The sequence below is a fragment of the Gobio gobio genome (genome assembly GCF_949357685.1).
Source record: "Gobio gobio genome assembly, chromosome: 24".
In the NCBI taxonomy this organism is placed as follows: Eukaryota; Metazoa; Chordata; class Actinopteri; order Cypriniformes; family Gobionidae; genus Gobio; species Gobio gobio.
Window position 1 is genome coordinate 15,436,695 of NC_137120.1, and position 72,089 is coordinate 15,508,783.

Consider the following 72,089-nt stretch of genomic DNA (forward strand, 5'->3'; position numbering starts at 1 on the left):
ATTCCTTCTCTGCTTAAGCACACATTCAAAGTTTTAAAGCAATTAAAGCATTAACCCCTAATTATTTTCAGTTGAAACCCGACCTTCTTGTTAATTGCTGAATCTTACCTTGAATGTTGACAGAAGTTCTATATCCATGAAGTACTTGGTCAATGTTATGACTATCAGGGACCCACAGATTTTCATTTCAAGATCATTTCTCAGTTTGACAGGAAATGTGTAAGAATGGTGATTATAACAGAATGGCGAAAAGCTAATTTGCTTAGGCAAATATGAATTAGTAATCTGGCTTATGCTGGCTTGCAACATGGAACACTTTTGCAAAACTCAACATTTTACTTCTAAGCCTTCTGGAAATATCAGACATTGGAGACATAAGCCCAACATGTAAAATATCAAGTGTGTGTCAAAATAAATGTGGTGGTAACTGGGATCTCTGTGGTGGGACATACTTTTGCATACTTAAAGCTGAGGTTAAGACACATGGCACTGACTAAAATTGTGGTGTAGGCTTTCCTGTAGCTCAAACAGTAGAGCATGGCGCTAGCAACGCCAAGGTCATGGGTTCGATTCCCAGGGAAAGCAAGAATTGACAAAAATGTAAAATGTGTACCTTGAATGTAATGTAAGTCATTCATAAAAGCATCTGCCAAAAGATAAAAGCATCTGCCAAATGCATAAAATGTAAATATAAATGGTGTAGATATGACTGTCAGGAGTTTCTGTGTAGATGAATCCAAGTAGATAGATGTTTGACTCAGAATGAATGATTATATAACTTAAACACTGGAACAAAAGAGCACTACACACATGAGCATAACATTAGCGCGAGACAATGAACTGAAGAAATTGATTAGCTGATTCAGGTGCGTTTAATCAGGGTTGGAGCTAAACTCTGCAGGACAGTGGCCCTCTAGGAACCGGTTTGGAACAGGTTATCCAATGTCTTGCTCTCAGAGCAGCACGCTCAGATTCAGCCTTTAGATACAGCAGATGCCTTCGATTGAGTCTCACTAGCTGCACGTCTTACTAGTCTCACACATTTCATTACGTTTCTAGTTAAGATTACCCCTGAATGAGGCAATTCATTTTAAATAGTAGTGTAGTAGTTTTTATTTCACCCTACCCCCAACCGGCAAGGTGGTGTCCCAGACCTTTATTTATCTTTCTTTTTTACATCACAAAACACACACACACACACACACACACACACACACACACACACACACACACACACACACACACACACACACACACACACACACACACACACACACACACACACACACACACACACACACACACACACACACACACACACACACACACACACACACACACACACACACACACACACACACACACACACACACACACACACACACACACACACACACACACACACACACACCTCTAATATTATATACTAATAATACTAATATTTTTATGTTTTATAAGCTATAACAATAATGAAAATATGACATATTTTTGAGAGTTGATAATGTAGTAATTGTCTCATTATGTAAAAATGGTTATTACATTATGAGCTCAAGATTTTATTACATTTTGAGAAAATTATTTCATTGAGTTGCTACATATGGTAAAACTATTAAATAGCAGACCCAAACAAATGTTAATACAATAAAATTAGTAAGTTGGTAAGAGCCACCAGTCATCAAAAATATAGAATTGGTGGTATTTTAGGTTAAAGGAACACTCCACTTTTTTTGAAAATAGGCTCATTTTACAAGTCCCCTAGAGTTAAATAGTTGAGTTTTATCCTTTTTTTAATCCATTCAGCCGATCTTTGTATCTGGCGGTAGCACTTTTAGCATAGCTTAGCATACATCATTGATTCTAAACAGTCCATTAGCATCTCATTCAAAAAATTACCAAAGAAACTTTCAATATTTTTCCTATTTAAAACTTGACTCTTCTACAGTTACATCGTGTGCTAAGACAAACTGAAAATGAAAAGTTGCGATTTTCTACACCTATATGGCTAGGAACTACATTCTCATTCCTGCGTAATAGTTGTGGATCTTCGCGCCCGTACCATGGCTGCAGCGGCGCAATGATTCATTGGTATTCTGTGAAACATGGTAGTATACACCTTCGACTTACTATCACAGCCCTTTACAACACACAGAACCATGGCTAATCACTCAGGTAAATCCACAACACAATTTGTCGGCTGCAAGACTGAAACTTTCTCTGCAACTACACAAACTTAGTGCCGGTCACATTGAAAGTTACCTAGCTGGGAGCTACTTTCAGGCGCTGTAATATCATTGCGCTGCTGCAGCCATGGTACTGCCGCGAAGATCCGCGACTATTACGCAGGAATGAGAAAGTAGTTCCTAGCCATATAGGTGTAGAAAATCGCAACTTTTAATTTTCAGTTGGTCTTAGCACACGATGTAACTGTAGAAGAGTCAAGTTTTAAATAGGAATACTATTTAAAGTGTCTTTGGTCATTCTTTGAATGAGATGCTAATGGACTGATGGACTGACAGAATCAATGATGTATGCTAAGCTATGCTAAAAGTGCTACGCCAGATACAAAGATCGGCTGAATGGATTCAAAAACGGTAAAACTCAACTATTTAACTCTAGGGGACTTGTAAAATGAGCCTATTTTCAAAAAAAGTGGAGTGTTCCTTTAAGGCTACAGAAACTACAGTTGCCTTGGTAAATACATAATACTAACATAAACTGTTAATAAAACAAATGGACACTGGTCCCAATAAATATAATGAACATCCCAGCTAACAGGGAACGTTTCCATAACTTTCACTAACGTTATGTAAAAGTTATGTAAATGTTAGAAAAAAATATTCCTAAAATAAAGTTTCAGGAACATTCTTATAATGTTTTCATAATTCAAAAACATTCTCGTAACGTTGAGAGGAAACATTCTTAGAACAACATTGTTGGAACGTTTTTTTCATGTTTTTTGTGCTTGACTGATGTTCTCATAATGTTGAGCAAAAACGTTCTCATAACAACGTTCTTGCAACGTCTTTATCATGTTTTTTGTGCTTGACTGATGTTCTCATAATGTTGAGCAAAAACGTTCTCATAAAAACGTTCATGCAACGTCTTTATCATGTTTTTTGTGCTTGACTGATGTTCTCATAATGTTGAGTGAAAACGTTCTCACTACAACGTTCTTACAACGTCTTTATCATGTTTTTTGTGCTTGACTGATGTTCTCATAATGTTGAGTGAAAACATTCTCAAAACAACATTCTTGCAACGTCTTTATCATGTTTTTTTGTGCTTGACTGATGTTCTCATAATGTTCAGTGAAAACGTTCTCACTACAACGTTCTTACAACGTCTTTATCATGTTTTTTGTGCTTGACTGATTTTCTCATAATGTTGAGCGAAAACGTTCTCAAAACAACATTCTTGCAACGTCTTTATCATCTTTTTTGTGCTTGACTGATGTTCTCATAATGTTGAGTGAAAACGTTCTCATAAAAACGTTCTTGCAACGTCTTAATCATGTTATTTGTGCTTGACTGATATTCTCGTAATGTTGCGCGAAAACGTTCTCATAACAACATTCTTGCAACGTCTTTATCATGTTATTTGTGCTTGACTGATGTTCTCATAATGTTGAGTGAAAACGTTCTCAAAACAACATTCTTGCAACGTCTTTATCATGTTTTTTGTGCTTGACAGATGTTCTCGTAATGTTGAGTGAAAACGTTCTCATAACAACGTTCTTGCAACGTCTTTATCATGTTTGTGCTTAACTGTTCTCATAATGTTCAGCGAAAACATTCTCATAACAACGTTCTTGCAACGTCTTTATCATGTTTGTGCTTGACTGACTTTCTCATAATGTTGAGTGAAAACGTTCTCAAAACAATGTTCTTGCAACGTCTTTATCATGTTTTTGCTTTACTGACGTTCTCATAATATTCAGCGAAAACATTCTCATAACGTTCTTGGAATGCCATAATTTTAGAAGTAATGGGAACAGAAATTATTATATTATAAAATTAACAATTTTACTGATCTTTCTTTAAAGGGGGGGTGAAATGCTGTTTCATGCATACTGATCTTTTGGCACTGTTAAAGACTTGGATTCCCATGCTAAACATGGACACCGTTTCATAAGCTAAGGTGGACGTTTGATGGGAGTATTTCTTTGCCAAAATTAGTACTTCCTGTTAGTCATAAGTTTCGGAAAGTTTTTTTCGATCATGGGTCCGCTTGACGTCAACAGGGCGGAATTTCCTTGTATGAGCCGTACGGACAATTCTACCGGAAGAGCGCGCGCGAGAGAGAGAGAGAGCGTGAAAGCAATAGGCTACGCCCATCAAAGCGCTGGCTCGTACAGATGGAATTTGCTTTTCCGGATCAACAACTGAGTTGCGCAAATATTTATGTCTGTTCCCTGCATTTCGGTGCCGATTGTTTTATAAACAAGGCCCAGTTCGACGCCGGATTTTCAGATCGCCTAATACTGAAGGATGGAGCGGTCCCAACGATAAAGGTCCCAACGTTGGAACCGCAGGTTTTACTGCTTCAAATGTCTGTTTTTGCCTATGCTCATCAAGTAGCCCAAACATGATCACGTATTGATCAATGGAGCATGCGATGTATAGTGTGTGTACATTTGTTTAGCTGGCCACTATATGTGTATGTTTGTGTATTGTAAAAGCACTCCAAACAACAATACACAAAGAATGGGGAAATATGTTGAACTAAATAAGCGCGGTTCTTCATTCAAATGCGCTACTATTCCATATCTTTCTATGTAAACACTAGCCTGACGCGCAAAACCAGTCCGCTTACTACAAATCATGTCTTCACAAACCACGCGTAAACACACACACACACACACACACACACACACACACACACACACACACACACACACACACACACACACACACACACACATTGTAACACTCGCGCTTGACATGGTGTTCTAAATAACACAAGCCGCTAAACATATTATATAGTTAGTGTAACTTATACCACATAGAGATGTCCTGCTCTAGCCGTTTTTGCTGCTGCTCCTGTTCAACTTCAGCCTCTGGGTCTGATTCCGGATCATAGATGTATGGCTGTATCTGATTAAAAGCCATTTTTTATGTTGAATAAAGTTTTTCCCCGCTTTTAGGGATGACGCAGCTTTCAGACGCACTCAACACAGTAACAGCGGCGCCAATCGACATTCTTTAGCTCCGCCCACACGATACGCCCCCAGCCGCACGGCTTTTTCCGGAAAGACTCGGAACAGCGCATCTTTCTTTTATAATTATAATAAAAATAAAGACTTTTCGGAGATATGCAGGATGCAGTGCTACTCTATAGGTACTCAAGATTGACATGAGACTGACTGAAACTGAGTGTTTCCCCCCCCCTTTAATTAACATGGCTTCAGCTTTTATTTTTTCTTACCTCTTAAGTTTAACTTAAGAAATAAAATACACTCCTGAACAAGAACCAATAACTTTTATTCTATTTGTTTCCCTATATTGTCCTAATGACAAATTTATGATTGGTTTATAAACTACCCACACTCTGTAATAAATCATCATGTATTTTATGAACAAAATGTAATTTCTTAGCACAGAATAAGCCAGAACATATAGGCTATATCTTATTTTATATTTTCTGTATTTTAAAGGTTATGTCAATAACCACTGCATTACTGTAAAAAAGGTCGTTTTTCAAGTACCTTATTAAGACCTATATTTACACGCGCCCTCTAGCTGGCATTAAAATAATGACAGTCTGTTGTCATTAAAAATGTTACCAATCAAAATACGTGTTCATTTAAACGCAATGTGTGGACTTTACGTGAAAATGTAGAATTTTTATGTATTTATTTTATTAACGACTACACTTTCCCCATCCCTAAACCTACCCTTAATGATCTAGTGCATAGAATCTTTATGAGCACATGCGTTCCGTTCCCTGGGATCGAACCCACGATCACATGATCACATGATTGTATATTGATATTGCAATGCTCTGCCAACTGAGCTACAAGAAACTGTAAATAGGCTTAAATTTAGGTTCCTATAGGTCCTATTTCAGGGGCGTGACAAACGACTTATATAGGCATATTGGTTGGAGAAAATGTTGCATTGTGAATGGATCGTCAGATTTTGTTTCCCAAAGACTTTTTTTTATTCTTGAACATGGGTCGGTAGAATACACATGTCTGTTCGCTAGCCACTTGACTACCACAGCCAAGGTAGCGCAAGTGCATTGATCTCGCGGCAGTGTTAATTTTGACAGCATATTTTGATTTAGTTTTAGTCATAGTCTTTTGACTAAAATGCCATTTAGTTTTAGTCATATTTTAGTCATATTTTAGTCACCTGAATTATTTTTAGTTTTAGTCGACTAAATATCATAAGATTTTTGTCGACTAAAACTACAGTAGATTTAGTCTCCTAAAATCGAATGAGTTTAGTTAAATTGTAATACATTAAGCATTTAAGTATTACATAACCGACTGCACTGTTTTTGACATTAAAAATACACGAAAGAGAGCTCAATTCACTTTTTTGTTTGTTTTTAAAGGTCCCATGGCATGGCATTTTTCTATTATTTTATAATGTTTCCTGAGGTGTACTTATATTGTTAGTATGACTTTTACATCATAAAATGTCATAATTTAGAAATAAAAGGCATTTTTTCTATACTGTTTGCCCTGTGGCTGAATGCCCTGCTTCAAGAGGCGTGTCTGCTGTGAGACTTCAGTAAAAACGCCCACTGTTGTGATTGGCTGACATCTTTGCATTTTAAATGAGCGGAGGGGGCGTGGTTTAACGAGGTCTACGAGGCACGAGCAGGCACGAGCTGCTGCCAAAGAGACGGATGGACCTGAGTTCACTTCACATCAGTTCTCAGCATGTCTGAACTGTTGTAGTTACAGAATATACTTCAGGTTATTAGTTTATTTCTAGTCGGAGGGACTGTCACTCATGTCAGAAAGTTAGTAACTTTAGTAAATTATGGATCAGCGCTGACTGGAGACGCGAAACGTTTAGAACGATTCAATCCGTTTTGGTGAACTGATTCAGTTCACTAAAAAGAACTGGTTCAAAAGAAAGATCGTTCGAGAAACGGACATCACTAATGTACCTGAGACGGAGCGATTGCTAACAAAGTTATTTATAGTAACTACTGAGTTATGAGAGCGCTGTCAGTCAGCACGAGTTTATTGTGTTTGTATCTGAGAGTTCTGAATAAACACGAGTCCCAGTCACACCGAGTCCGTCTTCATCATTATTACCAACTTTGTAACACATGCAAAGTACCATTACAGCTGTCGAGATGAACGAGTTAAAAGTAAGTGTTGATAATAGCATTATTTTTAAAATAAAATAAAAGCGTCAGTGATGCGCGTTGAGTACACAGCGCAAACAAAGACACAACAGCAGTAATCGAATGTAATCCAGTTTATTGTGGGGCTAGGCTGGCTAGCCCGGATATGCTCACGCTTACCCCCCTTCTGCTTAATCTCAGGCCGCGTTTGGTGCCTCCGCTGTGGGCCAGATGCAGTACTGGGGGTCGGGGATGTTGAAGGCCACCGGCCAGTGCAGCCCGAGCTTCGGCGTGTGTGAAGTTTATCTCTAAAGATCTGACTCTGCCGATGTTGAGCAGAAACTCATGACTGTATGCACATTTTAGAACCGATAGACGCGACGAGGACGTACAAAAACACTGACTCACAAGATAGAAAACACGAAAACACCACTCTGTCTGGAGAGAGAGAAGCCGCAGTGTGTGCACGAATAATAAATAATTAGCTACACATCAGAAATCACTGATCACAGATCAGAAGGAACTGAAGAAAGACTTCTGTTTTCATTTGTACATCCAAACACTGAGAAACTGCCAGCGTTCACTCGTTCACAACCCATGATCTCTCGAGCGTTTGCATGGGCGTGCCAGATTCTCTGGGCGGAGGAAAGGGAGGTAACCGTTCCTGCTTGGACGTCAAACCAGGAGACTTCAGGATTGGCTCGTCTGGGCTGTCACTTTCTCAAAGGCAGAGAAAGACAGCCAGAACTCGGTTTTACACCGATCAACATTTCTATCCACTTGGGGACAATATTCAGGCTAGGGGAACTCATATTAATGTTGAAAAACCTCATAAAATGAAAATGTAATGCCATGGGACCTTTAAAAACATCTATATAGTTTTTATAACTTTGTATTTCTGTTTTAGTTAGTATATCATGTTAAGCTAAAGCTTCAAATAAGTTTGTTTGTTTATTTTTTTAATTTCAGTTAACATTTATTTAATTTCAAGTAACAAAGATTTTTTTATAACCCTGACACTTTATTTAATATGTGTCAAATACTGGTCTTTCCTCCTGACTATGAATTAACTGGGAATGAAATTAAATACAGTTTATTGTGTAAGCAAAAACGAATATATAATGCAGGACTTTTAATTATAAACCAGCTGGAAATACACCGGGACTCTTATTTTGAAATCTCGGCTTACTATTGCAGTTGCAGGAGTTCATTCAAGTTCAGATGAGGAGATCAAATATGCATTGTTACAACCGTCTAAAACATATTACTATATAAACAATAAACATCGTAAAGTAAAAATTGTCATTATTCATCAGCATTAGTTCATAAACAATTGCCTGGCATAAATGTGTGTTATTGATTGATTGAGCCGCTCTGGAGCGCTGGATTGGGGATGAGCCTGTAGGCCGTGTGTTTTCCAGCGGTTAGCTCAGTTCAGATCAAATGTGCTCATCTGTTACACAGGACATCAGTTCTGACCCCATCTCTTCCCTAATCGACCCTCACTAACATTTTCGTCTCGTTTATTTGTTGACGAAAATGGCGCCATTTTCAAATCAATGGTATCCTAAGTCTGCAGTTCACCTTTATATATGTCGACTTCTGAGGCCAGATCGCAGACCTTCTAAAAGGTGAGTCGATTAGACTTTAGTGTTTTTTGTTGTTGTTTTGTTATATATGCAAAATTTGTATGACTGGGTAGTACTCCTGCAGTCATTTCTGGGGGAGACAAATATAGGCTAACTACTATTGAACTACTATTTGAGTGCAGATGGGCTTTGCCGCTTTATATTTTACGAATTAGTGACTCTTACATGTTTCATAACATCAATTTTTAACTTAAAATACTTATTAATTAACATTAGCCGTTTTCCCCCTGTTGGACCAAAAGCAAGTGTGCCAGGGCGTGCTCTCTCTGTTGCTCTGGCAACATTACTATTATCATTATTACCATTAGAAATAATTGTATGTTTAGTAGGGGTGTAACGATTCGTTTTAACAACGATTCGATTCGTATCACGATTTGAGGTTGTCGATACGATTCAAGGACGATATTGGTTCATTTAGAACGATACGATCCGAAACGATTCAGTGACTTGAAATCGATTCAGTAACTTTTTAGCCAAAAATTGTGTGACTGAAATAAATATCTGGATACTGGTCAGTGCAGGTGAAGTTTCCTAGACTCCTGTTGTTTCTTGTAAGGGAATCAGGTATCAATTAATTATGGATATAAACAAACAAGTAAACAAAAATGAATGGCAAATGCATTCAAATTTTATTTGAATAAAATGCAACCAACAGTTTAGGTTGAATTAACAGGAAGTTAACCTTTTCTGCTCTCATTTTCAATATTCAATACATTTTCAATAAAAGCACAGTAAGTGCAACAACCAACATTTCAACAGTAGGTTAACCTGCTACTTCTGCTTTTGTTTTCCAACATACAAATATTACAATATTAATATAAAAAAATAAAGTGCAACTAACTTCTCTTCAGGTTTAATTAAAAGTAGGTTTACCTGCTACTTTTGCTGTTGTTTTTCAACATTAAAATAATACAAATACAATATTAATATCAAAAATAAAGTGCAACCAACATTTCTTCAGGTTGAATAAACTGGCTGAACCTGCTACTACAGGACTCGACATTAGGCCGGTTCACATGCTTGTCCTTCGGACAAGTAAATCTGTCATTCACTTGTCCGAGTAAAACATTTGCTTGTCCGGATTTTTTTTGTAAATATAATCTGTTCTGAAGCAATATTCTCACCAGTGTTTAATCAGCTTTGACATATTTAAATATGCATATTTGTCATATTTGTACCTTTTTATAAAGGGCATTTTTTCATATCTTATTAAATATAGGGTATGCTTCGGCTTTCCTTTTATATTCTTAAATTTGATCAATAAATTAAACTAGAATAAGACACTATAGGCTGTTACCAATCAAATTAAATCATTTACACTGAAAAATTACAACTGCATTAAATAATTTTATGAGATTATTTTAAATATTTTTGAATATACAAATAAGAAATGTTGGGAAGATGAAACTAAACCACCAGTAGGTGGCAGCATGTGACCGTCTTAATGAGCGATCATTGAGCCGATTCAGTGAAACGGCTGAATCATTCAAGAATTTGGAGGTCGTTTACGAATAGGCCATTGAATCTTTGATTCAACCGATTCATTAAAACGCTGAATCATTCACTAACACACAATGTTCCTGTGAGATGCGTTACGGTTCTGCTGTGATATTTGTTTGGAACTATTTTCGCTGCTGAAATAGAACAAAAACAGTCCATATTGCTTCTAAAATGTAAGTGACTTAATGTTAAATTGTTTATGGAACTGGCTTATGAAATCAGTGTCATTTTCAGTCGTGATGGTATTCAGGAAAACAACACTCTTGTTAGAGTAATGTTGCTTAACTGTATCATATGTTATAAATATAAAAACTGCACAATTTTAACTGTGTATGTTAACTGAGTTTCTTTGTATGAGCGGCGCTCATTTGTTTTCGTTCTCGAGATGCTGCGCGAGCCTCAACACTTCAGAACACTTCTCTGTGCGTTCACTATGTCACCAGCAGTATTAAAAACTCGCTCTGCTGGCACACTGCTGCCAGTAATGCACAGGTAACATTTAGCAAGGGTTGAAAGTACAGGTAGCTCTTTCTCCTGGTGGCTTGATTATTTCTCGCTCGTTGTATTCTCCTCTGTCATCCGCCATACTATGTTTTGTTTTCTTAGCGCTGCTGCTGGTGCGTGGCGATGATGTCACAGATAGGCAGACTGAATCAAGTAACGTTTAACGCCTTTATCATTAAAAGTGCTAAGAAAAAACATCCATATAAAGTCTGACGGGCTTAAATCCAATGCGTCATTTCCTATTATCGATACAATCGATTGATTACCTTTTAAAACGATGTTAGATCGATACATGTCGTCCGGAAGGCCAACTTGCCGAGCACAGATCGATGTAGTTAGATCATAGGAATATAAATCGATACATCGATGTAGTAGATGAATCGTTACACCCCTAATGTTTAGTCTTAACCTGTGAATTTAATGCCATCAAAGTTCCATTCAGTTTTTAAAAAATTGTCAACAATATTTTCCCCTTGTTTGTTCTTTTGAAATATAAAGGCCATTCATGTCTTTGTCTGTAAAAAAAACAAACATTTATTTGTCTGTAAATTTCATCACTCATTTGAATAAAATCAGGTTATTTATTTAATTATTTAATATTTTATAATAGTTATTATTATTAAATTATTATTAAAGTTAATTAAATTTTTAATTGCTATACATTTCTGTAACTGTTAGTTGCAAGTTTAATTAGAAAATGAATCATCTGTATGTCAGTACTTGCACACTCTCTCTCTCTTTCTCACACAGTGATTTTTCAACAGTTTCTCAAACCTATCCAAATGGAGTTTGGTTCAACAGGGTATGATCCTTTTTTGCCCCAAAGCTTATATTTTTGGACCCCAGTTTATTTTTTAATAAAGCAACTCAAATATATGTACAAATACAATTATGCAAAGAAAAAAATCAGGCCTATAACAAATGCTGGAAAAGAGCAAAAATATTCCAAAAAAGCACTGAGTCAACAGATACAGTATATTTCAGAGCAAGCTAGTCCAAAGACTGCATATGAGGTATTGAGAAAATGAGCAGTATATTGTACTGTATGCTTAGTCTTAATTTATTGTAAGTAACAGCAGAGCCGGCTCTCCCTATACATGGATTTCTCGGCGACGTCATCACTGCTTGCGCACGCACCCGAGAGGCAGAAAGAAGAAACCTCTCGTGTTGTAGGTTAGTAGCGGCGTGTCTGTAAGTCAAAATGCCAAGGAGTTGCTGCGTGTTTAATTGTACCAACAGAGCCAGTGCTGGGTGCCTGATGTTTAACATACCTAGGGGGAAGCATGCGTTTGCCAAAAAATTATTACCTAACATGATCATTCATACATGTATCACAGCAACACTGCAAAATTAAAGACAGACAAACAGATCCAACTAAAATCACGTTTTATTGAGTCAGCAGTTATATACAAACAATAAGGAAAGCTTCAATGTTGTTGCAGTAGCGGACCAGCGATCTGTCTTTCTGCCTCCAGGATGCGCACGCACCCTGTAATGTTTGTAAACAGGAAACCCGTGTATAAGCGAACTAAGCGGCTGCTTAGGGCCCCGCCGCCACTAGGGGGCCCCCTAACTACAGATTGCACTCGCCAGCGTCGCCGCAGTTTATCACGCAAGACGCTCAATTCGCGTCATTCGCACCGCGCGAAAAGCGCCTTCCGCGCCGCGGGACCTCTAGACGCGCGTCAACGCGCCTTTCCATTGACTTAACATTGAAATCAAATCACTCGCTCCAGACACTCTATTTGCGTTTGGTGTGAACGCAGCATAACGTTAGCTGTCCGTCGATTATGCTGAATCAACATTGCTTGCGCTATGGTCCAGCCGTCGGCCCCAGCTCTGGGCTACAGACCGCGTAGAGACAGACCCACCTCCTTTGAATGTATTTTCTTTTTAACAGTTAACGTTACATGACCTACACTAGTTCTGGGAAAGAAAAAAACGAAAAATCTTTGTCTCAATAGACGCTTATTACAATAAAAAAATAGTTTAAGAACATTCGAGAGAAAGAAAATTAAGTTTAAAATAAAGCGGTTAAACACAAGCTTTTTCTTATGGTCTTAATTGAATAGGCAATTAAAGATTATTAATAAATATTAATCTATATACTATTATGAAATATTTTATATATTGTTAAGCTAAATCGCCCAGACCATTTAAACCTAAAGAAAACACAGTGTCCTCTCTGAAACATTTTTGAATGATGATCGATACAAGACACCTAAAAGCAAAATGGATTTGTGGTAAATTTTAGTAAAGAACACTGTAAAAAAATCAGGTCCCCAATTGAAAATTTTCTAGTGAGCGATCACATCTAAATTTTTCAGTTGGCCAAATTGAATTAATGTGAATTGATGCATTTTAATTCAATTAAAATTCAAGAAATTAAATTTGGCCAACTGAAAATTTTAGATGTGATCGCTCACTAGAAAATTTTCAATTGGGCACCTGATTTTTTTTTTACAGTGAATGCAGTCCATGCTGTGAAGGTTTAAAATATGAACAGTATGTAAGAGTTAATCAACCAATAATTAAATAATATAATTTAACATTGGATTTCTTTTAATTTACCCTTAACATAATTGTAAAAAACTAAATGTCACTTTCTCAGGAGGAGCCATTCTTAAATATTTTGGTGGTCGTGGAGAAACATTTCATGAGGCTGACACCAGAGATGACACAAGTAAATATTTCCCACTGCCTTTCTTTTGAATAGTTTTGTGCGCAACTTCAACATAGCTAATTTTCCTCTTGCCAATAAAAAATTTAGTTTTATAATCATAATTCACTATGTTGTCTAATTGTACTTTAATATTAATTTAAAATTAATGTGTTTTATCTACTCTGCATACTGTATTTATTATTAATTATATTATAATCTCAACAGCTGGAGGAGGTGACTCTACTGCTGCTTCAGTAGAGCATAGCGAGCCGCATACCACTATGGCTAATGTTGTAAGTTAGCTATATATTGTTAATGCTAAATTATTAATATTTATTTGTTTACAACAAATTGACCTTAAATTTGCAAATCTATAATCTTTACTTTTACTGTTTCAGTGAGTGTACTTTAATAAGCAGTAAAATAATTGTAGGCAATCATGTTAAAAGATATACAGATGAAATATGTAAGTGTTAGATTGTATACAGTTGCTGGTTTGCAGTGCAATACTCCATTATTCACTGCAAGGCAGGGCCCCAAAATTATCCTGCTTAGGGCCCCCAGATTTACAGAGCCGGCCCTGGTAACAGTAACATGTTTGGGTTTTGGGTATCTTTACTGGATTTTAAGATGCCTGTCGTCGAACACACACCAAGGTGCTGGAAAAAGTAATTGAGGACTTCATATCAGAAACACTGAAGTTTGCTCCACACAGAGATAAGGTAAGGCTTTTGTAATTTTTGTAGTTTGTAAAAAATTAATAAAGAAAACAATGCAAATGATATACTAATACTATGTTTTGTTTCTACAGATGCCTCAATTTAAGGTGTCACTTCAGCCCGAAGCAGAGACTTCTGGAAAAGAGGACACACAACACACTTCATTAGTTGTTTTACACACAAAGTATCTCGTTATACGATTTGGAATGTTTCAGTTTGTGGAATGTTTGAGTATATAAAATGTGAAAGCAAAATAAGATATCAGTTATGATATTGTTTTCATTTAGATGTACTGTATGTTAAACTGTAGTGTCTTACAGTTTTTGGTGTTGACAAAAATAAGTAGTAATGTTTTATCAAATGTTATTGTTTGAATTGATATTTCTTTAAAAAAATGTTCCCAGGGCAGTGTTTGGAGGAAAGTTTATACGTTTTTCCTTACATTCTCAAGATGACAGAATTGAATGTTCCTTTAACGTTCACATTAACCTAGAAAAACACATTAATACATGGAAAAAACGCACATTTTAAACATTTAAAGAACATTAACTAATAACATTTTCATAACGTTTTCAAGATGAGAGAATGGAATGTTTCTGTAACTTTCACATAAACCAAGAAAAAACGTTCTTAATACATGAAGAAAACGCGCATTTTAAACATTTAAAGAACATTAACTAATAACATTTTCATAATGTTTTCAAGAGGAGAGAATGGAATGTTTCTGTAACGTTCATATAAACCAAGAAAAAACGTTCTTAATACATGAAGAAAACGTGCATTTTAAACATTTAAAGAACATTAACCAATAACATTTTCATAACGTTTTTCAAAATGATAGATTGGAATGTTTCTGTAACGTTCACATAAACCAAGAAAAAACGTTCTTAATACATGAAGAAAACGCACATTTTAAACATTTATAGAACATTAACCAATAACGTTCTCATAACGTTTTCAAGATGATAGAATGGAATGTTTCTGTAACGTTCACATAAACCAAGAAAAAACGTTCTTAATACATGAAGAAAACGCATATTTTAAACATTTAAAGAACATTAAACAATAACATTTGCATAACGTTTTCAAGATGATAGAATGGAATGTTTCTGTAACGTTCACATAAACCAAGAGAAAACGTTCTTAATACATTAAAAAAACCGGACATTTTAAACATTTAAAGAACATTCCGTAATAACGTTTTCAAGATGATAGAATGGAATGTTTCCGCAAGGTTCACATAAACCAAGAGAAAACGTTCTTAATACATTAAAAAAACCGGACATTTGAAACATTTAAAGAACATTCCGTAATAACGTTTTCGTAATGTTTTCAAAATAATTAAAAAATAACGTTCGCAGAGACCCCACAAAAAACGTTCTTAATACATTCAAAAAACTGGACGTTTTCAACGTGTACAAAACATTCCCAAAATAACGTTTTGATAACTTAAATGGAATGTTAAAGCTACACTGTGTGATATTTTCCCCCATCTAGCGGTTAAAAGGTATATGACCATCCAGTGAATTTTAGTTTCTGTTCTTCTCAATTCCGATTTCGTTTCAACTCCTACGGTGGCCGATTTAGTCCAAGATTAACATGGCTTCCAGTTCGACCTTGTCCACATTCGACACGGTGCCTGTGGGATATTCTGTGCGCAGTGGGATGGTTGGAACTCAACTGGCCTAATTATTCGGCTAGAAAGAACTGCAGCTAATCCAGAGTGAACTTTGATGATAGTAATGTTTATTCAGTCATCCAATTGCAAGGCATAAACAGGTTTGCGTGGATATGTACATAAATGTGGTTTCTGTGAGAGAACAAATAAGGATGGTAAATATACATACACAGTTAAGAACTGTATAACTATACTTATAAGTTACATTTGTATAATGTAACCGTAAACCAGAGCTTATTGTACCATATATAGGCGCTAAATGCAGCTGCATTAAAAGGAGCGGAGCTGCCGCTGCTAACAAGCGGTGTCCGGTTACAAAAGTGTGTGCGCAGCTTTAACGTTAGCACTGCAGTGCGCTCTGTATAACAATTGTTAAAATGCCGATCAGACCTGATACATATTTGATCATCAACATTTCATCAACATACATTACAAGCAAATATTTTCTAAAAACGAATAAACATTGTTGATAACAAAATAACTGAATGATTATTCAAATAGGTGAGCATTACGCTATTGTATGTTGACACAAAAATACTTCTGAGGTGACATCAACTGAATTACGCGATGACACACTCTGAAACACATCTAACGTTACAATGACAATAACTATTATTACTTACGGAGTTATTAACGCACAGAAATACCACACAAGGAAAAACAGACTTTTGAGGAATAAACAAGCCAGGAAAACTCCGTATAACTCTGTTACTGGACGCAGCTGAGATGAAAACTCTCTGCACATGCACCAGACAAGTCTGAACAAGTTGACGCGCACATGCGCGAGGCAGAGAATTTTGTACAGTGCCATCGAGTGAAACGCAAAAGGCGAAGCTTGAATTTACAGGTATGTCCCTCTTTGGCTAATGTACTTTCAAGATGGAGGGGCAACATGGCGACCACCGTTAGATCCCATTACCTTATGTATTTTCAATGGCATATTATAAACTTACGAGAATACTTTATTACTTGAAAGAAGTAAATATACATTAATGAGCACATATATTTTTCAAAGAACTAAGTGTTTTTAGCTAAGAATAGACTAAAAAAGTTACACAGTGTAGCTTTAACAAAACGTTCTGACAACAACTTTTTGTTAGCTGGGATCATACCTGCATACAAATCCTTCCCAGCTCACACACAACCAGTTCTACCAGAAAGACTCGGGAGAATTAAGGCTGTAACAATAACATTTATTTAGGAGCTCAGCAAGCAATCAAGTTCTTTGGCGTAGGCCCCATTCGTAATTCGCATTCCGAGGGTACGGAATCTGCGTATCCTGCCTGAAGACGAAGGCAGGGGCGCAGCCTACCCCCGTGAAGTAAGGAAGGGGGCCATCTGGTGGTGATGTGGTAGATGGAGGAAGAGAACATCCTGAAGTCTTTGGGGTAGAGGTGAGAGCCCATCTGGTGGTTGAGGATGATAGGAGGGCCCGATTGGTGGTGTAGGGTGGGATGGAGGAAAGGCCCCATCTTGGTGGTGGTGGGGAGGATGGTGGTCCTGAAGCGACTGTATCTGCGAACTCAGACACGAGTAATTACTACCTTTATATGCTACAGAAAAGTATATGATTGGATAGATGAGCAGGTAATTAGTGACGTAACGATTGAGTCTTCCTGGCAGAACTTGCACTGGCTTCATTTACTTTTCGGGAATTTCATGACTTACTAATTGATAATGTAAATACGACATTGCATGTTCCTAATTTAAACCAGCCCTATACAAGTTATGTTAATAATGTTCGAATAAAGATAAATAAACTTGTGGATACCGTACACTGAAAACATAAAGCATTTATAGTCAAGTCAAGTCAAATTTATTTAAATAGCGCTTTTAACAATGTAGATTGTTTCAAAGCAGCTTTACAGTGTTAAACAGGAAAATAATGTAGCATAATTTTATTCAGCTGTATAGCCATTCTGGAAAAAACGCTGATGTCATCAGTTCATTTCAATTATCATACAGTGACAGTGTGGGCTTTAGATCAATAATTAGATCAGTAATTTAGTTTAAATGGTTAATTTAGTTTATTAATTAGATTTATTTAGATGTTTAGTTGTAAAATTTGTCCCCAATTGAGCACGCCAAGCCAGAGGCAACAGTGGCAAGGAAACCAAAACCCCATTAGGTGACCTAATGGAGAAAATTAAACCTTGGGAGAAACCAGGCTCAGTCGGGGTGCCAGTTCTCCTCTGGCCAATTAACAAACAACGTATTATTATTATTATTATTATTATTATTATTATTCTGGCAGCTTTACAGCTCAGAGGTCATAATAGATCGGAATATTCGAGGGACCGGGGGCAACATGCTGGAGGCGGGTTTATTGAGGATGATGTTGATTAAATAATTATTAAAGTGCAATATTCGAATGATCGGAGGCAACACGCTGGAGACGGGTTTATTGAGGATGACACATCGATTTAAGTATTATTTAATTGTAATATTCGAACAATCGGAGTCAACACGTGGAACATAATTGTGAAGACACTGCCTTTTCAAGTATTTTTGACAGAAAGGGTAGATTTGAGATTGGTCTATAATTGACAATTATACAATTATACACAAGATAAAAAACTAGAAGACAGGTGTGATGATTGAATGGAGAGACGAATGGGACCTAGCGACTTCAATGGCACTGGAGACCTAGGCAGAGCCATGGCGATGAGCATCCGAGGTGAAAACCGTGCTTGAGGACTGAGGCGGAGCTGGTGCGACCGAGGACCAAGGCAGAGACCGCTGGAGCAGAAGGTCCGTAGCGCAGGCAGGATGGCGGCTGACCAAGGTGAAGCCAGAGGGACGAGTGAGCCTTGTTAAGCTGTAAGGCCGAAGGTCTCTGGTGGAGCAGATGGAGGGCAGAAATATACAAATATTCAGCCAACAGTCGCTGGTCCCATCAATCGACCTGGCTACCATAGGACCGAGGCTTATACAGACAGCATGGCAGTAGGGGAAGAAGACGAGGGGCTGAAAGGAACCCGCTGAGGCGAGGCTACAGGAAAACTTGCTGTGGAGGGGGGAAAGGAAAACTTGCAGTGGAGGTGGGAGAGGAAGGCTAGGTAGGGTTAAAACACTGGGTCAGACTCACTTTGCCCGCACCTAAATCCCTCCATAAGGCAGAAGTCATCACAGGTGGCTCATGGCTGATGTTGGCAAATTCCTCCATGTAGAGTAGACATCTGCCACCGAGGAAAATAAAAACAGTCCTTCCTTCCATCAATTCGCTGCCTCTCAAAGTTATTATTAAATAACTATGAATCAGGTAATCCAAACAACGAGCAGACTCCACAAAACAGTTTGCCTGCACGCAAACAATACCGGACACTGAGGATCTGAAAACAGAAGGCTAATAAACTAAAAGACTAACAGATGTGATGATTGAATCAGAGTACACAGAAACAGATTAGTGGCGGGAAATAAAGACAAAGGACACAGAAAACGGATGATAAATAAACTAAAAGTCCATGAAAGTGGAACTAACTAAACATAAACAGTTGAGGATTTAATGAAATAGGGCATGACCTTTTACACCAGAAAACAATGGCAAACAAATCTTAAAATTGAGTAACGAGAGGAATAACAACCTCACATATTCTCCTACTCAGGCCATGACCACAATGGTTTGATGGATTATACAAACCAAGCAAACCGAGGTTGAGAAATGGGTTAGAGCACTTACACTATGTAAATGATGGACATTTGTAAAACCTGAACATTTGATTAAAATTAAACAACCAGATCCAACATTGTCTTTGAACTCTTTGCTATCTTTTGAAAAGTTTTGTTCTATCAAAAGCTGTTGATTAATCTCAGCTGAGTTTTGCAGAAAATCTGTTTCAGAACATTTCAGAACAAAAAAAATCATATTGTATTTTTACTTCTACTCCTTACATTTTCACGCAATTATCTGTACTTTCTACTCCTTACATTTTAAAAATAGCCTCATAACTCCTATTTAATTTTGGCTTGCTTTCATTCCGGCTTGTCATCCTTCAAAAAAACATCCGGATAGAGTGAATTTGATTGTGGTTGGATGAGAAGTATAAACATTACCATCCTATTGGTTTCTATGCGATCCATCACACCTGCACATGACACTTCACAAACAGTGTTGCCAAATTAGGCAGGTTCCCGCCGACGAGCATGCACTTTCAGCCAATCAGTGATCAGCAGGCAGACGTGCTCATGCATGACTGACAGACAGGTTTTTAACGCGATAACTTGTAGCTGTATATTCAAGTGATTGCTATGCTAAAGTGGTATACATATACAGTAAGTTATATTTACAGTAAAGAGTGGGAGAGTGACCCAACTTTCAAACGTGGATTACACCTGTGACTTGAAGACTCTTTAACCATGACTCCTGTCCATCGTCATATACACACTCAGGACATCAGGTCCTGAGTAATGAATGTGAATACTTTTGACACCTCTGCTCATTGAAAGTCTCTAGTGTCTTCTGTCAAGTGCTTGTTTGGTTTCACTTTAGAAAACAATGGAAGTGTAGAGCGCAACTTACCACCCATTAACAATTCAGCAGGGGATAAGCCACAGTCCAATGGAGACGCTCGATAGTTCAACAAAGCGAGGTATGGGTCTGATCCATCTTCCACAGCTTTCTGAAGAAGTGGTCTGATACTCTGCACTCCTCTTTCTGCTTTACCATTTGCTTGTGCATGCAATGGGCTTGAGGTGAAATGCTGGAATTCATATAATTTCTTCTCTTTTTGGAATTTGATCATGATCACATTTTATGTTCTCATTCAAGTCCTTCAGATCCATGCATACTATGATCTCACATGCTTGATCAAGTACAGAATCATGGCCTTCTGCAATTAAAATATTAAGTTGTGAATTTAATTTCTTACTTCCACTTTACCCACCACTTCAGTGTCAATTTCCTGTGCTTTTAGCATGACACTATTATCTGGATGTTTTTTTTCTTCATTGACTTTATATCACTCATACAGATCAAATTAGCTTTTGCTCCAGTATCCAATTTCATAGGAATCACTGACCCATTAATTTGTAATTTCACAATCCATTTATCATTGGTAGCAGCATTCACAGATTTCTCGCTTGCAATTAAAAGTGTTCATGTTAGTATCCTCACCATTCTTTAAGGATTGTCCTTGTTTCCTTTTAACAGCAACAACAGGTACACTCTCATTTGCACATGAAACAAAATGTCTTTATATGCTGCTGTGCCAGCTCACTTGCATGACATATTTTCGCTGCATCTTTCAAAGACAATTCAATTCTGTCTCTCCAAGAAGTCTCTCTCTGACCTTTGTAACATGAATCCCAAAAACAATTTGATCACGTATCATAGACTCTTGCAGGTCAGCAAAATTACAAGTTTGGGATTTCAACTTTAGATTGGTCAGGAAAAAGTAAGGTAAGATGGATTTACCAGCATTACAGCTTCTCTGCCTTGAACAGGAGACGCTTTCCCTCGAGGCACACACCCTTGCATTCATCAACCTGGCGTGCACCCCAGCTAACAAAAAGTTGTTGTCAGAACGTTTTGTTAACATTCCCTTTAAGTTATCAAAACGTTATTTGGGAATGTTTTTTTCTAACATTTACATAACTTTTACATAACGTTAGTGAAAGTTATGGAAACGTTCCCTGTTAGCAATGGTTTGGCATAAGGTGACACTTAGATCCCCAAAAGAACTGCTTTTAAAGGTTCAAAAGGCATTTGTTGATTTATTTTGGAATGGCCATCATTGGCTTCCTCCTGGGGTGTTCATGAAAATCTATTGTGTTTATCAAGATTAGACAGATTTTATAGTTTCATCGCAGTGTTTTTAGGAGTTTTATAATAAACCCAGTTGGTTTTTCAGACCACAGTTTAATTATATGCAGTGTTTTTTTTTTTCTTCTTCCAAAAAGTTTTAAAAATGAAAAAGTTTATTTTTCTTCTCTGCAGAGTTGGAGGGAACAGTTTTAGAAACTACAATTTTTAACTTTCAAGATATGGCACAATTAAGTGGAAATCAAGCTTATATTGATTATCTTTTTAAAAATAAAACTGCTTTGTCTGACCTACAAGAGATGAAGGCAAGGCACATGGTGCACTGGTCATGATTTAAGACTGTAAAACAGATGTACCATCAAAAAAAAAAAAAAAAAAAGAATGGCCAGAAACGGTTTATCCATTCATTACTTTCTGAGTCTGGATCTTTCTCAGAGAAAGGGCAGTTTGTTTATGAAAAAACGTTATAAATCCGAATAAAAAGAAAAGACATACGATTTGCTAATAGTTCTTAATGACTGTCACGGTACTTCCCACAAAGGATAGAGACAAGGATGCGGAGGTTCAAATAAAGATATTTACTCAAGCAAAACAGGAACAAAAGCAACATTGTGCACAATACACAAACAATACCAGACAGCAAACTGACACAAACAGAAAGGGTGCATTTCAATCAGCTTTCTGGTTCAGTAGTCAGGGCACTGATCAGGGATAGGCTGTCAATAGGCTGACTCCCTGATCAGTGCCCTGACTACTGAACTAGGGAGCTGATTGAGACACACCCAAAGCTTAAGTGGAGTGGAGCTGATGAAGGAGAATGATGGCAGGTGTGCATGATTGAGTAGTGTGTGCAGGTGGGAGCCAGGAGTGATCATGGGAAATGTAGTGTGGAGGTGAAAACTAAAAAGTGATAAATGAAACGAAATAAAGCAGAAGAACAACCAAAACAGACTGAACTCTGAGATTACTCTCCCCTCCTGGAAGGCGCAACCTTGTGCCAAAAAGAGTCCAGGAGTCTTGGAGGTCACGGGCAGGGGAGCAGGGTGATGCTGGCTGGCTAGGAGGCCTCCAGGGGGGTGCCAGTGCTATGGGGGACCATTGAGGCGGTGCCAGGAGCTTGGGAAGCCACGGAGGCGCCGGGAGCTCAGGAGACCACGGAGGCTCAGGCAGTCCAGGACCGGCCTCCTCGGCCGTGTCAGGGATAGCCCCCATGGACTGATAGCCCCCCCTCCCCCAAAAAAAATCTTCTTGGGAGGAGCTATCGACTTTGGATAAAAATCATTGGACAGAGTCCTCTCTGGACAGGGGACAGGAGACGCAGTCCTCTCTGGACTGGGGACTGAAGACAGAGCCCTCTCTGGACTGGAGACAGGAGACGGAGCCCTCTCTGGACTGGAGACAGGAGACGGAGCCCTCTCTGGACTGTGGACTGGAGACGGAGCCCTCTCTGGACTGGAGACAGGAGACGGAGCCCTCTCTGGACTGGAGACAGGAGACGGAGTCCTCTCTGGACTGGGGACTGGAGACGGAGCCCTCTCTGGACTGGAGACAGGAGACGGAGCCCTCTCTGGACTGGAGACAGGAGACGGAGTCCTCTCTGGACTGGGGACTGGAGACGGAGTCCTCTCTGGACTGGAGACAGGAGACGGAGTCCTCTCTGGACTGGAGACAGGAGACGGAGCCCTCTCTGGACTGTGGACTGGAGACGGAGCCCTCTCTGGACTGGAGACAGGAGACGGAGCCCTCTCTGGACTGGAGACAGGAGACGGAGTCCTCTCTGGACTGGGGACTGGAGACGGAGCCCTCTCTGGACTGGAGACAGGAGACGGAGCCCTCTCTGGACTGGGGACTGGAGACGGAGCCCTCTCTGGACTGGAGACAGGAGACGGAGCCCTCTCTGGACTGGAGACAGGAGAAGGAGCCCTCTCTGGACTGGAGACAGGAGACGGAGTCCTCTCTGGACTGGGGACTGGAGACGGAGCCCTCTCTGGACTGGAGACAGGAGACGGAGCCCTCTCTGGACTGGAGACAGGAGACAGGAGACGGAGCCCTCTCTGGACTGGAGAAAAGAGACGGAGCCCTCTCTGGACTGGAGACAGGAGACAGGAGACGGAGCCCTCTCTGGACTGGAGAAAAGAGACGGAGCCCTCTCTGGACTGGAGACAGGAGACGGAGCCCTCTCTGGACTGGAGACAGGAGACAGGAGACGGAGCCCTCTCTGGACTGGAGAAAAGAGATGGAGCCCTCTCTGGACTGGAGACAGGAGACGGAGCCCTCTCTGGACTGGAGACAGGAGACGGAGTCCTCTCTGGACTGGGGACTGGAGACGGAGCCCTCTCTGGACTGGAGACAGGAGACGGAGCCCTCTCTGGACTGGAGAAAAGAGACGGAGCCCTCTCTGGACTGGAGACAGGAGACGGAGCCCTCTCTGGACTGGAGATATGAGACAGGAGACGGAGCCCTCTCTGGACTGGAGAAAAGAGACGGAGCCCTCTCTGGACTGGAGACAGGAGACGGAGCCCTCTCTGGACTGGAGACAGGAGACAGGAGATGGAGCCCTCTCTGGACTGGAGAAAAGAGACGGAGCCCTCTCTGGACTGGAGACAGGAGACGGAGTCCTCTCTGGACTGGGGACTGGAGACGGAGCCCTCTCTGGACTGGAGACAGGAGACGGAGCCCTCTCTGGACTGGAGACAGGAGACAGGAGACGGAGCCCTCTCTGGACTGGAGAAAAGAGACGGAGCCCTCTCTGGACTGGAGACAGGAGACAGAGCCCTCTCTGGACTGGAGACAGGAGACAGGAGACGGAGCCCTCTCTGGACTGGAGAAAAGAGACTGAGCCCTCTCTGGACTGGAGACAGGAGACGGAGCCCTCTCTGGACTGGAGACAGGAGACAGGAGATGGAGCCCTCTCTGGACTGGAGAAAAGAGACGGAGCCCTCTCTGGACTGGAGACAGGAGACGGAGCCCTCTCTGGACTGGAGACAGGAGACGGAGTCCTCTCTGGACTGGGGACTGGAGACGGAGCCCTCTCTGGACTGGAGACTGAAGACGGAGCCCTCTCTGAACTGGAGACAGGAGACGGAGCCCTCTCTGGACTGGAGACAGGAGACGGAGTCTTCTCTGGACTCGGGACAGGAGACGCAGTCCTCTCTGCACTGGGGACTGGAGACAGAGTCCTCTCTGGACTAGGGACAGGAGACGCAGTTCTCTCTGGACTGGAGACAGGAGACGGAGTCCTCTCTGGACTGGGGACTGAAGACGGAGCCCTCTCTGGACTGGAGACAGGAGACGGAGCCCTCTCTGGACTGGAGACAGGAGACGGAGTCTTCTCTGGACTCGGGGCAGGAGACGCAGTCCTCTCTGCACTGGGAACTGGAGACAGAGTCCTCTCTGGACTAGGGACAGGAGACACAGTTCTCTCTGGACTGGGGACTTAAGACGGAGTCCTCTTTGGACTGGAGACAGGAGGCGGAGTCCACAGGAGGACTCTCTGGGCTCCAAGACATCCCCTCAAATTCAATCAGTACCCCTAGGGATACCTGTCCAGCAGGACATGAGACGGGGACATGAGATTTCATCAGACTCTGGTTGGAGATTGGAGTAGACATGGTTGAGTGTGACTGAGTGGTGGTGGTGTCGTCATCAACCTCACCAACAGTGAGGGAAGAACCACTCGTCCACAGCACATAATCCAAGTATTGCGCTAGAGTACCTTGAGTAGCACATGCTGGCACTTGGTGGAATAATTAACTATTAGGCTATGTGTGTGGTTTCCAAAAAAGAAATGCAGAAAGTACAATAGGTTACACATTATCACTGAATTAAATAGGCAGCTACACATCTTTACATAGGCATCATATTTCTCATCAATAGGCTATAGGCCTACATTGAGTGACACAGTGAAGCAAAATAGCTATATTAAACCGATGATTAAAATGGCATCTTAAAGATGCACAATAAGGGGCAAACAGAATACAGTGACATCAAATTTAGTTTTAATAAGCAATACGTTTTATATATGAAACCAAACGCTATTACGGTAATGAAACTGTGATGAGTCATGCATCTAGCAGAACTTAACGATAACAGATAGGCTGGGAAATAATCATATTCAAGCGTTTAACATTATTTAAGTGAATTTCTTAATGCACACAATACTGCACAAATGATAGCGATCACTAAAGGTTTTCTCTCTCTCTGTCATGGCCAATATGAACTGTAAGTAAGGTGGTGTATATAGGATAAATATCGCCCCCATTAGTTATATTTGGTTTTATACTGCCACCTGTTGGCGCAGTTGTGTAATTTAAAGATTAAGTCGTGATTAGGGGTGATTACGAGAAAACAAGAGAGACAAGTAATAATAAGCCATGGCCTTTTAGGGCTTCCGTAGATTATAATGTTGTAATGATGTTTATAGCTATGATTAAATTGATTCTTATTTTTATAAAGCTACAAACTGTTTAGAAGTGTTTGAAAATACATGGTGTTATCGAGGGGCGTTGTGTTCTGTTATTGAAAATGAAATAACACTTTCTTTAAACATGATATGATTTATATTTGAATTTTAATGCATTTACATTTATCTGTAATAAAGCTTTGAGAAATCTCTCTCTCTCTCTCCCTCTCTATTTACATGTACATTATATATGATAGGCTCAAATTTGCTCAGTGTTGCATTGACACTTACTTGTACATTTTACTGATCATTTACATGCATTAAGTTCACCAAAAAATTTAAATTAGCCCATGATTTACTCACCCTAAAACACAGATGGAGTAGATCGAGTAAATCAACAACCTTAAAGATTAGTTCACTTTTAAATAAACTTTTGCTGATAATTTACTCACCCCCATGTCATCCAAGATGTCCATGTCTTTCTTTCTGCAGTCGAAAAGAAATTAAGGTTTTGGATGAAAACAAGTCCAGGGTTTTTCTCCATATAATGGACTTCAATGGGCTGCAAACGGTTCAAGGTCCAAATGACAGTTTCAGTGCAGCTTTAAAGGGCTTTAAACGATACCAGACGACACCAGACGATGAATAAGGGTCTTATCTAGCGAAAACGACCAGTTTCTGCGAGAAACCGAGCAGTATTTATGCTATTATTTTACCTCTTAACAGAGGAACGCGATCGTCTCTGAGCTCCACCATCACTTCCGGGGAGGGAGGTCAAATTCAAAATTTGGCTGGGGGATAGCGCCTATTTGAACCACACATGATATGATATGCTGCCTATCATTCAATGATAAACAGAGTACACGGACTGAATACAAGCATGATACATTCCAGATTCTCCAACCGTCTCTGCCACCTCCTTCCAGGCCTGTTCTCTCCAGTTTGTGTCCCGGTATGTAAATAATGATTGGTAGCAAAGACCGGGTGATTACCCACCGGAATTATTAGTTTTTCCTCCATTTTAGATCGTTCTTCACTCTTCATTCACCGGTGTTTTAAACGAACGCGATTGGCTAGCGTCTGCTCTAGGATATTTGCATAGGGTGATCTGATTGGATGACGCCTGCGTTGGCGCTTGAAAAGTTGAGAAATCTTCAACTTTTGCCACTTGCAACGTGTGGTGTACTTCAATAACGAGGCAAGGCACGCGTTTTTACTGCTTTATCAGTGAGGACTGGCCAACACGTGAAACATAACATGAGGGCATTACAGACTCAACTTCCTATGTATGACATGCGCAGAAGATACACAAACTAACTATGGCAAGTCTTCCGGGTCAACCTTAATGCACATATTAATAATATTAAATACACCACACAACGCGAGTGAAGCGCCGCGACGGAACCCACAATTCAATTCGGCAACGCATAACGTCACCCATTCAAAGTAAACGAGAAGCGTTGACGCCGACGCCCCGTGTGAATGCGGCGTCACTCGCTGATGAGTGGTCACTGGGCAGTTCGTGGATGGAGCGCGAGCTATGAACATCGCATCTATGCGTGTTTTTCTGTTGCTCTTTGCACTGTTTATTTTCTGTTCAGTAACGCTGTTGTTAGTGGAGTGTTTTGCAAACTGCCCCATGTGTGCGTGGGATCGACGATGCTGATAATAAACCCCTGTGAAATATCAGATACGTGAGTTTTGCTTACACTTGGCTACAACCATTCAGGCCAGCTATCCGGCCTCTCTGTGTACGAGCGTTACAAACACATTATCAAGGCACGAAATAGCTACATATGCTCCCAAAATGTATTCTCTGCAACCTCAAAATTCGCACAGCACAAATCGATCGATGTTATAGTTAGATTTGACAGCGCAACTGCAGCACGCATCGCCGCAGACGATCAGCTGAATATCTCTTCAGCAAACAGACGCAAATTAAAGTAAAAGTTGCAGACGCTCAATACACAATCATCATCATCATTAAAGGTAAATAAATTAATTGATCCGTTCTTATGCCACTCTCTCTCTCATTTCGTGGTCCTTGAATTAACTGTTAATCAATAAAATGTTGGTGATGTGAACTCATATACATGATGATGTGAACAGATATAGCGTGGGAATTGAAGATTGGATTCATATCCGTTTTGTGGAGACACATTTATGTGGCCAAGTGTAAATGGAATGGTTATAAATCAGATAAATATCTGATCTGTAAAAACACATGAAGTGGACCAGCCTAATAGGCCCAGCAAGATCACTCTTTGGGAAGCTTGAAATATAGGAAGAAAAATATAGACATTGAATTGGGGAAGGGGCAAGGGGGGTTACATAAATGTATCCCTGAACAAAACTGACTGTCTTCAGAATAGTTTCTATGGCATTTTACAGCGGTACACAAATAAACACTTGTTTTCCATAAGCACCTCCTACTGTCAGAGAGTGAATTAGCATTTTTATTCAGTCCATCTGTTTTTGTTTTGTGCAGGTGTGTCTTATGTTACAATTTCACAAAGCTAAAGTCAGAGCATTCTGTATTTACTCTTAAGTCTTGAAATTATGCAATAATTTAAATAAAAAACAACTGCTCATGCTATGTGTATCTTTGTTTGGATCGTAATTAAAATGCAGTGGTTGCCTCACATTTCAAATGGCAATTTTTTTTAAGGTCAGTTTGGCCTGTTATAGAGCAAATAAATAACAAATAAATTTGCAAGAAAAAAATGACAGATGGTCTCAGAAATTAAAAAAAAACCTCTGAATCGGTCATGAAAAATCTATAGGTAGATCTTGCCTTTCATCAAGGATGAGGTCAGGGATCTTTGGCTTGTAAAGGTTGGTGACCACTGCTTTAACGCTTGCACACTCCTGTAGCTCGTCCTGGGTCGACATTTCATTCAGCTATTTTAGTCTATAACGTTTTAAATATGGATATTTTTCTTACACAAATGTGCTACTTCGCTTCAGAAGGCCTTTATTAACCCCCCGGAGCCGTGTGGAGCAGTTATATGATGGATAGATGCACTTTTATTGACTTCAAAATCCACCCATCGGGTCAATGCCATTATAAAGCTTGGAAGAGCAAGGACTTAATATAACTCCAATTGTATTCGCCTGAAAGAAGAATGTCTTATACACCTAGGATGACTTGAAGGTGAGTAAATCATGGGCTATAATTTTCATTAATTTTACAGTAATACATTTGCAATGGAAGTTTAATGAGAGAATAACAGAAAAAGAGAAAGGGTGACCTCTAGTGACTATGTGGTGAGCTTGCTACTGAAGGAACCACCATGAAATGCATTATGTGTTTTCACAGCATTGCTTTATTACATGAAACTATTTTTGCCATACAAAACAAAATAAAACATTAAAAGAATTAAAGTAAGATGCACCAATTCTTATTTAATGACTATAGTGATTTATAAATTTTGAAGCAAATTAGAGGACAGAATGTTTATCATACGACCAGAAAAACTTCTGATCATTGAACAAGTTTTCTCTCAAGGCTTGTCTTTTTCTACCTTTATTTGTAGCATACTTCTATTGCCTTAAGCCAGAGATTTCAAATTAATTTTAGGTTAAAGGCTGGATTGGACAGAATGTCGCCTAATGTGGGCTACATTTCTTATTTGATAAACCTTGGTCCACCCATTACTAATTAAAAGCGTATAATGTTATAATTCACATGCATGAGCAACTACCAAATGCTGTGCATAATTAAACATAAAAGCTACTGTATAACAAAAGACACTGTATGAGGAGTCCATGTATGCAGTTGATCAGTTCGAGCAGTGAATTCGAGCATCTGAATTTACATGCACAGTCTTGGCCGGGACATTATGCTTTTTTGTCAAAACTATACCAGTACATCCAGAATAATAGTATGGTGAACAAGCTGACAGTGAGGAAAACAACATACAAAATGAACAGAAATCGATCAATGACCTCGCCCAAGTGTTTCCACTCCACTGAGTTCTGATCACTGGAGAAATGCTTATCAACTTGCTGGCGAATGGTGAGTAAATCTTCATGAAGCCTTCTTAGCTCCTTTAAGTCTTGCTCATCAAAAATTAGTGGTGTTTTAATGGCTTTTCTAATTTGGTGTATTTCTTTCTCAGATGAACAGGAAATTATGTCATTGGTGTTTTCTGTTGGCAGAAATAGTTTGATTTATTAATGTGATCTAAAGGTAGGTAAACACAAGATGCATCATTGATGTTGTAAATAGACATACTACATATTAAAAAAAAAAAAAAATTATGACTTTAATATATTTGATATAATCAGTATTTTACTTATTTATGTTACTGTATATGCATACATTATATACTGTCAGTTGTCCAACTGTGCTAATATTATTTGCTTTGTTTTTTTGCAGAAAATGTTTGCCTGTTTTTTCAGCCGGTATGAGACTTACTTTGAGGGGCATAATTCTGGTCAGAGGGTTTCTGGCCCAAACAAACCATTCGTGCCAGGTAATGCAGGAACAACACTTTAACCCAGTTTGGTAGAGGAGGATAGTCACTCGAGCCACAAAGAATATTAGTAACAACAATTGTCTCTAATAGACTGGCCACCATCAGCACTAAACACAGAGAGAAAAACACATCTGCAGGGAGAGAGAGGGAGACAATACCATAAGTTCCCAACCTTCAAATTAAAGTTATTGATGAATATATCAGTGGTTCTTAAACTGTCGTATAGAAGGTACACAACATGACACTAGAAATTTAAAACATTAAGCATCGCTCATGTTCAGTTTGATAAACTGAAGACCATTTTAATAGACTGTAAAATATCAGGTGGATACTTCATGACTTTTACTACTCTTGTGATACTTGATGAGCTTCAAATGACCACCATTAAAATGTTACTTCTGTTTGTTGTCTTAGAAAACCCTTTATATAAAAAGCTCCCTCTTTGTTTTATTGTATTTTTCAATGATTTTGCTCCAAATAAACTTACTAGAATAAATACCAGTCAGACTTCTGCAAAGTACATGATTACTGTATGATGAAATCAGCTAAAGCTTCAATAATATCCACCTACTGGATTTTGTTTAGAGCAGAGGAACATATTAATCAAATTTAAATAGGAAAATAAGGTTAATTTAAAAATTTATATTATATTGACACACAACTTACATTGTTGGTGTCTCTCATAAAAAGGAAAATATCGACAGAACACGAGGATTAAAAAGCAAATAAATAATAATAATGAAAAAAGTTAGATGGAACATGGTTGCCTATAGTTTGTACTTGAACGTTCTAATTTAATTATGGGTGCCTGAATAGTTTGAAAACCACTGATTATATATTTTTTATATATTTTATAGTAGGGTCCAAAAGTGAGATTCAAATTTTAATTTAAGTAAAGTTTTAAGATTTCAATAAAAAAAAAATTAAACGTCACATGAAGTGTAAAATGATCATAAAAATGTAATGTGTGTTAAGTTTGAGATATATATATATTGATATATTAGAATTCTATTAGACACACACATTATATTGCCAAAAGTTTTGGGACGTCTGCCTTTACATGCACATGAACTTTAAATTACATCCAATTCTTAATCCGTAGGGTTTAATATGAAGTTGGCCAACCCTTTACAGCTTCAACTCTTCTGGGAAGGCCATCCACAAGGTTTAGGAGTGTGTTTATGGGAATTTTTGACCATTCTTCTAGAAGCGCATTTGTGAGGTTAGGCACTGATGTTGGACGAGAAGGCCTGCCTTGCAGTCTCCGCTCTAATTCATCCCAAAGGTGTTCTATCGGGTTGAGGTCAGGACTCTGTGCAGGCCAGTCAAGTTCCTCCACACCAGACTCACTCATCCATGTCTTTATGGACCTTGCTTTGTGCACTGGTGCGCAGTCATGTTGGAGCAGGAAGGGGCCATCCCAAAACTGTTCCCACAAAGTTGGGAGCATGAAATTGTTCAAAATGTCTTGGTATGCTGAAGCACTAAGAGTTCCTTTCACTGGAAATTAAAGCTCTAGCGTAAAGTTCTGCCAGGAAGATTCAATGTTACGTCACTTATCACATCCAGACCTAACCAATCATGTCCTAATCCTCAGAGTATAAAAGAGGGTCACTAACACACACATGTCTGAGTTCACAGATGCTGACGCCAACATTTACCTCCATGCTCCCCACCACCACCAGGATGGCGCCCCTACCTTCATCTTCAGGCAGGAAATGCAGAGTCCGTTACCCTCGAGACGGGAGCTACGGAAGGGGCCTACGCCAAAGAAACACTAAATATAATAATTGCTGTTATTCTGTTAATAACTGTGTTACTTCATTGTACTCATCTGGCCTCCCGAGTCTTTCTGGTAGAAATAAGGGGCCAAGCCCAATCCCTGAAAAACAACCCCATACCATAATCCCCCCTCCAGCAAACATTAAACTTGGTACAATTCAGTCAGGCAAGGACCATTCTCCGGGGCAACCGCCAAACCCAGACTCGTCCATCAGATTGCCAGACAGAGAAGTGTGATTGGTCACTCCAGAGAACACGTCTCCACTGCTCTAGAGTCCAGTGGCGGAGTGCTTTACACCACTGCATCCAACGCTTTGCTTTGCACTTGGTGATGTAAGGCTTGGAGGCAGTTGCTCGTCCATGGAAATCCATTCCATGAAGCTCTCTATGCACTGTTCTTGAGCTAATCTGAAGGCCACATGAAGTTTGCAGGTCTGTAGCTATTGACTCTGCAGAAAGTTGGCGACTTCTGTGCACTGTGCGCCTCAGCATGCGCTGACCCCACTCTGTGATTTTACGTGGCCTACCACTTTGTGGCTGAGTTTCTGTTGTTCCCAATTGCTTCAATTTTGTTTTGATACCACTAACTAACAGTTGACCATGGAAAATTTGGTAGTGAGGAAATTTCATGAATGGACAGAGGTGGCAACCTATCACGGTACCATACTTGAATTCACTGAGCTCCTGAGAGCGACCCATTCTTTCACAAATGTTTGTAGAAGTGTCTGCATGCCTAGTGCTTGATTTTATACACCTGTGGCCATGGAAGTGATTGGAACACATGAATTCAATGATTTGGAGGGGTGTCCCAATACTTTTGGAAATATAGTGTATCACAAGTGGACTCAAGACTTTTGAACCCTGCTGTTTATATAAAGTGATATCAGACTTATTAGAGGGATGGTGTCTCCTGTAACCGGAAGCAGATCGTTCATAAGCAGAAGGAAGACGGTGTAGCCCAGGATGAGAGTCATTTTGAAGGTAGAACGGTCCACATTTTGAGGAGGCAGGAGGAAGCTGAACAGATCTATGGTAATTAGGCAGTAGCTGGGGATCAGGAGGTTCACCACATATAGAGTTGGTCTGCGCTTCAGGACAACCTAATATGTGTCAACCATTAGAACAATAAACAAAACAAAACTCAAGAAAATAGTTGAATTCTGAATTAAGAATTCTGAACTAACTATGAATTAACATCACTTAATCTTAGTAAAAAATGTCTTGCTATAACAGTATTTAGCAACTACAATATTTAGGAATTGAGGGTGATACAAACATGGTAAACAAGTTCATCCCAGCTGTCCAATCCATCCATATTAAAATATGTTGCGTTGGCATTTTTTCTGGCGATAATGTCAGTCAGTTGCCACTCCCCTTTAGTCTCCATGTACTGTAGAGATTGTTGAAAAGTGGCCTCCGCTGGTTCTGAAAATAATATCTGAATGTCTCTAACTGTAGAGGGAGAAATTAATTTGCATCAATCACAGTGGATGTAAAATTTCGAGAAATAATTTATTTTGTGAGCAAAACGCCAAGAGCACTTTTAATAGAGTTCTATATATACTATTCTGCTGAACGGCATTCACACAAATGACCTATATTTGCTTTTCTTTCCCTAGATCAGAACCAAATGTTAGCATGTTATTAATCATGATTATATATTTTAATTTACAGCCTAAAACAGTTATTACTTACTTGTGTGTTTGTATGAGCCAAATGTGTAGGTGCAGTTTTGAATATCAAATGGAAAGGTGTAGATGTCCATGTTGCAGGAGCTGATCACATGGACTGGCTGGCGATCTTCTACTTTGCCGTTGTTGTAAAGATAAACATAATAGGTCTTTGGGGCTTTGTTATCACTTATGCTGTAATCACAACAGTTGTACTTATTATTACAGTTATTGACAAGTTGTTACTAACATAGTTGATTATTAATATGGTAGAATAGTTGATTTCCTTAGTGTTTTAAGTTAATGAGTCGACTTGTCATTGTTAGATAATGCTGTTTTGCACATACTATTGTCACAATCACCCTGTTTGGCACCATTTCCCGCCACTAGTTGTCACCATAGTTACTGATTTGATTCGTCATCACTGTCAGCCGTGTTAAACACCACGTTTGTCTGTGTTTTTAAGTCCTGTGTTTTCAATTCACCGTTGTCCGGTCTCGTTCATGTATGGTTGTGTTTTGCTTGCTCTTCATTGTTTAGATTTATCTTGTGGATACTATTACGTACTGTGTGAACCTTTAATGTTCATCTTCATGCCTTCATATGCAGCATAACCGCGATGGAAGACCGGACCCAAAAAGGTGAGATAGTTATTGCGACGTGTTTTTGTTTTGCTTTGAATCAGTGTTTTTTGTATTTATTTTTTCCCTGTCACGATGGACTCTCCCTTGTTCCTTTTAATTTCCCTTGAGCAGGGAACCTGCTCACTCGAGGCACATGACAGAATTCCTTGACCTACCACATCAGTCGAATGTCCCGGACAACTGCCTTTGTTCATTCTACTTTTTAAGGATTCAACGAATTGACAAAGGCAGTTGTCCAGCGAGGGAACACGAGGGAGTTTCGCCGCATTTGTGGAGTGGGTGCTGGCATCATGTGGATTGCCTTCCAGAGTCTGACTTCTCGACGACGACACCAACCCCACTCCCAATCTAGTGCCCAGCCAGGAATCTCCAGACAGCGAGGGACGGCAGTGACCATGACGCAGAAGCCAGCGATTAAAAGAACGACTGAGCTAGACAACGCCACAGAGCTGGAGCCTTGCGTGTCTGACCAGGTGTGCGAGCCAGCTGCATCATCCGTCGCTGAGGGAGCTTGTGATGAGTGTAGGATGGAACCCCGCCCACACTCCCGACACTGAGAGTGAGTTTCTAGCTTGCATTATGAATTATTTCTGAATTATTATGAGTTATTTTGATTTTGGTGAGGAAGATCCCCTATTCTGTTTAATTCAACCTGATCCTATCTGTTCTATTTTGAACTCACTGGTCTGCCCAGCCTCCCTCTCCACCTTCTTTCCAGACTTTTGACCAGAATTTTTAGTTTTTTGCCAGTCCCTTTGTTCCTCCTCAGTCCTTTCTCCAGCCCTCGGCCACGAATACTACCCAGCCCTCGCTGTCTCCCATCTGCCCCTCAGTTTTCAGTTCTGTTGTCCGGTCTGTCAGTCACTCTTTTTAGTTCCTGTCTCTATAAAGCCCCTCCTTCCAAAAAGCACAATATGCTCTGATTGGTTGGCTGGATCAGTATGTTGTGATAGGTCAACCCCTTCCAGCGTGGGTCAGAAATGTCACACCCCTTACCATAACTGTGAGTTTCAGCACATTACTAAAGCAACTCAACCAGGCCTCGTCCCTTTATTTTGTGTATGGTAGGGGTGCAAAACCGGAGGGCCACAGCCCTGCAGAGTGTATTTCCAACACACAAATCTGTAGTTTTAAGCCTGAAGGACATGATTAGCTGGATCAGGTGCATTTAATTAGGGTTGAAGCTAAAGCTGGTTGAAGCTAGTTTTTCACCCCTGGCATATGTCTTGGGCGGGAAATATTTAAATGAATAATATTGTGATGTGTTTGTTCCTGGAAACCCTCGTTCCCTTTCACTCTGTCACTCTCAGCGTCATGTCAGGGAGTGACCGGCCGAATTGGGATCTTGCTTGAGAGACCAATCCACTTTGAGTGTAACTAAATGAGCCAATGCACATTGGCATGAAAACTCTTGCATCTGACGCCCCACCCGCCGTTCGGCCTCAGTGGTGGTACAGCAACAATGGCGACAGGACGTGACGTCTCCGTTCCCTCCTTGAGGGAACGAGGGTTACATAGTTAATTGAGATATTCCCTTTCAGTCTGTAACTCTCAACGTCATGTCGGGGAGTGACCTGTCGAATTGGGATCCCTACTAAAAAGCCATTGTTGCTGGCCTACCAGTGCCCTGCATAAGCCTCGCAATCCCCCACCTGTTTGGGGCAGAAGACTTATACAGATAGAGTCAATCACTGCTGTTCCTGAAGTTACACATATGGACTGGCTTATTAGGGCAGGACAACATATGGAATGTCTCTGGGGTGGCTCCTGGTCTAGTTTTAGGGAGGAGAACTACACAGACAGAGACGGCAGAGCAGGCTCAGCCAAGGGAAAGACACTGGCTAGCAGACAGGGTAGCCATACCGTGAAAAAATACACATATGGGATCGTCGCAGGGATCACAACATATGGGCACCCAGCCTAGCACAGGTTCCACCAATGCATACGAGTGTTAGGCCTGGCGTCAGACACTCAGCTATGTCTGACTGCAGAGGGTGATGGAGAAATTTTACAGAGTTCGGCAACCGGGGAACTTACTGGAGCAAATAAGTGCACATATCCAGTCTACAAGAGGGGATTGGTGCAGCAGCTGACACTGAATGGGTTCCTAGCACTACTGGCCACTTGGGGCGAGTACTCAGGAGGATACCAGTTCTACACAAAGGTTATAAAACCCAGCGAACATGTTGGGTGTCGCCCAGCCTGCAGCTCTACATATACAGTATCTGTCAGCGAGGCACCTTGAGCCATTGCTCAGGAGGAACCTTGAGCACATATCCGAGCCAGGGTCTCAGGATGATGTGAAAATCAGCCGGCCCAAATTCCAGGCACGATTCGTTGACCGAAAATGCTTGCAGGTCCCTTACCCTCTTGATGGAAGCCAATGCAGTTAGGCATACTGTTTTCATTGACAGGATTATTAACTCAGCTGACTGTAAAGGTTCAAGGGGTGGCCTCTGAAGTGCTCTAAGCACCAGAGACAAGTCCCAAGAGGGTATAGAGCTAGGTCAAGGAGGATTTAACCTCCTCGTACCCCTCAGGAACCTGACGATCAGGTCGTGCTTTCCTATGGACTTACCCTCAACTGCATTGTGATGCGCGGTAATCGTGGCAACAAACACTTTCAGGGTGGAGGGAGCATCCAACCCATGCTGCAGGAAGGAAAGTACCGTCCTGATGAGGCATCTCTTGGGGTCTTCCTGTTGGGAAGAACACCACTCAATGAATAGGTTCCACTTCAACGCATAGAGGAACCTTGTAGAGGGGGCTCTAGCTGAAGTGATGGTGTCTATCAGCTGGACCAAACGGGGATGGAGTCTCCATTCTCCTGGAAGTGCAGGCTGTCGTGAGAGCTGCACAATTGAGCACGCCTGGGATGTGAATGGCACGAAGCGACCTCAGATGCTTCTGACTCCAAAGGAGGAGATGGCAGGCAAGTTACAACAGGCAACGGGAGCATAGACCACCGTGGCAGTTGATATACGCAACTGTCGCAATACTGCCCATATGGACCAGTACGTGCTTGACATGTAGCAGCCTTTTGAGGCGGCCCTGCACAAGACGTACTGCTAGCAACTCGAGGCAATTGATATGCAAATACAGTTGGGGATCCGTCCAAATGCTAGAGACTGCATGCCTGTTGTACGTAGCTTGGCGTCAAGCAGGTGGAGGAGCTGCGGCTGGTTGCAAGGGGAAGGCAGCAACTGGCCACTGGGGCAGGATATGCTTGATCACTTCAGTCTGCTTCTGGGCAGCCAAGAATTGCTGGGCGAAATTCTTGACCATATCGCTGAAGAGGCCGGTCTGGGAGATAGGGGAGTTTAAAAAATTTTTTTTGCCTGTCTCCCGCATATCAGACAGGTTCAGCCAGAAATGCCGTTCCTGGACCACTTACGTGGACATCGCCTGACCCAGTGAAAGTGCAGTGACTTTTGTCGCTCTTAGAGCGAGGTCCGTCGCTGTGCGCAGTTCCTGCATAACACCTGAGTTGGAACTACCCTCGTGCAATTCCTTTGGTGCTTTTGTCGGGAAAGCCCTCACTGTAATCCTCAGATCACCCATGCAATTAGCCGAAGTAGACCGTTATGATAGCCATCAGAACCACAGCTAGATCGGGGAATAGGCAAAGGGACTCCACCCCAAGTGAGGTTCTCAAGTCTCGATCTTAACACAGCAATGGTCATGTTCCTGTAGTGGGGACATGACGTGTCCACGAATGCTGCCTCAGCGTGCTTAACTCTCAAGCGAGATCCCAATTTGTCAGGTCACTCCCTGATGTGATGTCGAGAGTGACCGACCAAAAGGGAACTGAAGACTTCAATGGAGGCGTTTCAGGGAGTTCAGAAACAGTGACACTTAGAATAACTCCTTTGGAGTGACTTTGTGCTTTGTCACTTTGCAGACCTTTTTTATGCTCAAACAGCAGCATTATACACTAAAGAAAGTTATGTTATGTAAAAAAGCCAAATAGCATAATATTTTGGAACTCACAATTCATTCATGACAATATCAGGCCTCCAGAGGGTTTTTCTTGGCAGTGTGATTCTGTCTGTTCCACATTCAACAGGATCCCATTTCAAACCTTCAATATTCCAGTCCTTCAAAACGCAAATATCATCATTATTTATTATGATTAATTTTACATTTATTTAATATAAACACTTTTTAAAAACAATTTTACGACTATCAAAATAACATATTTAAGATTTTAGGAATTGAAGGCAAAGAATAAATGGCAAGTTGACAGTTCATTATAGATACGTAAAGCTCTTACAAACCACAGCCAGATAAATGTTTCCAAGATTTGAGCTTTTTCATCCTAAAAGGGAAAACATCCACAATTTATATTTAGCCATTTTAAAATTTTAATGTAATGCCACTGCATACTGGCATTTGTATCTTTGGAAAGTTCCTCACCACATTTAAAATGGCATATAATATGAAACCCAAACTGATCTTTGTAGGCGTTTTTGGATTAATAACTGGCCGCACTTCAGTTTTGTTGAAAACACTCTCTCTGAGTGCTTGTAGGAGAGACTCTGCGTTGGGTTGAGAGCAGTTTATTGTGTCTGCAGATCTCATGAGTGCAGCTGCCATAAGGGTTCAGTCCCAAAAAGAGAAGACAGTATGAAGTTAGTCATGACAGAAACAAGCTACAGTATATGCATACTAAACCATAAAGAAGTATAACAATCCTAGAGGCCATGAACGACAGGCTATTTTTATGATATGCTCATGTTTTGGATTTGATTATTGTATTGATTATCTTACATTGCATAATGAAGCAGGTGAAGATGAAGTGAGTTGTAGAAGATTTGAAATTCATTGTCTATCCTGTAATGACAATTATAAACATTTGTTTCTTTATTCATGAAACAATCAAATCTGCAATAAATCAATAAGAAGGTGTCAATGATCTAACAACAGTTTCACCAGACCAGTCCTTGATAAATGTATATGTATATATTTGCAGCACAGAAAGGTCCAATTAGTACATTGGACTCACACCAGTTTGCCTACCGCAGCAATAGGAGCACAGAGGATGCCGTTTCCATGGCACTGCACTCTGTGCTCACTCACCTGGACAATAAAAACACTTACGCACGTATGCTGTTTGTTGACTTCAGCTCAGCATTCAACACTGTCATCCCAACAAAGTTAATAGCCAAACTTGGAGACCTGGGCATCAATACCTCAATGTGTAACTGGATTTTGGACTTCCTAACTGACAGACCCCAGAATGTTCGTTCAGGATTCACCTGCTCCACATCCATCACTCTTAACACTGGTGTACCACAGGGCTGTGTGCTAAGCCCGTTTCTCTACTCCCTCTTCACCGCCGATTGCAAGCCTGTGTATGGATCTAATTCTATCATCAAGTTTGCGGACGACACAACGGTGATTGGTCTCATCAGCAACAACGATGAGACTGCCTATAGGGAGGAGATCCAGCACCTGGCCACATGGTGCACCGAAAATAACCTGCTCCTCAACACCACCAAAACGAAGGAGCTCATCGTGGACTTCAGGAAGGAGTCAAGAGGCACACACAACACCATCCACATCAATGGAATGGCTGTTGAACGTGTCTCCAGTTTCAAGTTCCTGGGGATCCACATCTCGGCGGACATGTCGTGGACGACCAACACCTCCAGCCTGGTCAAGAAGGCTCACCAGCGCCTCTTCTTCCTGAGGACACTGAGGAAGAATCAGCTCTCTGCAGCTATCCTGGTGAACTTCTATCGCTGCGCAATAGAAAGCATCCTGACCAACTGTGTGGCAGTATGGTATGGGAGCTGCTCTGTTGCGGAGCGCAAGGCACTGCAGCGGGTGGTGAAAACTGCCCAGCGCATTACAGGGACTCCACCACCTGCCATCGAGCACATCCAGAGGAAACGCTGCCTGCATCGAGCTCGCAGCATCCTCAAGGACTCCTCTCACCCAGCCCACAGACTGTTTTCCCTCCTGCCCTCCGGCAGGCGTTTCAGGATCCACCGGACCAGGACCAGCAGACTAAAGAACAGTTTTTTCCCCAGAGCTGTCTCTTTACTGAACTCAAACCCCAGTTGATCCACTCCCCTCATATACTGATAACTCTCCTACCTCACATCCGCCTTCACTTTGTTATTTGCACTACCGACTGTTTATTACAGTAACAACTGTTTACTTGCGCATTTTGCACTACCACACCGTAACTAGATTATTCTCATTTGCACTGCCGACTGTTATTTACAATACCAACTGTTTACATTTGTATTTTGCACCGTACTTCTAACTGTAATATGCAATCACTTTCCGCTGCACTTTTACACTTTTTTTCGGATAGCTTCTGTCCATAATTTATTGCACTACCTTGATCCACTGCCATATTCCTCATTTTAGCCTAACATATCATTGTATACCTCTATCTGTAAAATTCTGTTTATAGTAATAGCCATCTGTATATTATATTATATTCATAGTACATATCCACCTGTATATTCTGTTTATAGTAATAACCATCTGTATATTATTCACTGTACATATTCACCTGTAAATTCTGTTTATAGTAATAACCATCTCTCTATTTATAGATATATTTATATATATTCAGTACATATCCATGTCCTGCACTTATGCAAACGTTGTATATCCTGCACTTGCTGCAATTGCACTTCTGGTTAGACCTAAACTGCATTTCGTTGCCTTGTACTTGTACTTGTGTAATGACAATAAAGTTGAATCTAATCTAATCTAGTAAAGTATTAAGGCTTAGACATACATGAAATGCTCTTTGTGAGTGAAACAAATGATTTTTGGTTCCGCTCTATAATGTGTCTTTACTACCATACATTGTCCGGTACAGTTTACTTATGGTGTTCATGTTGTATTGCCAAACACAGAATTTTCCGGGTTTCCGGGTTTTCACTGTTATACACTAGGGGGCGCTATTACACATCTTCCTAATGAGTACAGAATTTCCCAATCAAAACACGGGCAAAAAAGACGCAAAACAACAACAAGCGATTAGTAGTGGGAAGTTCGGATCATTTTACTGACTCGGATCTTTGAATCTCGTTCATCAAAATGAACAAATCTTTTTTCAAGTCATTTCGTTAATTCCAGCAGAATATAAATAAAATGTTACATGTTCAATTTTTCAACACATTTCATACTTTTGGAATAAAAAATAAACTATAAGCTAATGCAGCCATGACCAAACTTTGAGAAAGAAAGTATTAATTAATTGCTTAGCTGGGTCTTCAGGCTCTGTATAGTGTTGTTTTTGGCGGCCTGTTTTCATTTTAGTTTTAGTCTAGTCTTTGTGTCAAGCTGTCATTTTAGTTTTTATTAGTTTTAGTCATAGTCATACTCTTTTTAGTCTAGTCAAGTTTTAGTCGACTAAAAGTCTGAGCATTTTAGTCTTATTTTAGTCAGAATTATCTATGACTATTTTCGTCTAGTTTTAGTCGACGAAAACTGATGACATTTTAGTCAAGTTTTAGTCAATGCAAATTGTATTTTAGTCTCTTTTTAGTAATGCAATTCTATTTAACCCAGTCAATGTAGTATAAGTACGTATTATAGACAAAACCAAAATCTTCTTTTAGCCAAACCCATTTCAAACAAGGTTATCTTATTATATTATTGTTACCTTAGACTCAAGAATACATCCATTCCAGACACGGAAGACGCTCTGATTTGAAGTTACAACATATTTATTTTACCAACTAAACATGTTAAAAGGACACACACATACATTTAAATAAAATAAATAAAAACATTGAGATGTCTCTTAAGGTTTGTGGTGTTTTTTCCTGTGATTTTTGTGGCCACATTTCCACAACACCCGTTTTATTTTCCACTTCAATAAAAGTTTTTCCAAATGTCTTAATAAGAATAAATGCATATTTAATTTAATAATAGGAAAATAATATCCAAATTATTATTTAATTATTTAAATATGTATAAAATTAGACCCACATTATAGTTAAAATGTTTTTCTGTCTTGTATTTTATCTCAAAATAAAGGATGTAATTTTATTCCACATGGAAATGAGTGGAAATAAGTGAATATAGCCTCTTATTCGCTTATGAGGTATTCATAATGCTGCGGTTATTTTAACATATATAATTGCTGCCGTTATAACGGCACATTTCAAATGTTTACGTGCTTTTCTTTCTTTCTTTCTTTGAGCGGTGATGAAATATCTTGCTCTTGTAAATACTTACCAATATTTCAGTAATAAAAGTCTAGATCTTTAAAATGCATCCAGATAACAGCGAAGCACAACCGCACGGTGCTCTGCAGTGGCCAAAAAGGATATAAACCGTGAATTCTGAAGTGATTGAAAACTCAGAGATGTGGATTCAGACGGCACCCCACGACCTTGGTGTTTGTCAAACAGTAATTCAGTTAGGTAATTCGGCCGGAGATTTTTACACGGGTGGTGGGAGAAAAACACTGATATTCTGTATTAAGACGACAATAAAATCACTGACTAGCCCCTGTAAATGATGAAGACACCTTACGACCGCAGGACAAACAATTACCGTCCGAATAGGGCTTACGAACCCCGACTGGCCCGTTCACTCACCGGAGACGCCGCGCGAGTGGGGTTTGAAGAGAGTGATGTCACCTGCGTCTGCGCAGTGAGACCTGATGCAGCCCCTGAATCAGACGCACAGAAATACTGCAAAATAAAAACACGACTTTTCGTCTCGTCTCATTTTCGTCAACGAAAATGAAGAGACATTTTAGCATAGTTTTTATTTTGTGAACCACATTTAGTCTCGTTTTTATTCGTCATCGTCACATGACCAGCATTTACGTTGCGTCTCGTCTCGTTTTCGTCACGTTATAAAGGTTCGTTGACGAAGATATTTAGTCATACTTTTCGTTGACGAAAACAACACTAGCTCTGTATGCATTCTGTTAGTTCACCTCACCTCCCGATCCAAATAATTATTTCTTTTGTCACTACACATTTAATTACATCTGTTTCCAGGAAAGATAAGTTCATCTCTCGTGTCTTTGGTTTCGAGCCGTAAGTTCCGTGATCAGTGTCGGATCAGGGCTGTGACAGCCTCATATGCAATGCATGCAGTCTGGAAACAGAATTGATTAGTTCACCTCTTAAGTCTTCGAGTTCGAGTCATTCGTTTATCAAGTCCCAGCCCCAGAGGCAAGGCTATGCAGTCACCGGAAACAGAAATTATTAGAAATTAGTTAATCTCTCGAGTTTTCGGGTAAGAGTATCGTTCTTTTGTCACGTGACCGCTTCCCGGTTCAGTGTCTCACAACATATTACATTCATATTATTGACTGCATGTTGTAATATATTTATTATTATAAAATTATCAAAAGATATGTGCAATAAACATTTATGTTATGCCTATCCAGTCTGAACAACCAATGTATCCAGCCTTCATTGGAAAATCAGTTATTATACTAGCTAAACACTGAGCCAAAAAAAAAAAAAAAAACCCTACACACTTGTTTGTAAGGAAGGTTGGGAATTAACTAATTTCTGTATCCAACACGGCTGTCACGTCATGACAAAAGAACGAGACTCGTACCCGAAGACTCGAGAGATGAACTAATCATTTATGTTTCTGCATTCAGCCTATGGGGACTTGAACGAACGACTCGAACCCAAAGAATCAAGAGATGAACTAATCTTTTCTGTTTCTGGTGACTGCCTTGCCTATGCGGCTGGGACTCATAGCTGACACCAGGACTCAGTTGTTTAAAAAAATAAAATGACATGAAATTGCATGTATAGGCAAAAACAATGGCATTTATTTTTAATTCACCAATCAATTTTTAGGTTTCAAGATTTTTTTTTAAAACAAACTTATTTTAAAGATGATTCTGATCTATGTTATGAAAGATACTGTTTAACTAAATGCATTGATATACCATTTTACTTTATGCAATATGTGGGTAAAATGGCCATACTTGGATTTTCCCATTCAATACAATGTATCTATACACTGCATCTAATTTGCATATTCATGTGTTCTTGGTGCAACACGTAATGAAAAAAGAAGTTTAATAATGGGAGTAATAATTGGCAACATTTTAATAATAATAATAATATCTAATATTTCATAGGAATATTGATATGTCATTTCTTTCCCTATTCACTTTTTGTGTCTCCAAAATGCCTGATAAACATGATTTAAGTCCTGGCGTCCACTACAGTGGACATTTATTAAATCAATGCTCTGTTTTTTAACAGAAAGTCATATTTTGATTAGAAATCCCATAACATTTTCCTGAGATGTTGATTTATAACAAACAATTTGAAAATGAATCCGATTTAAATTATAATTACAAAATATTATCATATTTCCATAAGAGCTAAACATTAATGTCAGCCGTTTTTAAAGACCAAGAATAAGTTGTTGTCCTGGTGAAACCTCCAAACATTTGGTATCTCTGCAAAGCCCCGAATGTGCTCTTAATGTGAGCACCAGGTGAGCTCTTTACTTAAAACTGTGATGTTATGATGTCAGAGATATTCACTAAAATATAATGTCCACTGGACAAAAGTCTATTCCTGGGTCCCAGGAGGATATGCAAAATAACGGGATCATCAACATTAAACATAATTTAAACCAAAGCTGCTTAATGTTACTAAATTAAATGTTGACCCAACGAGCTATAGGACTGTGCAAGCATTAGGGGTGTTGATGAACTCGATCTGGCCCATCTGTGTTTGATCATCGTTCTGAATCTGATCTAGATGTAGTCTTTGACAAAAACTTGATTTTCTCAGCTTTTTGTTCAAAATGTTGCTTCTTATTCAAGTGTTGATAAAAAAAAATAATGCATCAAACTAGAATAAAATTATTATTATTTTTTTTAAAAGCAGTTCTCTTTCTTTTGATATATTGCATGACTATGGCGGTGGCTGGCAACTTTTTTTTTTAAACGAAAGAGTTAAAGAGACTCTATATAAAGTGGGATATAATTGTTGGCAAATAATACTAAGACTAACTTTATTGGAAGGCTACAAAGCAAAAAAAAAAAAGTGTTTTAAATTTTCAAATTAAATTGGATTTAAAAATGAAGTTTTTTAAGTGTTCTGAGACTTTTTGGTCTCCACTTTATATATACATATATCTTCTGTGTAAAGAAGGCTGTGAAGTGTATTAGCTTGTAGTTTTTGATAAATAATGTATAAATAATAAATAAACTACACTGTAAAAAATGCTGAATCAAATTTGAAGTAGAATCAACTTGTTTAAGTCATCAATTTACATTACATTAAACTGACTTTAAAAAATGAGTTGAATCTTGTATAACTTTCTTGTGTAACTGTATAGTTTTTTTCTTTTTTAAATGTAAAATTCATGCATCAAACAGGGTTAAACCGAGCTGCTACCATTTCTTCTCTGCTTAAGCGTAAATTCAAAGTTTTAAAACAAAACCATTAACTATCCTAATTATCGTAAGTTATAACCCCGCCTTCTTAATTGCTGAATCTTACCTTGAATATTGACAGAAGTTCTTTATCCATATATTTCTTGGTCAGTAATGTGATTATCTGTGACCCAGATAAATTTCATAATCATTTCTCAGTTTGACAGGTAATGTGCTAGATTGAATCCTATGTATCCTAAATAAAAATAACTGATTTGCTTAGGCAAATATGAATCAGTCATCTGGCTTGTGCTGGGTTGCAAACATGAACACCATTGCAAAACTCAACATTTTACATTCTGCAAATATCAGACATTTGAGACATAAGCCCAACATGCAAAATATCTAGTGTGTGTCAAAAATAAATGTGATGGTACCTGGGGTATCTGTGGTGGAACATACTTTTGCATAAAGCGGAGGTTAAGACACATGGCATTGTCTACAATTGTAGTATGGATGTGACATTAATATTGCATGGTGTGACAACAATGTGAAAGTCTTCCTTTCTCATGTCACATTTCTTTTTAATGTTTAACACAGTTTAATTGTACACTATCAATATATAACCAAATCAATTATAAATTATTATTTTTTAAACCAAACCCTTGTTGTCTCAGTCCTTGTGTGGTGCCAGACAGATGAGACCTATCTACCATTCGCAAGAGGTCCTAGGAGCACATCTGAGACCTTGGAGTCTGTCTTGAAGATGCCAGTGACACAGCGTTGAAGTTCCACTAAGAAGGGCAAAGTCTGATCAACGCAATTTTCTTTTTTAGAGTGGGTGGAAATTATAATGGTAACCGAATCCGAATAGCTCAAATTAAATGCAGAAAATCAATGTCCACTGTATGCACTAATCAAGAATGATATATTCAAATAATCTTGGGCTACTCAGATTACTCTTCCACATTTAATAAGGCTGGACGTAAAATGTATCATAATGAACAACCACAGCTATGTTTTTGACCAGCCTAATTAATCAAAACACAAATGCATTAATATTTACACATTAATAATACATCATTTACGCAAATGGATTAATACAATTCATAAATGCTTCCTGCTTGTTAGGCTGAAAAACTGACTTTTACTACACACCCATCTTTGAAAAAGTGAAAAAGTTTATTTTTCTTCTATGCAGAGTTGGTGGGATCAGTTTTAGAAACTGAAATGTTGAACTTTCAAACCTTTAAGTTAACCTTTAAAGGTCCCATGGCATGAAATTTTCATTTTATGAGGTTTTTCAACATTAATATGAGTTCCCCTAGCCTGAATATTGTCCCCAAGTGGATAGAAATGTTGATCGGTGTAAACCCGAGTTCTGGCTGTCTTTCTCTGCCTTTGAGAAAATGACAGGCCAGACCAGCCAATCCTGAAGTCGCCTGGTTTGACGTCCAAGCAGGAGCGGTTTCCTCCCTTTCCTCCGCCCAGAGAATCTGCCACGCCCATGCAAACGCTCGAGAGATCATTGCATCATTGCTTGTGAACGAGTGAACGCTGGCAGTTTCTCAGTGTTTGGATGTACAAATGAAAACAGAAGTCTTTTTTCAGTTCCTTCTGATCTGTGATCAGTGATTTCTGATGTGTAGCTAATTATTTATTAGTCGTGCACACTCAGCGGCTTCTCTCTCTCCCGACAGAACGGTGTTTTCGTGTTTTATATCTTGTGAGTCAGTGTTTTTGTACGTCCTCGTCGCGTCTATCGGTTCTAAAATGTGCATACAGTCATGAGTTTCTGCTCAACATCAGCAGAGATAAACCTCACACACGCCGAAGCTCGGCCTTCAACATCCCCGACCCCCAGTACTGCATCTGGCCCACAGCGGAGGCACCAAACGCGGCGTGAGATTAAGCAGAAGGGGGGTAAGCGTGAGCATATCCGGGCTAGCCAGCTTTCCCCACAATAAACTGGATTACATTCGATTACTGCTGTTGTGTCTTTGTTTGCGCTGTGTACTCAACGCGCGTCACTGACGCTTTTCTTTTATTTTAAAAATAATGCTATTATCAACACTTACTTTTAACTCGTTCATCTCGACAGCTGTAATGGTACTTTGCATGTGTTACAAAGTTGGTAGAATAATGATGAAGAGACGGACTCGGTGTGACTGTTTATTCAGAACTCTCAGATACAAACACAATAAACTCGCGCTGACTGACAGCGCTCTCATAACTCAGTAGTTACTATAAATAACTTTGTTAGCAATCGCTGAGCTCAGTCTCTGATACATTAGTGATGTCCGGTTCGCGAACGATCTTTCTTTTGAACCAGTTCTTTTTAGTGAACCGAATCAGTTCACCAAATCGGACTGAATCGTTCTAAACGGTTCGCGTCTCCAGTCAGCGCTGATCCATAATTTACTAAAGTTACTAACTTTCTGACATGAGTGACAGTCCCTCCGACTAGAAATAGACTAATAACCTAAAGTATATGCTGTAACTAAAACAGTTCAGACATGCTGAGAACTGATGTGAAGTGAACACAGGTCCATGCGTCTCCCTGGCAGACTCGTGCCTGCTCGTGCCTCGTTAAACCACGCCCCCTCCGCTCATATAAAATGCAAAGATGTCAGCCAATCACAACAGTGGGTGTTTTTACTGAAGTCTCACAGCAGACACGCCTCTTGAAGCAGGGCATTCAAGCCACAGGGCAAACAGCAGTAGAGAAAAAATGCCTTTTATTTCTAAATTATGACATTTTATGATGTAAAAGTCATACTAACAATATAAGTACAGCTCAGAAACATTATAAAATAATAGAAAAATGCCATGCCATGGGACCAGGGGTGGTAAAAGTACTCAAAAGTTATACTCAAGTAAAAGTATATATACCTAAATAAAAAATGACTCCAGTAAAAGTAGAAAGTCCTCCATTCAAAAATCACTTGAGTAAAAGTACAAAAGTATCCGATTTAAAATGTACTCAAGTACCGAAAGTAAAAAGTAAATATTCAAATTGACTGTAAATATCAATAATCAAAGAGAACAGTTGTTTTGGGAGTGATATGCAATGCTTTAATTGAACAAATGATAATGAAGCACCTTAACGCAGTATAGGGGTTGAACAAGCAATAGACATGTTCCATAATTAGCTGCATCAAACAAGATAAGCAACTAAGGAACATTCTATATGATTAATAGATTAAATAATCATTACATTGTTAATAGTTAAATGTGTCATATTGTATTAATTCTCTAATAGCATTCTATTAACTAATAGTGTAAATTCATGTTAATTACCACAATATTAATTTACACTATTAGTTAATATAACATGTTATTAGAGAATTAATACATGACACATTTAATTAATATCAATTCATATATCACTTAATCTATTAATCATATAGAATGTTCATTAGTTGCTTATGCAGTGATCATTAATAAATGATTTAGTCATACATTAACTCATGATCTGAGCATTAGTTAAGCATGAATTAATGCATATTAGTGTGTTACAGATACCGTTAGCTATCAATATGCGTTAGCTAACTTGACTAACCTTAACTAGCTGTTTACAAGCCACGTTTGACATTTCAATATGAAATCACTTGGCTAACAATAGTAACTCACCTCAATATGTTTCTTCAGATTTGAGGGTGAATTCTTGAAAGCTGATATTGCATTCACCCGTGGCAGGCAAAGAAGACATTTCAGCCGATATGAATCTCCCTTGACTTCAATGAATTCAAACATATCCTTGAGATATGGCCATGGATGATCTCTGTCGGGAATCTCTGGATCATTGCTGGCAGCGAGAGCTGCCCCTTCACCTGTGGTTTCTGCGGCCATCTTCGCAATGGTTAACTGACTCGATTGTGAGCGTATGCTGGCAAAGAGCTCGCCGGAGTCGCGGCGCCTCCGCGTTCTTTTTATTCAAACGAAAACCACGTTTTTCATTGGTTTGGGAAGCAAGTGTAATAAATACTTGGAGCGGGCATAGGGAAATGTATCGGAGTAAAAAGTAAACTTTTTCTTTAATATTGTAGTGGAGTAAAAGTGAAAGTAAATGCAAAAAAAATATACTCAAGTAAAGTACAGATCCCAGAAAAAAATACTTAAGTAAAGTAACGAAGTATTTTTACTTCGTTACTTACCACCTCTGCATGGGACCTTTAAATCACCCTTACAGTGCCAACCGTCTAATACACAGCACACAGCAGTGCCACACACCACCCAAATCAGCCACACCAAGGGAGGTTAGGTGTCAATGCAGGCCCGGCCCTGTACAAAGCCACTAGCACTGTAATAGAAAAAGGAGAGCAATACCACGCAAATAAAAAAATGTTAATACGCATCTATACAAAACCGCAATAAAAGAAAAACAAACAAAACATACTTTAGCGAAAGTACAACTGCAGCACAGTTATCCAATCTCCATGCTCAATCCCCAAACATGATACAAAGTTGATGCTATAAACAAAGAGCACAGATATTGACAACAAAGAAACTCTTATGTACTAATTGCATCAACTCATAACTGATCGCCTTCAATAAAACATACTGCATTTACCAGTTATTCACCGTTCCAACACGGCCGTCAGCCCATTGAAGATACTGCAGCAATAAATGTTTGACCCGCTTCCCAGACAGAGTGCAAAACTTCTCAAGTCAGCCTAAAAGAAGAAAGGGATCATTTAAGAATTAAATCAAAACGCAAGCATTCAACGCAAACAAACGGTTAATAATTCAACATACCTCTATGAAAGGGTACAGAGGCCGCATGTTCAGAAACATACCTCAGAAAAATTGTTTGAAAATGAAATTACATTTTATTTAAACATGATGTGATTTATATTTGCATTTTAATGTATTTACATTTATCTGTAATAAACCTTTTTGAAAAATCAAAAAATCTCATGCAAGTTCTCTGTGGCAGTGGTATAGAACATAATTTTGTCTTCTTCCTCAGTTTGTAAGAACAAAGTTTTAAAGTAATACATTTGCAATGGAAGTTTAATGAGAGAATAACAGAACAAGAGTGAGGATGACCTCTAGTGACTATGTGGTGAGCTTGCTACTGAAGGAACCACCACAATATGCATTGTTTTCACAGCCTTGCTTTATTGATGCAAAATGAAATATTTATGATATCAAACTCTTTTTGCCATATAAAACAAAAGAAAACATAATTAAAGTAAGATGCACCAATTCTTATTTAATGACTATAGTGATTCATAAACTCTGAAGCAAATTAGAGGACAGAATGTTTATCATAAGACCAGAATAATTTCTGATCATTGAACAAGTTTTCTCTCATGGCTTGTCTTTTTCTACCTTTATTTGTAGCATACTTCTTTTGCCTTAAGCCAGAGGTTTCAAATTAATTTTAGGTTAAAGGCTGGATTGGACAGAATGTCGCCTAATGTGGGCTAAATTTCTTATTTGATAAACCTTGGTCCACCCATTACTAATTAAAAGCGTATAATGTTATAATTCACATGCATGAGCAACTACCAAATGCTGTCTATAATTAAACATAAAAGCTACTGTATAACAAAAGACACTGTATGAGGAGTCCATGTATGCAGTTGATCAGTTCGAGCAGTGAATTCGAGCATCTGAATTTACACATGCACAGTCTTGGCCGGGACATTATGCTTTTTTGTCAGAACTGTACCCAGTACATCCAGAATAATAGTATGGTGAACAAGCTGACAGTGAGGAAAACAACATACAAAATGAACAGAAATCGATCAATGACCTCGCCCAAGTGTTTCCACTCCTCTGAGTTCTGATCACTGGAGAAATGCTTATCAACTTGCTGGCGAATGGTGAGTAAATCTTCATGTAGCCTTCTTAGCTCCTTTAAGTCTTGCTCATCAAAAATTAGTGGTGTTTTAATGCCTTTTTTGTGGTTTCTAATTTGGTGTATTTCTTTCTGAGATGAACAGGAAATTATGTCATTGGTGTTTTCTGTTGGCAGAAATAGTTTGATTTATTAATGTGATCTATAGGTAGATAAACACAAGATGCATCATTGATATGTTGTAAATAGACATACTGCATAATCTTTTTAAACTTTTGATTTTAATGTATTTGATATATTCAGTATTTTATTTATTTATGTAGATACACACATTATATACTGTCAGTTGTCCAACCGTGTTAATATTATTTGCTTGTTTTTTGCAGAAAATGTTTGCCTGTTTTTTCAGCCGGTATGAGACTTACTTTGAGGGGCATAATTCTGGTCAGAGGGTTTCTGGCCCAAACAAACCATTCGTGCCAGGTAATGCAGGAACAACACTTTAACCCAGTTTGGTAGAGGAGGATAGTCACTCGAGCCACAAAGAATATTAGTAACAACAATTGTCTCCAATAGACTGGCCACCATCAGCACTAAACACAGAGAGAAAAACACATCTGCAGGGAGAAAGGGAGACAATACCATGAGTTCCCAACCTTCAAATTAAAGTTATTGATGAATATATCAGTGGTTCTTAAACTGTGGTATAGAAGGTACACAACATGACACTAGAAATATAAAACATTAAGCATCGCTCATGTTCAGTTTGATGCCCTGAATACCATCCACCGAAAAGCATCAGGTGGATACTTCTTGACTGTTACTAATGTTGTGATACTTGATGAGCTTCAAATGACCACTATGAAAATGTTACTTTTGTTTGTGGTCTTAAAAACCCCTGACCAGTGATGGGAATAACGGCGTTACAGATAAACGGCGTTACTAACGGAATTATTTTTTTCAGTAACGAGTAATCAAACGAATTACTGTTCCTCCCGTTACAACGCCGTTAGCGTTACTGAGGGGAAAAAAAGCGGCGTTAGTCGCGTTACTATAATTGAGCGCTTTTCATCCGAACAGGCTCTCTGTCAGTCGGACCTGCAACATGTGTGTGTGTGTGTGTGTGTGCGCGCGCGCGCACCAGCCATGCGTGTTGGGGGTGGGTGCAGTGGTGCACAAACTGATGATGATTGGTGGGTGGGAGACAAGGTTGAAGTTGATAGGTTGAGTTCACACCTATTTTTTTCACGGTCTATGGTTCACACACACACACACACACACACACACACACACACACACCCACACACCAATGACGCACACGCATATGCACATTCAGCGATGGTCCAACGACTTCAAAGGTAGCTTTCGCAAACTGGAAGTATAAGCGCTACTTTTCCCTCGTTGAGGTGAAAGGTAAGAATATTTATGTAACATGCAACTTATGCCCAGGAAGAAAGAGTCTCTCCACACCGGTGGCAAGTGATTCTGAAGCGCCTCACATCATCATATGCCACAAAATTAGTGGCTAAAAACCCAGGTGATAACGTGAGCTCCACTACCAAAGGAAAGTATAGTACTGATAATATTTACACAATATTTACACTATAGTAGGCCTACTGATAATATTTACAATAATGCATTGAATTTGATAGGTGTCTCTTACATTGTCCCACAGCAACATTACAATAGTGTACATTAATGTACAATGTTTTATAATAATAATTTATTCTATTTAGTGTCCAATTCATTCATTTAACATATCTTATATTGGGGGCATCCAAGTTATTTGACATATTTGAACATTTGGAAAAAAAAAAAAGTAACGCAGTAATTACTTTCCCTGGTAATTAGTTACTTTTATAATGATGTAACTCAGTTACTAACTCAGTTACTATTTGTAAGAAGTAACTAGTAACTATAACTAATTACTTTTTTAAAGTAACGTGCCCAACACTGCCCCTGACATAGAAAATATTAAGAAAAATTAATGAATTACCTCAAGCTATGACTCTCTATTTGCTCCAAATAAACTTACTAGAATAAAAACCAGTCACACTTCTGCAAAGTACTTGATTATTGTATGGTACAATCAGCTAAAGCTTAAAAAACTCTCCACCTACTGGATATTGTTTAGAGCAGAGGAACATATTAATACATTTAAATTGGAAAATAAGAGGTTAATTAAAAAAATATGTGATGATTTATATCGATAACCTAAATGTTTGGTCTAATAAAAAGATCAATCTCAACAGAACATGAGGGTTAAAAACAAACAAATAATAATAATGAAAATGTTAGATGGAACATAGTTGCTGATAGTTGGTACTTGAACATTCTGATTTGATTAAGGGTGCCTGAATAGTTTGAGAACCACTGGTATATATTTTTTATATTTATATATATTTTGTACAAAGTACAGTAGAGTCCAAAAGTCTGAGATTCAAAATCTAATTTAAGTAAAGTTAAGATTTTAAGAATAAAGATGTGAAATATATTACACAAAGTGTGAAATGATAATACAAATTTAATTTGTGTTAGGTTTCTATTAGAATGAAATGAAATGCAATACAGACACATATCACAAGTGGACTCAAGACTTTTGGACCCTGCTGTTTAAATACAGTGATAACAGACATATTAGAGGGATGGTGTCTCCTGTAACAGGAAGCAGATCGTTCATAAGCAGAAGGAAGACGGTGTAGCCCAGGATGAGAGTCATTTTGAAGGTAGTACGGTCCACGTTTTGAGGAGGCAGGAGGAAGCTGAACAGATCTATGGTAATCAGGCAGTAGCTGGGGATCAGGAGGTTCACCACGTATAGAGTTGGTCTGCGCTTCAGGACAACCTAATATGTGTCAACCATTAGAACAATAAACTAAACACAAATCAAGAAAATAGTTGAATTCTAAATTAAGAATTCTGAACTAACTATGAATTAACATCACTTAATCTTAGTAAGAAAATGTCTTGCTATAACAGTATTTAGCAACAATATTCAATAATTGAGGGTGACACAGACATTGTAAACAAGTTCATCCCAGCTGTCCAATCCATCCATGTTAAAATATGTTGCGTTGGCATTTTTTCTGGCGATAATGTCAGTCAGTTGCCACTCCCCTTTAGTCTCCATGTACTGTAGAGATTTTTGAAAAGTGGCCTCCGCTGGTTCTGAAAATAATATCTGAATGTCTCTAACTGTAAGGGAGAAATTAATTTGTATCAATCACAGTGGATGTACAATTTCGAGAAACCATTTATTCTGTGAGCAAAACGCCAAGAGCACTTCTTATAGAGTTAAATATTCTGCTGAATTTCACTCACACAAATGACCTATATTTGTTTTAATTTCCTTAAATCAGAACCAAATGTTAGCATGTTATTAATCATGATTATATATTTTAATTGACAGCCTAAAACAGTTATTACTTACTTGTGTGCTTGTATGAGTTAAATGTGTAGGTGCAGTTTTGAATATCAAATGGAAAGGTGTAGATGTCCATGTTGCAGGAACTGATCACATGGACTGGCTGGCGATCTTCTACTTTGCCGTTGTTGTAAAGATAAACGTAATAGGTCTTTGGGGCTTTGTTATCACTTATGCTGTAATCACAACAGTTGTACTTATTATTACTGCTATTGACAAAATGTTACTAATATAGTTGATTATTAATATGGCATAGTAGTTGATGTCTTTAGTGTTTTAAGTTGATTAGTCGACTTGTCATTGTGTTGCTTTTGGAAAATACTGTTTTGCACATACTAGTGTCACAATACCTTGTTTGGACTCATTTCCCATTTCAATTGTCACCCAAAGTTACTGATTTGATTTTTCATCACTGTGAGCCGTGCTATCACTAATCACCATATTTGTCTGTTTTTAAAGGGTTAGTTCATAACTTAATAAAGGCCTTCTGAAGCGAATCGATGCGTTTGTGTAAGAAAATATCCATATTTAAAACTTCATAAAGTAAATTATCTAGCTTGCGGCCGATCGCCTTCCGTATTCAACTTACGGGAAAAGTGTAGTGCCTCTCGCAGTTCAAAATTCTTACGCTACGTCTGACGAGTGTAACTGGTGTGCAATGTTGTCAGACCTAGCATAAGCATTTTGATCTGCGCGAGGCGTTACACTTTTTCCGTAAGTTGAATACGAAAGATGACAACGGAACATGAAATGTCACGCCCCTTACAGCACATTACTAACACAACTCAACCAGGCCTCGTCCCTTTATTTTGTGTATGGCAGGGGTGCAAAACTGGAGGGCCACAACCCTCAGAGTGTAGTTCCAACCCTGTTCCAACACACAAATCTGTAGTTTTAAGCCTGAAGGACATGATTAGCTGGATCAGGTGCATTTAATTAGGGTTGAAGCTAAACTCTGAAGGGCTAGTTTTGTACCCCAGGCATATGTCTTGGGCGGGAAATTATGAACTGAATAATATTGTGATGTGTTTGTTCCCGGAAGAAAACGTCTCGGTTACATATGAAACCCTTGTTCCCTTTCAGTCGGTCACTTTTGGCATCATGCTGGGGAGTGTCCAGATGAATTGGGATCTCGCTTGAGAGATCAATCCACTTTGAGTGCAACTAAATGAGCCAATGCACATTGGCATGAAAACTCTTGCATCTGATGCCCTGCTGTGCAGGTATAAATGAGGAAGCATATGCATCACATATTTGGTTTACACTGAGGAGCTGAGCCGGTGACCTGGCCGCAGTGGTGCTACAGCAACAATGGCAACGGGACGTGATGTCTCTGTTCCCTGTTTCAGGGAACGAGGGTTACATACTTAATCGAGACGTTCCCTTTCAGTCTGTCACTCTCAACGTCACGTTAAGGGGTGACCCGACGAAATGGGATCCCTACTAAAACACCATTGTTGCTGGCCCTTCAAGGGCCCTGCATAAGCCTCTCAGTCCCCCACCTGTTTGGGGCGGAAGACTTATGCAGAGAGAGTCAATCACTGCTGTTCCTCAAGTTACACATATGGACTGGCTTATTAAGGCAGTACAACATATAGAATGTCATATTCTATATGTATCCGAGCTATATGTGTCTATTCACATATCCGAGCTAGGGTCTCAGGATGATGTGAGAATCAGCCGGCCCGAATTCCAGGCAGGATTTGTTGACTGGAAATGCTTGCAGGTCCCCTACCCTCTTGATGGAAGCAAATGCAGCAATGGAACACCACTCAACGAATAGGTTCCACTTCAACGCATAGAGGCACCTCATAGAGGGGGCTCTAGCTGAAAAGACCAGATGTGGAGATTCCAGAGGTCTGGACATGGGTACTATATGGGGCCCCATCTCTGAGAAAGTAGATCCATCCTTAGAGAAATGCGTCAAGGAGGGGCTGTCATGAGGAGCATCACTTCTGGGAACCAGGTCTGGTTGGGCCAGTAAGGCGCAACTAGCAAGACCTGCTCCTCATTCTGCCTGACTTTGGACAGTGTCTGTGCAAGAAGGCTCTCTGGGAGAAACGCATACTTGCATATGTCCCAGGGTCAGCTGTGTGCCAGTGTGTCCATGCAGAGGGTCCCCTCGGCCAGGGAGTAAACAAATGGCAATGCGACATGTACGGTGAGGCAAACGGTTCTCCCTTTGCGGCTCCGAAGCATCCCCAAATCAGCTGGACTGACCAGGGATGGAGTCTCCATTCTCCTGGAAATGCAATCTGTTGTGAGAGCTCATCAGCTGCATGATTGAGCAAGCCTGGGATGTGAATGGTATGGAGCGACCTCAGATGCTTCTGACTCCAAAGGAGGAGATGGCGGTCGAGTTACAACAGGCAACAGGAGCGTAGACCACCTTGGCAGTTAATATACGCACCGGTCGGAGTACTGTCCATATGGACTAGTACGTGCTTGCCATGTAGCAGCCTTTTGAGGCGGCCCAGCACAAGACGTACTGCTAGCAACTCGAGGCAAATTATATGCCAATACAGTTGGGGACCCGTCCAAATGCCAAGAGACTGCATGCCCGTTGTACGTGGCTCGGCGACGAGCAGGCGGAGGATCTGCGGCTGGTGGCAAGGTGGAGGCAGCAGCAAGCCACTGAGGCAGGAAATGCTTGATCATTTCAGTCTGCTTCTGGGCAGCTGAGAATTGCTGGGCGAAATTCTCGACCACGCCGCCAAAGAGGCCGGCCTGGGACATTGGGGAGTTTAAAAAACGATTTTTGTCTGCCTCCCGAATATCAGCCAGGTTCAGCCAGAAATGGCATTCCACTAATGTGGACATTGGCCGACCCAGGGAGCGTGCAGTGACTTTTGTCGCTCTTAGAGCGAGGTCCGTCGCTGTGCGCAGTTCCTGCATAACACCTGAGTTGGAACTACCCTCGTGCAATTCCTTTGGTGCTTTTGTCGGGAAAGCCCTCACTGTAATCCTCAGATCACCCATGCAATTAGCCGAAGTAGACCGTTATGATTGCCACCAGAGACACAGCTAAATCGGGGAATAGGCAAAGGGACTCCACCCCGAGTGAGGTACTTGAGTCTCGATCTTAACACCAATGGTCATGTTCCTGCAGTAGGGACATGACGTGTCCACGAACGCTGCCTCAGCGAGCTTAACTCTCAAGCGAGATCCCAATTCGTCAGGTCACTCCCCGATGTGACTTCGAGAGTGACCGACTGAAAGAGAACTGAAGACTACAATGGAGGCGTTACAGGGAGTTCAGAAACAGTGACACTGATATACAGAATAACTCCCTTTGGAGTGACTTTGTGCTGTCACTTTGCAGATCTTTTTCATGATCAAACAGCAACTTTATATACTAAAGAAAGTTGTCTAATGTAAAAAAGCTTAACAGGCCCCATTTAATGTTGTATTTTGGAACTCACAATTCATTCATGACAATATCAGGCCTCCAGAGTGTTTTTCTTGGCAGTGTGATTCTGTCTGTTCCACATTCAACAGGATCCCAGCTCAAACCTTCAATATTCCAGTCCTTCAAAACGCAAATATCATCATTGATCAATTTTACATTTATATAATATAAACAATTTTACGAGTATCAAAAAAATATATTTAAGATTTTAGGAATTGAAGGCAAAGAATAAATGGCAAGGTGACAGTTCATTATAGATGCGTAAAGCTCTTACAAACCACAGCCAGATAAATGTTTCCAAGATTTGAGCTTTTTCATCCTAAAAGGGAATACATCCACAATTTCTATTTAGCCATTTGAAAATTTAAACTATGGATGTAATGCCACTGCATACTGGGATTGGTATATTTGGAAATTTACTCACCATATCTAAAATGGCATACAAAATGAAACCCAAACTGATGTTTGTAGGTGTTTTTGGATTAATAACTGGCCGCACTTCAGTTTTGTTGAAAACACTCTCTCTGAGTGCTTGTAGGAGAGACTCTGCGTTGGGTTGAGAGCAGTTTATTGTTTCAGCAAATCTCATGAGTGCAGCTGCCATAAGGATTCGGCCCCAAAGAGAGAAGACAGTACAAAGATAGTCATGACAGAAACAAGCTATATGCATACTAAACCAAAAATAAGTATAACAATCCTAGAGGCCATGAACGACAGGATTTTTTTTATTTTTATGATTTGCTCATGTTTTGGATTTGATTATTGTACTGATTATCTTACATTGCATAATGAAGCAGGTGAAGATGAATTGAGTTGTAGAAGATTTGCAATTCATTGTCTATCCTGTAATGACAATTGTAAACATTTGTTTCTATATAGAACATTTGCAATTCATTGTCTATCCTGTAATGACAATTGTAAACATTTGTTTCTATATAGAAGATTTGCAATTCATTGTCTATCCTGTAATGACAATTGTAAACATTTGTCTCTATATTCATGAAACAACCAAATGCAATAAATCAAGAAGGTGTCTTGAAGTTCAAAATGATTTTCAGACCAGTCCTTGACAAAAGTTTTCTTTACTGTTACATCAACAAAAGGCCATTACATTTTGAACCTTGAATTTGACCAGTTTACTTATGATAGGCAGCATATATTTGCAGCACAGAAGGGTCCAATTAGTAAAGTATTAAGACTGAGGCTACTACAAACTTAGACATACATGAAATGCCCTTTGAGTGAAACAAATTATTTTTGGTTCCGCTCTATATTAGGTGTCTTTACTACCATACATTGTCAGGTACAATTTACTTATGGTGTTTATGTTGTATTGCAAAACACTTTTACTACTATGAATTTAAATGTTAGCACATAGTGGTTAAAGACACTTAATATAAAATAGGATATAATTTTTGGCAAATAATACTAAGACTAACTTTATTGCAAGGCTACAAAGCAAAAAGGTTTTAATTTTATTTTTAAATTCTGACAACAAAAATTCAACATGGCTGATGAAAGTATTGAAGGACCAATCACCAATTTTATAAAAACATTTTTTTTCCAAGTATATATCATTTTTTTTTAAATTATTTTATTTAAAATTCATGCATTAAAAAGGTTAAACAGATGCTGCTACCATTTCTTCTCTGCTTAAGTGTAAATTCAAAGTTTTAAAACAAAACCATTAATTATCCCAATTATAGTCAGTTAAAACCCAGCCTTCTTACTTGCTGAATCTTACCTTGAATATTGACAGAAGTTCTATATCCATTAATTTATTGGTCAGTAATATGATTATCAGTGACCCATAGATTTTAATTTCATTCCTCAGTTTGACATGTAATGTGCTAGAATGTATCCTTTGTATCCTAAATACAAATAGCTGATTTCCTTAGGCAAATGTGAATTAGTCATCTGGCTTGTGCTGGCTTGCAACAATGAACAATTTTGCAAAACTCAACATTTTACTTCTAAACCTTCTGGAAATATCAGACATTTGAGGCATAAGCCCAACATGCAAAATATCTAGTGTGTGTCAAAAATAAATGTAGTGGTAACTGGGGTCTATGTGGTGGAACATACTTTTGCATACTTAAAGCGGAGGTTAAGACACATGGCATTGTGTACAATTGTAGTATGGATGTGACTTTAATATTGCATGGTGTGACAACAATGTGATAGTCTTCCTTTATTATGTCACATTTCTATTTGATGTTTAACACAGTTTAATTAAATACCGTATGTACCCTATAAATATATAACCAAAACAATTGTAAATTAACAGTTTTTTAAACCAAATTAAATTATGTCTCCAAATATTTTTTTCATGATTAAGAAGAAATTTCAGCAGGCCCTTCCAACTTTACAGGTTCATGTGGTGCTATTCCTGCTAGCCACATACCTTTAAAAGGAGCTTCTGTTGTGAGCCACCCCTTGGTGTCTCAGTCCTTGTGTGGTGCCAGACAGATGAGACCTATCTATCATTTGCGAGTGGTTCTAGGAGCCCCATTTGAGACATTGGAGTCTGTCTTGAAGATGCCATGACACAGCATTGAAGTTCCACTTTGAAGGGGAAAGTCTGATCAAAGCAATTTTCTTTTTTAGAGTGGGTGTAAATTATAACGTAACCGAATAGCTAAAATTAAATGCAGAAAATCAATGTTCACTGTATGCACTAATAAAGAATGATATATTCAAATAATATAGGGCTACTCAGATTACTCTTCCACATTTAAAAAGGCGGGATGTAAAATGTATCATAATCAACAAGCACAGCTATGTTTTTGACCAGCCTCATTAATCAAAACACAAATGCATTAATATTTATGCATTAATAATACATTATTTACGTAAATGCATTTGTAAGAGTGGACTCCTCCAGGTGTTCAGGCTGGAGGGTTACTGAACGACTAAATAAACATTATCAGAAAGATGGAAGAAAACTGTAAATTCGTCTATTTCCACCCACTGCAACTTATACCAACGACGGAAATAAGTGCAGTTACAATAGCAAAATATGTGGAAGAGCGTTGCTATAATGTGACTATATTGTATTGCAGTAAACTCAGTATTGCTTAGTATATCCAAGGGTGTGCCCCAGGGGTCAGTGCTGGGACCACTCCTATTTATTTTATATATCAACAATCTTGATCAAAATGTCTCCAACGCAAATTTTCATTTATATGCCAAACTCTTTGTCAGCTTCAACTTGCTTTTGATACTGTACAACGTACCTTGTTCGATTTAAAACTTGTTTTGAATGACGACAAATCAAAACTTTTGTTGTTCTCAAATGCAAAATCAAAGTCACGGAACCTTCTACCCATCACTACTTCTCAGGGCTCCGAAATTGAGTCTGTCTCTAAATTGAAGTATCTTGGTATCCTAATTGATGATTCACTGTCTTTTAAACCTCACATTCAACAGTTGGTAAAAAAACTAAAGCTGAAATTGGGTTTTTATTTTAGAAACAAGTCATGTTTTTCCTTTGAGGCAAAAAGGAGGCTTGTTGCTGCCACTTTCTTGTCAGTGCTGGACTATGGCGATGTTATATACATGAATGCTTCCATCACAAGCTTGAAACTGTTGGATACTGTTTATCATGGAGCTCTTAGGTTTATCACAAACTTTAGAGCACTTACTCATCACTGTTCTTTGTATGATCGGGTTGGTTGGTCTGCATTGTCCTCCCGTAGACTTAATCATTGGTACATTTTTATCTACAAGGCAATTCTTGGTCTGCTTCCCCCATACCTCCAATCTTACATCGAAAAGAAAAGTACAGGAAGATATTGTCTTCGCTCTGAGGACTTATTATTATTATCTGTCCCTCAAGTCCGGACAGAACTGGGAAAAGGGGCTTTCAAGTATGCGGCCCCCTGCACTTGAAATCAGCTGCAAAATGTGCTGAATCTTAAGGAGCCAGTTTCATTGGTTGATTTTAAATTACTTTTAAACAACATGGAAGCTACACAAACTGACTGTAGATGTTATGACTGACTCAGTTATGACGGACGATCCTTGCTGTTGTTTATCGCTTGCGATAATATGTGAAATTCTGATTTCTTATGACTTTATAATTATTTATTACTTGTACAAATTGTTATATGTTGATGTTATATGTTTTTATGTCTGTAACCTTGTTAAATGTGCTGCTGCCTGTCTTGGCCAGGACGCTCTTGGAAAAGAGATTTTTTAATCTCAATGAGTTTTATTCTGGTTAAATAAAGGTAATAATAATAATAATAGGGATCACTTCAAAGTCAATACCAAATCAAAACTAGTTTTAGAAAGGATTTAATGACAAAATATGGTTATGGTTACACTTAAAATAGTTAAAATGGATGTATGAGATGATAAACTTATACCATTAATCGTACACAGCATGAATAAAATGTTACCTGAGGGATAGATAGAGAGAGAGAGAGAGAGAGAGAGAGAGAGAGTGGGGGAGAGAGAGAAGAAGAGAGCAAAGAAGAGAAGCCCCAATGACATCAAGAGCCAGAGAATAAAGAGAGAAAGAGTAACAGTTCCAATCTTTTTTTATCTATTCCTTGACCATGTGACTGAAACCAAATGTGAGATATTTAAACTGACCAATCAGACCAAACTTCCCCCCTTGCAAGGCTGTGACCCACATTTGGCCTGCAGGCCTCTCTAATGTATTCCAGATGGCCCTTCTGATAAGGAATGTGGGTTGACAACAGTAAAGCAAATTTCTTTGGTCAATTTCAAATATCAAATATCTTTGATTATTTTCAATTCCTTCACATTAATAAAAAACGTTTGTTAGCCTTAGAGCCTAGGACCTGAAAAACTGAAAAACACGCGAGGGGAAAACTCTAATCTATTTTGCCTGATCAGTCTCAGTGGTGTAAAAGTGCTCGCTACTGTCAAAATGTTAGTCGACGCACAATGCACAAAGAAACATTAACGTAGCAGTGTTTTAACGTAGCAGAGTGAATGTTTGTGTATCTGTTTCCAGGCTTTCTTCAGTAATATCACAGTCATTTGAAAGTGATTTATTAAACTCAAAATATTATTTTCACTAAAACATGGTAAACGTGGCAACTTTCATGTTCAAGTTGCCTATGTCCTGTGAAGGAATGTGTCATATAGCCTACTAAAATAAATATAGGCTATAATTTGCTAGTTAGTTCACATGCATTATTTTACACACTAGCGATCAACAGGTTGAAATAATTAAGACTTTTTTAATGTTTTTTAAAGGAGCAGGCTGAATTTATTTAATTAAAAATACAGTAAAAACACAATATTAAGAAATATTAATACAATTTCTAATAGCTGTTGTGAATATATTGTAAAATGTAATTTATTCCTGTGTTCAAAGCTGAATTTTCAGCATCATTACTCCAGTCTTCAGTGTCACATGACCCTGCAGATATCATTCTAAAATGCAGTATTTTTCTAGCCTGGATGGCAGCCGAACTAGCCTAGAAATCTAGACGCACCCTAGCGGCAGAAAATGTATTTTGCCGTGAGTGTAGTCTAGCAACTCTCGGTAGACCTGAGAGCTGGAAAAACCAAACTCTGGTCAGGCCAATCACAGCGTGTGTAGAGTCGGTGGGCAGGCTTAACATAATGACGGCACGTCACGGCAGAGTTGCGGAGGTTCTGCGTGCTACTCGTAAACAAAGCTGACGAACAGCAGTCTTTTGAATCGGCTTTGGCCGCGACTCTGGAAGACTTGGAGTTAAGCTTTTCTTTGAGAAAAGAACAAAAGAACGGCACTGAAGTATTCGACCGGATACGGCGAAAGTCTATCAACTAACGTTAGCTCGGCTTCACCTTCTTCGCTCTGGTTGGTTGTGGCACTCATGACGCTATCCAATTGTGTGCAGAGGGAATTTGAAAGACAACCGTTTATCCCGCCCCTCGGATTGAGCCCTGTCAATGGTGAGTTTCCAGACCCAACATCTTGATGTGGGTCTGGCTTGTCAGGCTACAGCCGAACTGGTGTTGCACTGCGTATGGCAAATGGTGGTACCCCCAGATCCTGACTGGTTTTCGACCCCCTATTACAATAAAACTGCACATTTTAGTGTGGCCTTTTATTGTGGCCAGCCAAAGGCACACCTGTGCAATAATCATGCTGTCTAATAAGCATCTTGATATGCCACACCTGTGAGGTGGATGGATTATCTCAGCAAAGGAGAAGTGCTCACTAACACAGATTTAGACAGATTTGTGAACAATATTTGAGAGAAATAGGTATTTTGTGAACATAGAAAAAGTCTTAGATCTTTGAATTCAGATCATGAAAAATAGGGGCAAAAACAAAATTGTTGTGTTTATAATTTTGTTCATATGCAAATGGTAAATTCAGTAACCTAATACCGGCAAAAACAAACCAAGAAACAACATTTCACCTGCATTATTCACATTCTATAATGGGGCGACCATATTTAATATACTAATGTTTTTGATATAGTTTTAAATGCAAATATGTAAAGGATGTACTTGTACTGAAATGTAAAGAGAAGGTGAACATCCAATTCATGTTTTGTGTAAACCCACAAAATGTAATGGTCATGTCTTGGTTGGCCTTTTTTCTGTAGATTTTTATGATAAAGGCAGGTCCTTCAAAAGAAATCATACATATTTGATGATTAATTAATTTATTGTTTCTACTCGTTTCAAACAACAGCAAGAAGAATTTTTTGTTGTTGTAATATTTCAACCATTCCCCAAACAACTAGGGATTTCCAAAACCAAAAACAGAAATCTATATATGAACTCTCATTAAAATACAGTTATCTAAAACGGCATAGCCATTTGTAATATTAACACATAAGAAGAATGTTTTTACAGTGCTTCATTTAATTTTACACTGCTATATTGACCCTTTGTCAGGAACTCATCACATCATAACTTATAAACTTTCTACCTAGGTACTTTTGAAAATAAACATTTTACAATGCATTTATGCTGATTAATCAGTTGGATTACAAATAAATAATAAAACAAATACAGAAGTACAGAACTTAACATTGGTTCTCATTTATAACAATGATATATTTTTGTGGTACCAGGACAGCCAAAAGACAAAAATAGTGACAAAACTCACGGAGAGAAAGATAATATACAGCCCAAAAAGCAAGCGGTCAATGACTTCACCCAAATGTACCCACTCATCTGTGCTCTCATCAGTTTTTAAATATTTCTCGACCTGCTGACGGATGGATAGTAACTCAAGGCTTATCTTCCTTAGTTCCTGATGAGCAGGAGATGCCATATGGACCGTTTCAACTACAGGATCACAGCGTTTGCTCTCAGTTCTCTGCTCTACAGGTACAAGAGAAGTTGTTGAAATTATTTTTTTATACATGAATATTCTTAAATTACATTTAGAAATATTTATTTAATAAAACTTTAGCATGTGGGGTCAGCAGAGTGGATCATCCGTACATTTATCTGGCAAGTTTTTATTTTATAAACAACAGTAGACAGACTTATTTATTTCTGCATGGTAAGACTCACCTTCAGGATAACAGTTTTGGTCATTGGGTTTCTTGCTTAAAAAAACAAGTCTTGCAAGGTAGTTGAGGAAAAACACCTTGACCCATCGAGGTAATGGTCCGTAGTTACTGGAGCCACACTGAATATTTACGATAAAAATTGTCTCCAGAAGACTGGCCACCATCAGTGCCAAGCAGAGAGAGAAAAACACATCTGGAAAGAGATAGAATATATAAAAAAAGATGATATGTAATGTCTTAAAAATAATATTAAACGTCAACAATATTATTGCGGGTTAGCAATAGAGAAAAAAGTTGCTTTAAACTGTTATAACAGGACAAATTTGAGACTACAGGATTGTGCTCCACACAAATTGATGGAAAATGACAAATGTGTAATCGTCAGAATTGGCATAAACCAAGGAACGTAATGACGGGAAAAAAACTAAAGTGTTTGCATTTTGCCTTATATCCATGGAACACTAGGTGGCGATGTGTTCAAACTTCTCAGGTACCTTCAGGACATGCTGTCAATTAACTCTACCAAATTTTGTGTCGATATGTAAAAGTGTTTAAAAAATATAGCTGCTGTCAAATTTCAAAATGGCGGACAGGCTATTTGTCAGATCCAAAATTGGTATAGACAGATTCAGCATGACCCAAGGCATCTGCAGACACCAAGCTCATAATTTTTTTGAATCTCATGACCCATAGGTGGCCCTGTACCCAATTTTGCATGTACCCTCAAATCATGGTGTTGATACCGAGTTTTGTTTTTAAAGGTCAAAGTTTGGTCAACATTTTTAACTTTACATCATCATGACTTTAAAAAAAAAAAAAAAAGAATATCAAAATTCTATTCAGTCAATTCTGTGTAGCTCGGTCCAGTGATCCCCTGAGCATATTTTGGTAGGAATCGGGCAAAATTTGAGTAGTGAAAAAATGGATTACAGTACTTTTCATAATAGCGATTACTATAATGGGTGGAAGATATTGAATGTGATAAGCATGAGGAGAGGAATTGGGAGTACTAAAAAAAATTTCTATGAAAAAGGGTTCAAATGGGATTTTTTTAGCTGGTGGTAACGATATAGAGTTGGTCCTAGAGACTCCTGTTTTAGGAGACTCCAAAAAAACCATTTGGAGCATTTAAAATAGAATAATAGGGGCACTTTAACAGTTTCCCAAAATCAAGCTCAAATGGAGCTTTGAGGTTTTTCACCAGCAAATGTTGGAGTCAGATTTGTGTTTTGCGTTACGTTTTCATCAACTTAACCGGTTACAAAGTTTGTTGTAGCTATGTGGGCGCTCAGTTTTCCTGTCATTTAAAGGTCCTGTTCTTCGTGATCCCATTTTTCAAACTTTAGTTAGTGTGTAATGTTGCTGTTAGAGCATAAATAATACCTGTAAAATTATAAAGCTCAAAGTTCAATGCCAAGCGAGATATTTTATTTAACAGAAGTTCCCTTTCAAAGCCTACAGCGAACGGCCGGTTTGGACTACATCCCTTTACATCCTGCTTTAATGACATCAGTAGAGCAGTTTGTTGACTAACCTCCGCCCACAAGATTACGCAAAAAAGGGGGCGTGGTCTTGTTGCTCTCCCACGTGGAGAAGAGGAAGTGTTGCGTTTGTAGCGGTTTGTAGAGTGTGTTTGTCGCCATGTCGTCGAGACGCTGTTATTTTCATCCCGGAGTCAAATCACCTTTCTTTGGCCAGGGATGCTGTACTTTGAACACATGCATCTCCCCGTTATGGTAAGAGGCGTGACCTTTCCGGGCAACGTGTGCTAAGCTGCTGTCGAATCACAACACGGGAACCGCTGGCACAATCAGAACTCGTTACGTATTTCTGAAGGAGGGACTTCATAGAACAGGGAAATCTTTCAAGCCATTTTTAGGACAGTGAAAACAGCGGTATACAGATAAGTAAATTGTGTGAAAAATACTGTTTTTTTTACACGCGAAACATGAACACATGTTATATTGCACACTGTAAACACAATCAAAGCTTAAAAAAAAACAGGAAAAACGGGACCTTTAATACATTTGGCCAAAATCTTGTGTTATTTTTACCTACTTTCAGTTCATAGGGCTGCTATAGACTCCCATTGTGGAAGAATAGTAATAATGAAGAAAACTAACAATTACAATAGGGGCTACACCCCCTTCGGGACTTGGCCCCTAAAAAGGTCAGCCACAAACATAACGCCACGCCTTTTCATCACTAATTTCTCACTGCGTGTCTATAGTAAATCCTGACAGTAGTTTTTTTAATGCCAAAAAAAGGGGTTTGCGCTGGAGCAAGATGTTAGTAAATCTGGCCCTAAGTCACTTCACTGGAGTATTTTGCTTTCAGTGAAGACAGAATAAGTAGTTGACTCTAGAAGCTTGTCACATGCCTGGTTATGATAAAGCTACAATAAAAGGCTCCTATACAAACTTATGAGAGGTAAGGTGTTTCCTGTGACGGGCAGTAGGTCATTCATTAGCAGCAGGAACACAGTATAACCCAAGATTAGGGTCATTTTGAAGGCAGACCGATCCACATTCTGAGGTGGTAGAAGAAAGCTGAATAGATCTACAGCAATGAGGAAACAGCTGGGAATCAGGAGGTTCACCACGTACATTGTGGGTCGACGGCTGAGACTGACCTGATTCATAAAAACATACATAAAAAAGTGATTTAGGTTCCAATAAAAAACAATTTGATTAAAGAATGTATTAAAATAATTTATCTTTATCCAAGTTATATAAAGTGATCTTATGTGTGTTCATACATAGTAAATGAGCGAATCAAAAGAAGTGTTTCGGTCTTCTGGAAGTATGGATGGTTTTTCAGCATACATGGCGACCAGCTCCCACTCTCCTTTAGTTTTCATTGCAGCTAGGGACGTTTTAAGTGTTTCCTCCACTGGTTCAACAAAAGACAATTGAACATCCAACACTGTAGAGAAGACCAAACAAAATGGTAGATGACGGGGGTCACAAAGGTAGCAGTTATAACTGAAAATGTACCCTTCAGTCAAGCCAACTTACCACTGAGCTTGTATGAATTAAATGTAAATGAGCAGTTCTGAATATCGAATGGAAAGCTGTAGATGTCCATGTTGCAGGAACTGATCACATGAATGGGAAGATCATCCATTACCAAACCAGTGTGTTGGACATAGAGGTAATATGTGTCTGGGGCTTTATTTTCATCCATGCTTCAAAGTAAAAAAAACAAACTGCTGCATTAGTAACGAGTAGTATGCAAATGTTACAGGGCATTCTTTTTATTATCCATCATATTTAATAAAGCTTTTGAGTAAGCTTTTTAGTCAAAGGTACTAAAGTGCAAAAAGTCTTGTATCATTTCATGAGATGCAGGAGAAAGATTTCAGTGATTCCATGAATCAAATCAAATATAATAGCTTGATACTTTTGAACTCACAATTCATTAATCACAATATCAGGCATCCACAGATTATCTCTTGGCAGTGAGATTCTGTCTGTTCCACATTCAACAGGATCCCAACTCAAACCTTCAATATGCCAAAACTACAAAACGAAATATCATTATAACAAAAGCTGCATGAAATAGTGGGGAATAACATTTTTTTAGAGGCCCAAATACAGAATACTGGATACAGCAGAAGCTCTTACCAAATACACCCAAATGAATGCATCAAATATTTGAGCCTTTTCATCCTGAAAGAGAAAATGTATGAATGTACGTAATTCCCCCCACAATTGCCAAAAGACCTGCTCCCTAACATGTATTTGTTAATTGATTGAATTCTAAAGTATCATTCAAAAACCAACTCAATATGCCAGCAAGCAGGAAAATCAAGTGTCTTTTAAATGAACAACAGTTTTTTGAATCTATATAAATAATCATTCCTAAATTTAAGGTTCCTCAAGGTTCAATGCTTGGCCCATCCACTCAGCCCCTGTCATTACAAAAGTTTACTCCCTTTACTTTTCCTATCACTGCTGTACAGATACGGAGCTCTATTTTGTCCCAGCTAGACAACCCAACAAATTCTGCTTGTATTTCTGGCCGCCTTGCCTTTTCAGATTCTTCTTTAACTTTAAACTGATATTAAATAAACTTACCACATCTAAAATTCCATACAGAGTGAAGCTCAAACTGATGTTGGTGGGAGTTCTCGGGTAAATAACTGGCCTCACTTCAGTTTTGCCAAAGACGTTCTCCTTAAGGGCTTTGAGGAGAGCATCTGTAGTTGGTTCAGAGCAGTTAAGAGTCTCTGCAGGTTTCATTAATAGTGCTATATGAATAAATTAACAACATATTAAACACAATAACAAGAGGTAGTCATGAAAATCATGTTATGCAAATATTTTCAGTTCAGTGAAATAAGTAAACTATCAATTGCACATATTTTTGTTTGAATTTGAGACTGAAAAGTGGACAACAGTTTATGCTTGGAAGATCATCAACTGATCACTAAAATGTATTACTTAACATGATTATCATATTTAGTGATAACATGATTATCACTAAAATGTATCACTTAAAATGTATTATTTATTCACCCAACATAAACTATTTTGTCATCACAATGAGCTGAGGGTTAGCAAATGATGACAGAATTTTCACTTTTGGATGAACTATTCCTTTAACTTCACATACTGTATGATTAATTTATTTTCATTAATACAGTATTAAAATCTACACAAACAACAACAATATGTAACCACTAAGCATTACATAACTTTGTTCATTACCGAGTTAAAGTGATGTAAAAAAAAAAAAGATTTGCTGTGAGTACAGCTGTGTTATTTTTAATGAAAATATAATTTCTTCTTACATTGCATTAGGAGACAGTAGATAATGAGCTGGAATTGCGGAAGACCGGCTGGGAATTCAGCAGCCTGTAATGATGATATATTTAAAAAGTAAAGTTATTTGTTCGATTAGCAGGTTATTTTTCCACATGTAATAAAAACAAAAATCATGTGATAATTTTTAAACCTGAAATGTCACTGTACATTTGCCATTATAATGTTACTGTTATAAAATGTGTTTAGAATTAGTTTCATACCAAAACTTATTTGATGTCTAGTAATAGACATTTGAACTCAATGAGTAGCATTTTACACTACAGTGTACATATTACAAATACTGTGTGTAAAATGTAGATATTTATTATAAAACACCCAAATGTGTAAACTGCTCCTGGAAATGATTACATATTAAATACATTAAAAATTGTGTAATGGCATCATAGTACAGAAGATGAACCACATTGTATCATTAATTACTATTGTAGAAATGTCTTATATTATAAACCTGCTATTTACACAGTTTACATGCAGAAGACACATACAATGTGCTTGCTTTTATGTTGTAACAGTGAAAAACATTTAAAAAAATGTCTTACCCATGAACTTGAGAGCAAAGCTACAGCCATCACCTTCTCAAGAATGTGAAAACAGTTGGCAATGAATATGCTATAAAATAAAATGTATTATTAAACTTACAGTTTCGTGTCTGTGAGTCTGTGATTCAAATAGACAGTCAAACTATATACCAACACTGATTTGCCTAGATATTTTTTTTGTGTAGCCCATGAGAAGCCAAGAATATGCAAAACAAAACATGTGGTGTAAATCCCACATTACAAATATGGTGGTTTCTGTGGTGCTTCCATATGAAGGGCAAATTGAATAACTGAAATTATTTATTTTATTTTAAATTTGATTTATTATAAAGAGCATAAATCAGTAATAAGTAATTAATAAAGTTGTCTTAGTTTTGAAGACTCTAAACTGATTTTTACAGCACTACCAATGAGACCTTTGTAGATGGACATACACAAGTAATTAGAGCACTGTAAAACATTTTAATGGC

At 38.8% G+C, this 72,089-nt stretch overlaps 1 protein-coding gene across 1 annotated transcript; it reads right to left on the reverse strand.

Annotated features, from left to right (window-relative positions):
• Nucleotides 1–29,494: 29,494 nt before the first annotated feature.
• LOC307120157 (5-hydroxytryptamine receptor 3A) lies at nt 29,495–49,959 on the reverse strand (the record flags this gene model as incomplete). The annotated part of the gene is made up of 7 exons (XM_079807044.1): nt 29,495–30,331; nt 30,601–30,792; nt 33,333–33,543; nt 33,720–33,895; nt 34,139–34,308; nt 38,748–38,854; nt 49,741–49,959. The coding sequence occupies 7 exons, from the start codon at nt 49,957–49,959 to the stop codon at nt 30,021–30,023; spliced, it is 1,386 nt and encodes a 461-aa protein (XP_079663170.1). The 3' UTR covers nt 29,495–30,020.
• Between the last annotated feature and the right edge of the window lie 22,130 nt (nt 49,960–72,089).